Source organism: Gymnoscopelus microlampas, assembly GCF_963454915.1.
Source record: "Gymnoscopelus microlampas genome assembly, chromosome: 1".
Lineage (NCBI taxonomy): Eukaryota > Metazoa > Chordata > Actinopteri > Myctophiformes > Myctophidae > Gymnoscopelus > Gymnoscopelus microlampas.
The window spans coordinates 49,783,851-49,847,167 of record NC_139962.1 but is presented as its reverse complement, the minus strand read 5'-3'; the positions used below and the strand labels follow the sequence as shown (position 1 = coordinate 49,847,167).

At 41.3% G+C, this 63,317-nt stretch overlaps 1 protein-coding gene across 3 annotated transcripts; it reads right to left on the bottom strand.

Annotated features, from left to right (window-relative positions):
* Positions 1 to 11,417: 11,417 nt before the first annotated feature.
* On the bottom strand, positions 11,418 to 42,118 carry brd7 (bromodomain containing 7). 3 transcript variants are annotated; one of them, XM_084053240.1, is made up of 17 exons: positions 41,994 to 42,118; positions 40,171 to 40,370; positions 39,369 to 39,462; positions 38,683 to 38,740; positions 38,315 to 38,459; positions 37,378 to 37,488; positions 35,875 to 36,074; positions 32,528 to 32,642; positions 32,045 to 32,120; positions 31,442 to 31,549; positions 29,983 to 30,118; positions 28,595 to 28,706; positions 26,064 to 26,108; positions 23,225 to 23,315; positions 19,093 to 19,236; positions 16,222 to 16,362; positions 11,418 to 11,595 (listed from the first exon to the last, which is right to left on the bottom strand). In XM_084053240.1, exons 1-17 carry the CDS (start codon positions 42,040 to 42,042, stop codon positions 11,528 to 11,530), a joined length of 1,893 nt encoding a protein of 630 aa, XP_083909366.1. In that variant the 5' UTR covers positions 42,043 to 42,118; the 3' UTR covers positions 11,418 to 11,527. The 3 variants fall into 3 exon arrangements, with proteins under 3 accessions (XP_083909366.1, XP_083909367.1, XP_083909368.1); XM_084053241.1 differs by having other exon boundaries at positions 26,064 to 26,111; positions 28,607 to 28,706; XM_084053242.1 differs by having other exon boundaries at positions 28,607 to 28,706.
* Positions 42,119 to 63,317: the final 21,199 nt, after the last annotated feature.

The following is a 63,317-nucleotide window of genomic DNA, read 5'->3' as shown; positions in this document are numbered from 1 at the left end:
GTCATTTTTCGTCACCAGCATTTTTTCGTCATTTTTCGTCACCAGCATTTTTTCGTCACCAGCATTTTTTGTCATTTTTCGTCACCAGCATTTTTTCGTCATTTTTTCGTCACCAGCATTTTTCGTCATTTTTCGTCACCAGCATTTTTTCGTCACCAGCATTTTTTCGTCACCAGCATTTTTTCGTCACCAGCATTTTTTCGTCACCAGCATTTTTTGTCATTTTTCGTCACCAGCATTTTTTCGTCACCAGCATTTTTGTCATTTTTCGTCACCAGCATTTTTTCGTCACCAGCATTTTTTGTCATTTTTCGTCACCAGCATTTTTTGTCATTTTTCGTCACCAGCATTTTTTCGTCATTTTTCGTCACCAGCATTTTTTTGTCATTTTTCGTCACCAGCATTTTTTCGTCATTTTTCGTCACCAGCATTTTTTCGTCACCAGCATTTTTCGTCAGTTTTCGTCACCAGCATTTTTCGTCATTTTTCGTCACCAGCATTTTTTTCGTCACCAGCATTTTTTGTCATTTTTCGTCACCAGCATTTTTTCGTCACCAGCATTTTTCGTCATTTTTCGTCACCAGCATTTTTCGTCACCAGCATTTTTTTCGTCACCAGCATTTTTCGTCATTTTTCGTCACCAGCATTTTTTTGTCATTTTTCGTCACCAGCATTTTTTCGTCATTTTTCGTCACCAGCATTTTTTCGTCACCAGCATTTTTCGTCAGTTTTCGTCACCAGCATTTTTCGTCATTTTTCGTCACCAGCATTTTTTTCGTCACCAGCATTTTTTGTCATTTTTCGTCACCAGCATTTTTCGTCATTTTTCGTCACCAGCATTTTTTCGTCACCAGCATTTTTCGTCATTTTTCGTCACCAGCATTTTTCGTCACCAGCATTTTTTGTCATTTTTCGTCACCAGCATTTTTCGTCACCAGCATTTTTTCGTCACCAGCATTTTTTCGTCACCAGCATTTTTCGTCATTTTCCGTCACCAGCATTTTTCGTCATTTTTCGTCACCAGCATTTTTTCGTCACCAGCATTTTTCGTCATTTTTTGTCACCAGCATTTTTTCGTCACCAGCATTTTTCGTCATTTTTCGTCACCAGCATTTTTCGTCACCAGCATTTTTTGTCATTTTTCGTCACCAGCATTTTTCGTCACCAGCATTTTTTCGTCACCAGCATTTTTTCGTCACCAGCATTTTTCGTCATTTTCCGTCACCAGCATTTTTTCGTCACCAGCATTTTTCGTCATTTTTCGTCACCAGCATTTTTTCGTCACCAGCATTTTTCGTCATTTTTCGTCTCCAGCATTTTTCGTCACCAGCATTTTTTTCGTCACCAGCATTTTTTCGTCACCAGCATTTTTCGTCATTTTTCGTCACCAGCATTTTTCGTCATTTTTCGTCACCAGCATTTTTTCGTCACCAGCATTTTTTGTCATTTTTCGTCACCAGCATTTTTTCGTCACCAGCATTTTCCGTCATTTTTCGTCACCAGCATTTTTTCGTCACCAGCATCTTTCGTCATTTTCCGTCACCAGCATTTTTTCGTCACCAGCATTTTTCGTCATTTTTCGTCACCAGCATTTTTCGTCATTTTTAACATTCATCGAGCTCTGGACTTAGTAATTTTTTTTCCGTTTCGGTAGTGACACAATGGTGTCACTACCGAAACGAAAAAAAAATTGTTCCCCCAAAAACCTGTTAGGAGTACGTTTCAGGCAATTTAAAGTTGATTGGTAGTGACTTTTTTTTGGGTCCCTAACATTCATCGAGCTCTGGACTTAGTCATTTTTTTTCCGTTTCGGTAGTGACACAATGGTGTCACTACCGAAACGAAAAAAAAATTGTTCCCCCAAAAACCTGTTAGGAGTACGTTTCAGGCAATTTAAAGTTGATTGGTTGTTACTTTTTTTTGGGTCCCTAAACATTCATCGAGCTCTGGACTTTTTTTCCCGTTTCGGTAGTGACACAGTGGTGTCACTACCGAAACGAAAAAAAAAAAACGTTTCAGGCAATTTAGAGTTGATTGGTAGTACCATTTGTAGTGACTTTTTTTGGTCCCTAACATTCATCGAGCTCTGGTCATCTTCTACTGAGATGTAGTACAGTAGAAGTAAAAGTACTGCAAATTGGAAATACTTGGTGAAAATAGCAGATCTACAAGCTCACAACGCCTCACAACGCAATGCGTTGTGAGCTTGTAGATTGGCTATGTTCACCTTTTGACAATTTGACCAGTTTATATATAGTTTAGTTTGGTTTTTAAATGTCCTTAAATGATCACAACATTTCAGGTAAACATACAACAGGACAAAGGTGAAAAAGGTCAGCAGGGCACCCCAGGGAGTTGAACCCCGTCCCGCTAAAGCAGGAGTACCATTCTACCAGCGCCTTTTGCTTTTGACACCATGTCCTTACCTGCATGTGAATCAGTGTTGATCCAGTAAAAAGCAAGGCATTTTATGTTTAGTTGCGCTCGGGTGTTGCATGCTGAAAATAGCCGATCTACAAGCTCACAACGTGTCGCAGTGCGACGCGTTGTGAGCTTGTAGATCGGCTATTTTCAGCATGCAACCAGGTGTGAAATCAACCATTACGACACCATCAAGGTGGTGACTAAATCAACTGTAGATTTATTCGACTATAATCTTATATTTAGTCTACTAAAACTAGACAAAAACATTTCAGATGACTAAAATATGGAATTCTATTCAAAAGACTGTGACTAAAACTAAATCAAAATTTGCTGTCTAAATCAACACTGATGTGAATACAGTTAGTACATCACAGATCAACAGAACATGAAGAAAAGAACCATCACAGCTCTCCTTCAGTGTTTACTGATCAACCTGTAATCAAAGTATATAATAACACTGTGATTCTCACTTTGTGTTAATATAGCATCAAAATCTGTGTAGCCACTTCAAACCTGTACATCAACCGTTTGAAAATAGCAGATCTACAAGATAAGCAATTGACATGATCTGTAGATCCAAGGAAGCCCCGCCCATACGGACTTACAGGACACTTTTACATTTGACATGAACCGACATAACTCACAAACAATGAGCAAAGGAATGAATATTAACTTGACTTGACAACGTTTTACAACCACTGCTTTAGCACACATGAACATGTATTCACATCAACAGATCTCTATCAGTCCAAAGGCTTAACTCTGTCTGTATATCTATATATTACACTAGTTGGCAGCATAAAATGAACACATTATGCCAAATCATCAAGAACATGCCCTGAAGATATTAATTATTAAGTCCAGAGCTCGATGAATGTTAGGGACCCAAAAAAGTCACTACAAAGTACTACCAATCAACTCTAAATTTCCTGAAACGTACTCCTAACAGGTTTTTGGGGGGACGATTTTGGCCTCCACACTTAGTGATTTTTACGGATTTAACTTTCGTTAACGAAAATTACCAATCAACTCTAAATTGCGTGAAACGTGCTCCTAACAGGTTTTTGGGGGGACGATTGTGGCCTCCACACTTAGTGATTTTTTTGGATTTAACTTTCGTTTCGGTAAAATAAATTTTACCGAAACGAAAATTACCAATCGACTCTAAATTGCCTGAAACGTACTCCTAACAGGTTTTTGGGGGGACGATTTTGGCCTCCACACTTAGTGATTTTTTCGGATTTGACTTTCGTTTCGGTAAAATAAATTTTACCGAAACGAAAATTACCAATCGACTCTAAATTGCCTGAAACGTACTCCTAACAGGTTTTTGGGGGAGTATTTTGGCCTCCAAACTTAGTGATTTTTTCGGATTTAGCTTTTGTTTTGGTAAAATACATTTTACCGAAACGAAAATTACCAATCGACTCTAAATTGCCTGAAACGTACTCCTAACAGGTTTTTTGGGGGAGTATTTTGGCCTCCACACTTAGTGATTTTTTAGGATTTAACTTTCGTTTCGGTAGTGACAAACTTTCGTTTCGGTAGTGACACAATGGTGAAAAAATAAATTTACTAAGTCCAGAGCTCGATGAATGTTAGGGACCAAAAAAAGTCACTACAAAGTACTACCAATCAACTCTAAATTGCCTGAAACGTACTCCTAACAGGTTTTTGGGGGGACGATTTTGGCCTCCACACTTAGTGATTTTTTTGGATTTAACTTTCGTTTCGGTAAAATAAATTTAACCGAAACGAAAATTACCAATCGACTCTAAATTGCCTGAAACGTACTCCTAACAGGTTTTTGGGGGGACGATTTTGGCCTCCACACTTAGTGATTTTTTCGGATTTAACTTTCGTTTCGGTAAAATAAATTTTACCGAAACGAAAATTACCAATCGACTCTAAATTGCCTGAAACGTACTCCTAACAGGTTTTTGGGGGGAGTATTTTGGCCTCCACACTTAGTGATTTTTTCGGATTTAACTTTCGTTTCGGTGGTGACCAACTTTCGTTTCGGTAGTTTGATTACAAAATGTAAGTTGTGTAAAAAAAAGTCTGACTATACTAAGTTGTTATTTGTTTGTTTAAGTCAGGCTATACTCTACTCAGAGACATAAGTTTACAAAATGTACTAAAGTACAGTGAACGTTTGTGCGGTTTGTCTTCATCACTGAAAATAACGTACATGTAAACAGATATAAAACTGCTGTCATGTGCAGTTGGGGTGAAGAAACACAACCATTTCACTCCTAATAGTACCTATTTGATTTGACATCCTGACTTGCTGCTGTGGCTAAGGCTTGAATCTGTTACCTGCGGCTCACTAGTCAGTGACTCTATCCATTCACCTACAGCTGTTTCCTTAGAATCTGTGGTTCTAAAACGTTTTGTTGTCAACCCCCCAAATTGACATGTATTTGGGCAGTGGACCCCAATGTGAAAAGATGTAGTGTCAGGGCCCCCCATGAAAAAGATTTATATTTATGCTTAACACATTTTTTTTAAAGTTATTTGTCTTGTTTGTTGTTCAAGTCAAAGCACCAGGAAGGCTGTACTTGTCAGCCATCTGTTAGCTCAATGGGTTGAGACGCAGTATTCATGATCCAGAGGCCATGAGTTCAAATCCCATTGATGTCTTTCCTATGAGTCTTTCCTTTGCAGACTGGCTTCCAGAAGATCAACTGAAAACCACCAGGAAGGCTGTATTTGTCATCCAACTGTTAACTCAATGGGTTGAGACGCAGTATACATGATCCAGAGGCCATGAGTTCAAATCCCACTGGTGTCTTTACTGTGATACTTTCCTTTGCAGACTAACTTCTAGAAAAACAAGTTAAAACCACCAGGAAACCTGTAACTCTCAGCCAACAGCATAGCTCAACTGGTAGAGCGTCTGTCCAATAACATGACTTGACTTGACTTGACTGGGTTCGATTCCCACTCGAGTCAAGTGTCCCCGGTAACTTGGGGCAACGGATAAATTGACTGGTAACCTTAGTGATGCTTCCCTTTGCAGACTAACTTCTAGAAAAACAAGTTAATTCTAAAAAAACAAGTTAAAACCGGGGACACTTGACTCGAGTGGGAATCGAACCCAGTCAAGTCAAGTCAAGTCATGTTATTGGACAGACGCTCTACCAGTTGAGCTATGCTGTTGGCTGAGAGTTACAGGTTTCCTGGTGGTTTTAACTTGTTTTTCTAGAAGTTAGTTTGCAAAAGGAAGCATCACTAAGGATATCAGTCAATTTATCCTTTGCCCCAAGTTACCGGGGACACTTGACTCGAGTGGGAATCGAACCCACTCAAGTCAAGTCACGTCATGTTATTGGACAGACGCTCTACCAGTTGAGCTATGCTGTTGGCTGAGAGTTACAGGTTTCCTGGTGCTTTTAATTTGTTTTTCTAGAAGTTAGTCTGCAAAGGAAAGCATCACAGTAAAGACACCAGTGGGATTTGAACTCATGGCCTCTGGATCATGTATACTGCGTCTCAACCCATTGAGCTAACAGTTGGATGACAAATACAGCCTTCCTGGTGGTTTTCAGTTGATCTTCTGGAAGACAGTCTGCAAAGGAAAGACATCAATGGGATTTGAACTCATGGCCTCTGGATCATGAATACTGCGTCTCAACCCATTGAGCTAACAGATGGCTGACAAGTACAGCCTTCCTGGTGCTTTGACTTGAACAACAAACAAGACAAATAACTTTAAAAAAATGTGTTACAGCATAAATATAAATCTTTTTCATGGGGGGCCCTGACACTACATCTTTTCACATTGGGGTCCACTGCCCAAATACATGTCAATTTGGGGGGTTGACAACAAAACGTTTTAGAACCACAGACCCCAAGGAAACAGTTGTAGGTGAATGGATAGAGTCACTGACTATTGAGCTGCAGGTAACAGGTTCAAGGCTCAGCCACAGCAGCAAGTCAGGATGTCAAATCAAATAGGTATTATTAGGAGTGAAATGGTTGTGTTTTTTCACCCCAACTGCACAGGACAGCAGTTTTATATCTGTTTACATGTACGTGATTTTCAGTGATGGAGACAAACCGCACAGACGTTCACTGTACTTTAGTACATTTTGTAAACTTATGACTCTGAGTAGAGCATAGCCTGACTTAAACAAACAAATAACAACTTAGTATAGTCAGACTTTTTTTTACACAACTTACATTTTGTAAAGCTTGACTCTGACTCAGTATAGTCAGACTTTTGTTTCCTTTCATTTTCTGACATGATGTTAATCAGAGTGCCATAGCGGTGCCGGGAGAGGGATAGTCTGGATACCTAACGTGCAATCACGTTTCAGCATTTCCTAAATCCCCCAAAAGACGGGAAAGCTACACTCTCATTGACTGCTTTCTTCAAATCACGCCTCCTCATTTCCATTTGATGGAAATGCTCGATTCCAACTGGGTGGGGAAAAGATGGAGTTGGATATAAAGAATTTGGAGACACCTGATTCGTTTACTGCAACCAACCAGCGAGCGTTCCGTCCAGCTTCTCTTTCCTTTTTTTTTATAAAGCGCAGGTGCGTTGATTAGGCTGCTGCTGAACTCTGCTTTCAAATGCTGCGCTGTGATGTGAAATAACTTTTGGAACGTTATCCTCACTATAAAGTTAAGCTCCTGGCAATGTTCTTTCTATTTAACCTTCTACTAGTCTGCAGTGCCCGAAAAAGTACTTGTTTTACTTAAGTAAAAGTATCAATAATAGCCTACTGCAATCAATGTAGAAACACTCTCTGTTACAAGTTAAAGTCCGGAATTCAGAAAGTACCAAACGCAGAAAGTACTCATGCAGACTGTCCCATTTCACACGTTTTCAAATGTATAAAATATATAAAAATGTTTTGAAAATAGCAAATCTACAAGCTCACTGTGAGCTTGTGGATCTGCTATTTTTAAATGGCCGAAATGTAAGGGCTGAAGTGGTTACTGTACGTCATGTTGTAGTAATAATAATAATAATAATAAAAATCTACAAAGTAACTAGTAACTTAGCAAAAAATTGTGGTGGAGTAAAAGTACAATATTTGCCTCTGAGATCAGATGTAGTGGAGTAGAAGTAAAAGTAAATTGGAAATACTCCACTAAAGTAAAAAATACCTCACAACTATACCTAATTACGGTACTTGAGTAAATGTACTTAGTTACTTTCCACCACCGCTGGTCTCCTATGCATGACGATCGTCTGTCACAAGCGTCATGGCGCTACTTGATCCTGTTTTTTGAAAGTTTTACATTTACAACCAGCACGTCTACATAAACTTTCATATCAAATATAAAGTGCTGACCCCCCCCCCCCCCCGGCCACGGATGTTACAAGTTAAAGCGCATGGGTCTAAATACCCGTATGTTATTGTATCAATATTGTATTGTTCAATAAAAAGCTTTATAATCCGATCGCCGCCATTTTCTATATTTTTAATAATGTCTCAGGGTGCAATACACCTCCAACCGATAGGGGCGCGTAGTTGACATTGGAGAAAATCCGAAGAAAATGGCCGGTGATCGGATTAAAAATCTTTTTATTGAATAATACGGAAGATACGGGTATTTAAACCCATGCGCTTTAACTTGTAACATCCGTGGCCGGGGGCTTAGCAGTTTATATTTGAAATTTGAACGTTTATGTAGATGTGCTGGTTGTAAATGTAAAATCCTCAATAAAACAGGAACAAGTAGCGCCATGACAGTCATGTTTCAGGGCTACTCTGCTGACTGCCGCGATGGAAGGTGCAGATTCCATTCAGAATTTGTATTAACTGTTACGTGCAGCACAGTGCAGTGCATTTGGGTTTCCTCTTCCTCAAAGAACAGCCTCATCATACATTACTACTATAATACCCTAAAACAATCATGTTGTCATAGCATTCTAGCATTACGTTTTTTTTTTTAATATTTTTTTTTACTTTAATTTTATGAAAGACTTCAATGGGGCTCCAATTGAGCTGAAACCTTGCCCTTTTGTCCAATAAAGCAGAGTTTGCTAGCACATTATTTGTTAATTGTATTTTGTATCATTATTTCATTCATGTATTTCTAAGATGTGTATATTTTGCAATAAATCTGCACTTTATTTCTAGAGCTAGTTTAGCTTTTTGCAAATTCAAACAGATGATGAGACAGTTCTACATTGCATGCAAACATCAGCCATGCATAGAAGGCAATTGATTTGTTTACACACAAAGGCATACAAAGGTTAAATGCACAAACCACAAAATATTTATATTTAGATAGAGAGATGTATGGCTACACTGCATATAACTCAGTCCATAATTATAATAGTGTGTATATATGCATATCATTTATATATATATCTATAGTTTTATTTATATATATATATACAGTAAATATGCAATAATTCAGTCCATAATTATGTGATATATATATATATATATATATATATATATATATATATATATATATATATATATATATATATATATATACACACTTCATATAGATCAGGCCATAATATTTCAGCTCTGTTAATCACAGTTAAAATATCACTACAGTTCAAGTATTTAACAATGCAAAATATTACTCCTTGGCTGTATGGCATTCTCAATAAGACACTGACTGTGTCACTAATGAAATTATATCTGAAAGACTTTTCAAATATGGTAAGACTTTTGGTTAGAGAGATGTTCCGGTCGGGAATCGAACTGGTGACCTTTCGATCCACAGCTCCCCCTTCCTCCTCCCCCACAGCTTCTCCTTCCCCCTCCTTCCCTTTTTTTCCCCTTCTCCCTTTTGGGTCTTGAATCAAGACAGAGGATCCCGGGGAGACATCAAATTTCTCTTTTGGGTCTTGAGTCTAGGGACTCAAGAGACCAAAAGAGAAATGTGATGTCTCCCCGGGAGCCTCTGTCTTGACTCAAGACTCTTTTGGGTCTTGAGTCTTGGGACTCAAGACCCAAAAGAGAAATTCTCAAGACTCTTGAGCTAAAAGGTTTGTGAACCACTGCCATTTAGAACAGTGGTTTTCAACCTTTTTCATGCCAAGGACCCCTCAATTGATATACATTTGGCCGTGGACCCCCATCTGAAAATGTTTTGTGCTAGGGACCCCCAGAAGCAAAGATTTGAGTTAAAAATGTTCGCTTTAATTTTCAAGATTTTCAAGATTTTTCAAAAATAGCAGATCTACAAGCTCATAGCACGGTGTAGATCTGCAATTTTTGAATAGCCAAAGCTAAGTGGTTTAAAATGATTGTGACGCTATCAGTGGCGTACCCACCGTAGAGGCAGGAACTAAAATCTCGCCTCCCCTAGAAAATGAAGTAAAAGAAAAACAGGCAGTGAAAAAAATCCAAACAGAATAGTGGCCGTCAGACCATTAGCCCGCCTCCTCGTCCATTCACGCGGGCAGGCAGCTAATCACCACCAATGTATAGTGATGCAAATGTATGCCTTTGTCTTCATGGGGTACCAGTAGTGCCAGGGGTGGGGGTCTGGGCCATCACCTGTACTCACCTGGCATAAAAAGGGTCTCTGAGAGCAGCTTGAGCCATTCATTACTAAACTACAACATGAAGAGACCACCGCTGAAGAATTGATTGATTGATTATACTTGCATATTGTTTTCATTAACGTTTTTCAGTTTTGTAGTCAGTGTAGTCACTGTAGTGTACTAGTGTTGTTGTTAACTTGTTTCCCCCGAGATTCCCCCCCCCCCCCCTCGGGGGGGAATCACGCCTGCCCTAAATGTAATTCCTGGGAACGCCATTGTTCCATGAGCTGCTGCAGTGCTGCTGTTCAGTCAGAGCAGAACGCCGCTCTGGTTTTGGGCTCCATGATTGGTCAAGTTCAAGGATTTCGACTTTCATGGTCTTTTATAGGAATACGTGAAGCCTGGCTTTACCATCCTGGCTCGACACAGCCTGGCTTGACAAGGTCTAGCTCGACAAAGTCGCTCCTTTTCAGCCTGGCTTGGCGTTCATGGAACGGAATAAACCAGGCTGTACGGACCAGACTTTGTCAAACCTGGATTTGACTTAAAGGTAGGGTAAGTGATTTTCTTTGGTTGAAATAAGGGTTAAATAGCTCTATATTCTGATAGTACTCATTGCTATAGAGTGTTTGTTCAGTGAAAGGAGTCTCCTTGTCTCTCCAGCTCTTTATAAAACAGAAAATGCATTTTCGTTTCAGTTTCATTTCCAATTTTATCCAATCAGGATAGAGACCTCAATCAGGATATAGATTAAACAAGTGAAATTGGAAGTGATGACACTAAGAAATGAGCAGGCAAAATTGGAACTGGAACACTATAAAAATGAAGCTTAAAAATGGGTACTTTCTCCTGATTGGCTGAGATTTTGACACCTACCGGAAAACGTATTTTCTGTTTATTAAAGAGCTGGAGAGACGGGGAGACTCCTGTTACTGAACAAACACACTATAGCAATGATTAATATCAGAATATAGTGCTTTAACCTTTTAACAAAATACTTTTTGTTTTAACCCAAAAATATAATTTACCTGCTACCTTTAAATCCAGGCTTATTTAATTCTCCTTTCGTGTAACAGGCCCCAGGTCAATATAAAATACTACCTAATATAATAAAAATACTTCATTCCTCCAAATATTCTACCAATACTGAATTAAACCAGAAATCTTTGACTAGGTCCTCAAACAGAATGAAGTATATTTGTTTTCTAATTGTGTACCGTTTAAATTTAACAATACAAAAGAGTGTCACTTCATTGACCCTGCCAGTGGATTGGGTCATCACATCGGTTCTCTCCACAAGAATGCTTGGGAACTGTTGTTGGACAATATTCTGTGCCTTCTGCAGTCTCCAATGCTGATGTATCTGCAATATGTTACGGTTATATGTGATTGTATTATTATTATTAAAGCAAATGTATTATTATTTTCAGATTTTCTTATAAGGGCCACAGGTGTTGGGCAAGCCCTAAAAAAAACAACAAACTGAAAAAACAACAAACAAAAATCTTCGGAGGAAAACAGGCTTTCTATAAAAAGGTTTATTGACTGAAATGCATACAAATGTCACACAAAAAAACACCTTTTGTACAAAACATGAAATATTAAACAATCCTGATGTCTAATAGGATTTAATTAAACAGCGATGAGTGTTGTTCCCTCCTGACCACACATGGTGTCCATGGGCTCTGCCAGCTCCTGCACTGAAAGGGGAACAATACCAAGAACGTCATCAGTAATTGCATATTTTTATTGGCATTTTGTAAATTACAGTATATTGGAATTTTAAAAATGCATCAATTTATACTGAGCAATATGAAGAGTAAGAGCAATGGGACAATCATTTACCCATTAGAAAAATTGACCAGAGATGTATATGTCACAATCGACGTTTAGAGATGTTAGGGGCTGATTATAGCCAAGGGGGGGACGGGAAGTGCCAAAGCAAAGACCTTACCCATAAATGCATTGGAAATACCAGTACAATACACAGCCATCATGTCACGTGAAACGTTTAGCTGGTATGAAATCTGTGCTGTGTTGTACCTGTGGTGAGGTCTATGAGAGGCTGTGCTGTGTAGGCCTGTCACAATTATTACATAATAGTCTAATCGCAATTATTTGAGATAATCACAGATTTTTGCATAATCGTCAAAATCGTTTCCATGTTGAAAAATGTTCATTTATTTTCAAACATTTTCAAAAATGGTGGAAATAGGGCGTTGTGAGCTTGTAGATCTGCTATTTTCTATATTTTAAAATAAAATAAATAAAAAAGGAACGGATTTGGACATACAAGGTTTCCACCCGACGGCGACGATCTGCAAGTTATGTGTCATATCTGCCCAGTGAAACTATTGTTTACGAAGCCTGAAAGGCCCAACAGAAATGTAGTTTTTATTGATAAGTTCAAATGTTCAAAGCCAAAAAAGCCATTATTTGTGTGACAATTAACACATCCACCGCCAAGGGCTAATCTCATAATGTACTCACCAGTGCCAAGGTTTTATTGTTGTTTTTTGTTTTTTTCAAGTCGCCATAGGCCCCGTTAAAATCCTTTAGACTGCGCGATGGACTGTTTGTAAACAACGTGCACATGTCCCTGCGGCCCCTATTCTGGGTGAACTTGGAACAAACCGCTAATTACGGAGTGCGGACTAGGCAAGAGGCGTTGCCCCGCAAAATTTGGTATTCTGTGGTACTCCCCCGCTCCGCAAAACACCTGCGCTACCCGTTACATTATGCATAGGTGTGGTTTGGGCGTCACAATGATAAAACCAATCACCGTGCCAGAAGCCATTGCCTTTAAGAGAAGACTGCGCTAGCCGTCATCCCCGATCCAATATATGCTCTAGCCTATCTCCCCGTCTGCACTGTTGCCTGGTCTGATTATTATAAGCCACATTGGGCTTGTTTTCCTTCTTTTTTATTTTATTTATCCAAATACATTTTTATATTAATTTGTAGCCTATTGTGTTAACAATAAGCGTGTCATATTAGTCAGATCCGGAATAGTATTATGAAACTTAAAGCCATTTCAAATATTTATACTATTGGTACACACCGGCTGCTCCCAAATAATTAATTACATCATGTTGCCACAACGCTCCTACAGGCACCCATGGACCTCCAGCTGGTCGACCACAGGGCTGGGCGGTGGTACACTGACATACAGTAGCACATGGGTATAATAAATGGGACAGTTTTAGGAAAGGTCTATATGTACTCACTTTGGCTGTTATTGTTCTATTTCCACCATTCTAATGGATTCCAGGGGTGTGTAAACAGGGGTGTGAAGTTGCTCCATAGTTTACTCTGAAGTGACGCCGTTAAAGTTAACTATTATACATCCATATTGTCCCCGTTATCTTTCATCATCCACCTTTGTTCAGTAATCCCGAACAGAGCTACACTTTAAGTTGACATCAATCATAGCCTCTCAAACCCAGCCACATTGCTGCGAACCGCGGTTTGGGTGGGTTCGGGTCAATCAAATATAATTATTAATTAATATCGGATAAACCGCGGGTGAAATATTGCGGTAAATAAATTAATGACATCTAATAGCCTATATCTATCCATAAAATAGCTAAATCTCTGCGTGCTTGTGGCTGTGTCAGTGTGTAGAGCAGTGTGCGATGCGATGACAAAATGCATTGATTTAGCCTATGGAATGTCGGTGCGTCTTTTTTCTTTTTTTTAAACCGGTGCTAGCAGTGTGCTCTGTGGTGGAAAAAGTACTCAAATTCTTTACTTAAGTAAAAGTACCGACTGCAATATAAGAAATACTCTGTTACAAGTAAAAGTCCAGAATTCAAAATTTACTTGAGTAAAAGTACAAAAGTATTGGCATCAAAATGTACTTAAAGTATCAAAAGTAAAAGTACTAAAATATTTGAAAATAGCAGATCTACAAGCTCTCAACGCGTTGCGATGCCACCATTGAGAGCTTGTAGATCGGCTATTTTCAAATAGCCTATGTATAAAATAGGGCTAAAGTGGTTAATGTATGTTTCATAATATAATCATTTATATTTGAAAACTAACTAGTAACTAAAGTTTTCAAATAAATGTAGTTAAGTAAAAGTACAATATTTGCCTCTGAGATGTAGTGGAGTAGGCCTAGAAGTAAAAGTATTGGAAATTGGAAATACTCAAGTAAAGTACAAATACCTCAAAATTGTACTTAAGTACAGTACTTAATTAAATGTACTTAGTTACTTTCCACCACTGGTTGGATGCACTGACATTTCCATAGGCGAAATCAATGCATTTTGTGCTCGCATCGCACAACTAATACTAAAACTAACGGGGAATACCAGAAAATAATAATATTTTGACATACGGGAAAAACGGTTAGTGCGGATGCGGATTTTTAAATTGGATAATATAATTATTGTGTTGGATAACGGGCGGATAATTAATTTGTACATTTGGATTCGGGTGACGTGAGAGGCCATCCGCGCATCTCTACTACCTACCCAAAATAACAGACATACAAGCTATCAACACGCTGCGTCATGTCGTGTCAACAGCTTACAGATCTGTTATTTTGGACAGCGTATAACAATGAGGCGTGCGCGCGCCACGGAGTAGCCTAACACTAAACCAAAAATATTACATTACGTGGTCAACAACATAGACATGTAACTTGCTTGGAGCTTTTAATGCAGTGGTTCTCAACCTGTGGGTCGACACCACAATGGAGCACCCAACGCCTGGTGAGCTTGTAGATCTGCTATTTTCACAATATTTATCTGTGGAACCGAGTCAAACAAAATGGGGGGGGTCCCCAGTTCAAATATGGTTATTTCGGGGGGTCGATGGCCTGAAAAGATTGAGAAACTTTAACAGTAAACATGAACGTAGCGTTTACGCGGGGAATATAATAATAATATAATATATATATAATATAATATTCACCCGCAGCATGGGTTTAACGAGACAGCAGCCGAAATGAAAATCACACTAGATGATCCGATCATCTTATAAAAAATGTAAGTGCTTAAGATTTTAGCCCAAACCCAACGGGACCCGACCCGGCCCGTCGGCACCGGCTGGGCCGGGTCGACGTTTTTTCTAAAATACTATTCTTACACAGCTGCTAAGCAGGTAATAATCACCATAGCGCAAAAGTAGGTCAAATCAATCAATCAGCCAGCTGTTTTCTGTCACTGCGCTGGCACTCTTTAAAGTTTATTAAGACATGACAGCAATATGGAAAAAACGAAAATATCTCAATTAAAAGTATATTTCGTATAATAACAGAATATCATTCTTAAAATGGTTATGGGGCAGTGTATATATTTATATAGCCCTATTTGCTCCAAGCTGTTTTTTAAATAAAATATAGACTGTTGAGGGTGGAATGACTCCTGTTCTTAACGAATTACCAAGATTTAATGCAGCAATTAAGCTTCTTTAGAAAAATGACTGACGGGCTGGGCTGGGTCTAATTTGTCAATTATTAGTCGAGCCGGGCTAAAATATTTAGGGGATATGAAAGCTCTAGTTAGTAGTTTGAAGTGCTCATGTGGCCTTATAGTTGCTTCTTTTTGTTTTCATAGACCTGCGGTTGCTTATTTCTCACCAAGGCTGCATGGCAACACGGCTAATGGTCCACGGGCACAAAGACATTGCAGTGTCTGTGTGCACTTGGCGGGTGGTTTCAGAAACGAGCGGGTGCTTTTAGAATGCACTATCCCCCCCCCCCCAAAGCCGTACCCACGTGTGTCTGCAGAATGGCAATGTGGGGGATATAGCAACAACACGCCCATGGCCACACCCCCACGCGCAACTAACGGCGTCGGCATAATGGGGGACGGGGAGCGCAGGTGCTAGCAGGTGCTAGAATAACATATTGGGGCTGCGCAGCTCCATTCTCCCTATTTAACGATAGTTAGGGGCGGGCAAATGGACCCAGAATAGGGGCCTGCGTCTATTAGTCCAGAACACGTGTCAAACGGAGCCGCCATGTTTGAGTTCTGACCGTTTATGTTAACATGGGAAATGCGAGGAGAAAAAACTACACAGGATAAACAAGGCTTTTAGTGTGCGCCTTAGAATGGAGGCCGACGGGAAACAAAAAACGGGATTGCACTTCCGGTCGACTTCCGGTGGTGTTACACTGAAAATGGTCCCCCTAGAAAATTGAAAAAAAAAAAAAAAAATCGAAAAAATGGAAAAAGCACCCGGACCGTAGCACTACGGTCTCGGCGCTTAACAGTTGGATTTAACGGACCGTAGGACTACGTTCTTGGCGGTGGATGTGTTAATGGTCAACTTCAATGTTGTAATTGGGACAGTCCTAGTGTTGTGCAGTAGCCTACCTGTGGTGAGGTCTATGAGAGGCTGGCTGGGCTCTGGAGGCAGAGAGATGCCCATGGCCCTCCGGATGCCCCACACACTGCTGACGTCACACGGAGCAACCTGGCTGGTGAGCTGGGCCAGGTTCCCCGTCACCTTCTCAGCTACAGACAAAGACAAACGTTCAAAGACATTAAACTTTTATGTTTTCCACGTAGTTATCAATTACGTAAAACTATAAAAGAAAAACTTCACATGACGTGAAAACATGTAAAGCAGTGTTCATTTTGACTGCAAATTCTGATTTAGTCTTAGTCATAGTCTTTTAGTCCTATTTTATGTAAAGATGTACCATATTGCTTTAAACTCCGCTTTTGTTAAAAGGTAGGGTAAGTGACATCATTTTTGTTAAAATAAGTGTTAAATGGCTCTATATCCTGATTATAGTAATCATTGCTGTTGAGTAACAGTGTGTAAAAGTGCTCCTCGGAACACAGGTCTCCGTCAGGTCAGGTAGGTTATTGTGGGCCAGCAATGTTGATGGAATATGAATAATCGGACAGATCAATCTTGATCACATGACCATAGAGATAATGTGTACCGATTTGATTGATGTTTGGACAATATCTATAGGAGTAATATTAAAAAAATGTGTTTTGCAAAAATCGGCCTCCTGCTATAATAGGGCAGTGTTAAAAGGGTGGAATTTGTTCCTCAACATAGTGCGAATGTGCGCGCAAAGTTTCACCGCATATGGACACTGCGTTCATGATTTGAGCAATTTTGTTCAAAACGGGCCACTTCTGCAAACTTTAGATGTCAATCTTAGCCAATCAGGATGGAATATGAAAAATCTAACAGATCCGTCTTGATCACATGACTATAGAGATCATGTGTACCGATTTGCGTGAATTTTGGATAAAATCTGAAGGAGGAATAAAAGGCAGATGTGAAAAATGCAGGGCAAAGGTTTTTCCTTGGCTTCTAGGGAGTATGCATACAAAGTTTTACAGATATCGGTGCATTTATAGGTAAAAACACGGCCTGTTACAGCGCCACCATGAGGCTGATTTGAACATTTTCAAGTGGCATTTCTTCCTCAGCCTAGTGGGAATGTGCGTGCAAAATGTCACGGCAATCGCACGCCGTGTTCATTATTTGAGGCATTTTGTTCAAAACAGAGCACTGCAAATCTTTGGAAGCCAATCTTAGCCAATCAGGATGGAATATGAAAAATCACACCCAGTGTGAAGTGGGCGGTGTGTGGTCATCACAACATGACTCACTTTAAAAAAAAGGATAAATGACTTTTTTTTAAAGTCCATACTGCTATTCATAGGGCTGCACATGTGTCATGTGTTTCGCTAGCCAATCACAGTCCTGAATTTGCAAAGTCAGCCAATCACATTACAGTTAGTGGTGATGACACTAGCTGTAATGTGATTGGCTGATATGAAAAAAGTATCGATTTGCATTAACAATGGAAGGGTTAGGGGGTACACACATTTTTTGGTTGGTGTCCAAAACTCACTTATAGGGGGCGGCTACACCGCCCCAAAAATCTGAAAGACCCGTTTTGTTTAATGCCTATAGAGATGTACCGATTTGCGTGCATGTTTGGACAAAATCTGCAGGAGTAATACAAAAAATCACACCCTGTGTGAAGGTAGCGGCGCCTTTGATACATTTTGTCATCGATATGTGTTTATAATGTGTTTATAGCCATGTCACGTGAAGCTTGACCAATCACTTTGTTGACGGGTCTGACCAATCAGAGCGTTGACGGGTCTGACCAATCAGAGCGTTGACGGGTCTGACCAATCAGAGCGTTGACAGTGAACACGGACAAAGTCAGGTATAGAGCAGGATCTAGCGCCTCTAAAAAAAGAATTGTGCAAAAATCGGCCTCCTGGTGGCCCTATACCTGCCCCACGTTAAACATTTGGGGCAGAGGTTCTGCTCTGGCATCCAGGGACAGTGTGTGCACAGTTTCACGTCAAGCGGGCCAACGGTGCCAGAGATTAGCTGTCCACGGACGGACACACAGACACGAGGACGGACAGGCGGGGTGCAATTTGAATTTGAAAAGGAAAACTATAAAATTTAAGCTGATAAATGGGTACCGTTTCCTGATTGGCTATTTTCTGTTTACTAAAGAGCTGGTGAGATGGGGAGACCCCTGTTACTGAACACTCTATAGCAATGACTAATATCACAATATAGAGCTTTAACTTTTTATCAATTTTGTTTAACCCTACCTTTAAGCCCTATAATTATACATCGTTGTACTACAAATAGTGAAACTCATAGCGTAAGCTTGTAGATCTGCTTTTTTATTCATATATAATTTGCCCAATAGGGTTAAAGAATTAGGCTTTGCAAGTACAATCAGGTCAATTCTAAACCACAGAGGGAGACGCATGGCTTCAAAGGCAGGCATCTTTTACCACAATCTAATTTCTGGGCACTATATAAAGGTCTACCTCAACTTAATATCGTCTCTGTCGGGTGGAAACCGCATACGTCCAAAACTGTTACTTTTAAGGATTCAAATTCAAAAATAGCAAAAGGATCAGATCGACAAGCTTTGAGCTTGTAGATCTGCTACTTTTGATGCTTTTGTGTGACGCTGTAGTGTGATCAAGTAGGGCATTAGTTTACCAAAATAAAAACACAAAAAGTTAGAATATGGAGATAAGAGGTTTCTGCCTCGACAGCGACGATATGAAAGAATCCCTTCTGAAAAGGGTGGCAGAAGGGGAAAATCCCCCATCTGTAAGGATAGAGGTGAACAGAAAAGTGTTGTTGATAGTCCTCAGATGAATAGAGGAGGGCACAGAGAGGAGGGGGACAAACAAAGGGAGCCATGCAAGGGGAGTAGAGGAGTCACTTACCCAGCTGCAGCTCCTTGGCAGTGGGAGCCAACAGACAGATCATGTTAGGAGGCTGCTTGGCACTCAGCCGCTCCCGCTGGGCTTCCTGGAGCTCACGGAGGAGCTTTGTGGTGTCGTCCAACTTCTTCTGGAAGTGCAGGGCCTCTGTGATGGTTGAAAAACACACACACACACACAGGTTTGTTTTCATTGTGAGCACCACTGATTTTGACTACAGTCAAGCCTTAATCCTACACTACAAAATGTATCAGCCTTTAACCAGGGCCGTGCAGAGACCACTGCAGGGGGCAGGTGCTCAAAACAGAAAGGGCACATCAAACAATATGTTTAAACAGTAAATCATAAACTTTAAAGTAGTTGCGGCTGCAAAGCACACGTCACTTAATCAGGTGAAAACTGACAGAAACCAGCTCAATTTATCTTTATTTTATAAATTATTGTTTATAAAATAAATCATTAAATAATAATTATTTGTTCAAATGTCCGTCTTGATAAGGGCCACAGCTGTTGGGCCCTAATCAAGGGCACGTGGGGTGGCGAAAGGGGCAGCTCAAGCCCCCCAAGCTTCTCTTGGGTGATATGAAATGCTAGTTATGACTGAAACATGTCTGTGTAATGACCAAAGGACATCTACCTGTCATTATGATACCAATGATAATTTCTCAAAATCTTAAAATAAAATAATTTCTATAAGCATCAATTTATTTAACCTTTATTTCACCAGAGAAATCACATTGAGACTAGTGTCTCTTTTACAAGTGTGCCCTGGCCAAGAGAAGAGGCAAATAAAATGTTACACAGCTCTGCCAGCAACGACAATACAGGACATAACAAAACAAAGACAAACATGACATCCGTAATACCAAAGACCTACTACCAATAGCACCAATACAGACTATTTAAAATACTAATAACAACAATACATCATAAAACTAATAAACTAATATAAGACTAAGATCACAGCAATTGCTACTTGTCAAAGCAGGAGCAATGGTTGGAGAATGTGCCCATGGCAATCCTCTTAAAAGACACTAGAGGGATCAATGAAGCCAATTTTAATCTGGTCTGTAGATCGTTCCACGACCAAGGCCCAAAAAACGCAAGTTTTTTTTTCCCTGCCTCAGATTTAGTAGTGGGTACGACATAGCGCATCCAGGCATTTGATCTGAGGTTAAGCGAATTTTGGACAAGATTAAATTTTGAACAAATGTACGAGGGGGAATTTCCAAGAATGGCTTTATATATAAAAGTGTACCAATGTAGCAACCTGCGAGATGCTAAGGAGGACCACCCTACTAGGGAATACAGAATACAATGATGTGTCCTATAGGTGGAGCTGGTAATGAACCTCAACGCAGCATGATAAAGGGGATCAAGTCTACCCAATATTGAGGGACAGGCGAATCGATACACAATGTCGCCATAGTCGAGTTGCGACATAAACAGGCCAGTGACCAGCCTTTTCCTTGAAGCAAAAGAAAAACAGGACTTCATTCTATAAAAGAAGCTTACTGTGAATTTTAACTTCTTAATCAACGCTTCAATGTGATGATTGAAGTTTAACTTGTTATCCAACCAAATTCCCAGATATTTGTAAAGCACCACCCATTCGATGGTTACTCCTTCCAAGGTGGTGATATTTGGGGGGATAATGTCAGCTCTATTTGGAGTAAATAGCATGGCCTTGGTTTTTTGGCCGTTTAATAGCAATTTGCTATTTACCAATTCATGCTGCAATGAGACAAAATCTGAGGCCAAGTTTGACACTGCTACATCAAAAGAAGGAGCACAAGAGTACAGAATTGTGTCATCGGCATACATATGATACTTACAATGCTTAGATTGACTACAAATATGATTGACATACAAGAGAAAAAGCAATGGACCAAGAATGGAACCTTGGGGGACTCCTTTCTCAAGGGTGATGGAATCAGAAATGGTATCACCAAATTTGACACACTGTGTGCGGCCAACTAAATAGTTTTTGAACCAACCAAGCACATTTTGGCAAAAAACAGCTTTAGAAAGGACCTTGAGCAGTACGTGAGGATCCACGGTATCGAAGGCCTTACTCAAATCAATGAATAAGGCCGCACAAAAAGATTTCTTACCCAGGGCTGCCCTGATGTCGTCGATAACATTAAGGCATGCCGTTACAGTGCTATGTTTTGCTCTAAAACCTGACTGCATGGGGTTCAAAATAGAGTATGAATCAAGAAAAACCTTTACCTGATTTGATACTTGGCCCTCTAAGATCTTTGCCAAGGTGGAAAGGTTAGAAATGGGCCTGTAATTGTTTACATCACAAGGATCGCCAGCCTTGAGAAGAGGGGAAACATTTGCTTGTTTCCACTCTTCAGGTAGACTTTGAGTGGCTAAGGAGATATTGAACATATCAGTGACAGGTTGAGCAATGATAGCCGATGATAATTTTAGGAAAAAAGGGTCAAGGCCGTCTGGGCCTGCAGATTTTTTAGGGTCTAAGGTAGACAGGGCGTGTAGAACATCCGATACCAGGATGGGAGAAAAGTCAAAAACAGAAACAGAAACAACATATGAGTCAACGTTATCATCATGGGCGTCTTGATGAGGAGCATTGGCAATTTGCTCATCAAAAATGTGTCCCGCCCTTTTAAAATGCGAATTGAAAGCATTTGACATGATTTTTTTATCAGAAATAAAGGACTCGCCAAATATACAAATATACATAAAGGATCTCCCAAATATACACAGTACATTTTGATACACACAAGAACAAAACGGCACACAACTGCGCGCACACACACACACACACACACACACACACACACACGCACGCACGCACTTCAGTGAGTACACCTACTGTACAAAGGCAGCCCATTTCTCCTGTCCTTGGTTATGATGTATTGAACACAAAAGGTCCATTCTCCAACCAGAATATGAATGCTCTCAATCTAGCTGCTTTCTTTCATCTCCTACATCAGCCTCTGGCATAACTGACAAACCACACAACCTTTTAAAAGAAACCACTCATTATTGGCCTGCTCTAGGCTAGTCTAGCAGGATGCATAATGTGGCATTCTGACTAATGGCTGATTTAATGATTTCGGGCGATAGAAAGACAACTTAGGCCTTATTTTTGACGCCGACCACCGTTAGAAGCTTGTTTGTTCTCATATCCTTCTGAAACAAATATCTCAGCGAATATCTCCATTTCCCCCACGAAACCGTACATATCACCGTCAGGCAAAAACCTTAACCACAGCTGAAATTTTAATCGTGACATGACATTTTCATATCGTCCCCTCCCTAATGTAGTCCTCTTCTGACAAGTGAAGACCCAAATTTGCCTCCATTTTTTTCTCCATTGTTTTCTCAAGGCACATTGCTCAGCATATGTTGGTAGACAGACAGTAGGATGTTTCAGGCAATAGGTAATTCAACCCGCGACAAGTCTGACAAGGTGCTGCTTAATCATGATTTGACCTTTTTACCCATTGCATCGTGTGACATGTGAATGAACATATAAAACTGTAAGTACCTTTATTCCCAAGTCTAATAAAAAAAGAAAACATCAAAACTTGAACCAAAATTAGAAATAGTTTTTTTTCCCCCTTCTAATTTCTCTGTGTTTTTAAATCACTACCTCGACTTAACCATTCTCCCAACAAAAACAAATCCACGCTTATTGGAAGGGTTTCCCCCATCTTGAGTAGAACTGGTTCAAGTTACTGAAACATGGCACAAGAAATGGAGACCCACATTTAGAACAAACATGGGAAAGTTCTTATTCTACTGCTCTGCCACCAAAATGTGGAATGCCCTGACACACCATCCATGATTAAAGGATGTGTAACACTGGTTTCTTTCAAAATTGGCCTGAAAAATAATCTATCAGGAGACCACAAGGGGAGGTAAACTCACTTTTCCCATAGAAAGGTGATGGCATACATAGGACCGCAATGGAAGTCCCCAGGACTTTTTTGTGTTATCCTTTTAGCTCAAATGTCTGACTGTACACCGGGCTGTTTACATGTATGTCTAATAAAGTATTCAATAAAAAAAAAAAAAGCTCAAATCAATTACTTTTTCCATTAATGTAATAATTGAGAAGTCATTCCACAAGCCTAGACCTACAGTAGCACAGCCTCACCTCCAGACATATGGTCACCAGTGGACACAGTCGAGCCCAGCCCGCTCACAGCTTCCAGTCTACTGCCCTTAGCTGCTGCAGCTTCCACCACCTGAACATCAAGGAAGAAGGATCATAAAGGATTCAATTAGATTACCAATTTGATTACAATAGGCTCTATGCACAGCAGCCATAGAGTACAGAAGTCCTGACGTCACTCGTTCATCCCCAGGTTCGTAAAGTAATTTCGCTATGGAGAATAACATTGGGTCATCATAGAATAGTCTCATATAAGAATTGTGGTCCAAAAATAAACAAAATGTCCTGGCGATATTGTCAGGGAGGAGGTTCTGTATCGTTTATGATAGTCAGTCACTTATATTTGATACAGTCTGTTTCTGGCCAAAATGTAACTAATTCGGCATAAGTAACATTAGCGTTTTCTCACCGTCAGTTGATGCTTCATATCCATTAGAGTAAAACCGCCAGGGTCATTTGTTTATTTTTGGAACACAGTTCTTATTTGACGCGATATTAAATACGTCTATGGGGATTCAGAATGGGAACTGGGAAATGAAAAACCGCAAACCAGGTAGACAAACCAAGGATGTGTAAATTACATCAGACTTCCGTGCTCTATATTGGAAAGAAATTGGGGTCCTTAACATTAAAATGTTTGGGAACCACTGATTAAAACAACATTAACCCAACCCAACAAGCCGTAACCCATTTAGACACGAGGTCGATTTTTAAAAATGCCTTCTAAATCCTAAGTTGAGAAAATCTAAAAAAAATGTTATTACAATTTTTCCTGTTTCTAGCAACATCTGAAAAGACACAGATGCTTTCCTGGTTTTAAAAGGGTATAACAATGAATAGGCTTATTATGTCTTAATGGGTTAATATTAATAAGCAACTACACTTTAAAAACAATCCCAAAAAAAAGCAACAACCAACATTTACAAGCGACTTTGCAGAAAAACAAACCCAAAGTCGCTTATAATAAGCGGACTTGGCAACACTGCCAAGCACACGTCAGTCACTGACGTACATTCCACAGAAAGACAGCTGACACTCGGTGGGATCGGGCCAGGCCTTGTGTGTGAAGCACCTCTTTAGTCATCGCCGCTCCCTCGCTCTCTCCAACAAAAATGAAGATATAATGAAATGGCTCTAACATCCATGCAGGCGCCCCGGGGAGGGGGGGGGGGGGGGGGGGGGGGAGTCGAGGCTGAACTGGACAGGCTCCAAACACAGCAAACAGCCCAGGACAGAGGGGCTGCTGTGTGTGTGCCTGGGCTGAGTGGCCCGTGCGTCTGCTTCCTGCCCTCACTGTGTCAAAGGAGCGATTCAAGCGGCCCGAGGCCAAGAAGAGGCAGAGAAAAAGAAAAACACAACTGCCTTTTCCACCATCTCCGTCGACCCTGGGGGAGAGCATTGTTGCCATGTCCGCTTTGTATAAGCAACTTTGGGCTTGTTTTCCTGTAACGTGGCTTGTATTTTTTCGGGGGCTTGTTTCTAAAGTGTACTGTATCTTATTTGGGGTTGCCTCCTAATGATGTTTAGTCTAGTCGCTTCTTTTAGGCTCTTTTTTTCGTAAGACCTGGTTGCTTGCTTCTCTCGCAAAATCTGTCAACACTGCTTGAGAGTGGCTGTCTGAGCAGCGGCCCTCTCATGGGTGAGGTGAGGGGAAATGTTCTTTCCACGTGTTGGATTTGTTTCGCTGCTTCAAGACCCGACGTCACGCCGTGTTGACACAGCTGGGTGCCATGTGCGAAAGCAGTCTGGTGACTTAATGAGTTAAAAAGTTGTTCTACACATGATAACGTAATCAAAGACCAACCGTGATTTATTTACCTGCACTAAAACAATCCACCAGAGAGAGACGGGTTGTCAGGAGATGGAGACTATGTCCTTACACAACCTCTGGGCTGCGGTGAACAAGGCGGCAAGCATCCGCTTTTTAAAATGAAGCCAATAAGGAAGTGCCGAGTTCCTTGCAGTTCTCATTAATGGCCTCACAGGAATCGCCATTTCCCCTACTGCTGGCCACAGAAGAAGCACTAATACTCCATTCAAGTGAATGGGTATTTGACCAGACTTTACATTTGATTTTATTACCTTAGTAAACATTCGCAGTCATAAATACTTTATGCTTTCAGTCGATAGTTTCAAGTCTTCTTTCAATTATCATGATATGAGTTTATGTAAATTATGGTCCCATTCATTTTAAAATGAATGGGAATAAAATGATAAAGTAGGGTAATGCTTCTACGGCTTCTACTGGTTCTACTGAGTGGTTCGCTGCCGTTCCAACCAATAGCATTCGTTTCCAGTTGCTTTTTGGGACTGGAAACTGTAACCAATGGGTGACGTCACTGTTCCCTTTTTTTCTTTACAGTCGATGAGGCGAACGCTTAGGTTCATGTGGTCTAGTAAGGCAGTGATTCTCAACCTTTTTAAGTTCAAGGACCCCCAGTTTGATATCGTCTCTGTCGGGTAGAAACCTCACATGTCCAAAACTGTTCAGGATTCAAATAAAACAATTGCAAATGTAGCTGATCTACAAGCTCAAAAGGTGTTGCTTTGCACCTCATTTCGAGCTTGTGGATCTGCTACTTTTAATGCTTTTGTGTGACGCTGTAGTATGACCAAGTAGGGCGTTAATTTACGAAAAAACACAAAAAGTTAGAATATGGAGATGGGCAGAGACCCGTCGTTGTCGGGCAGAGACCTCCTGACGCGTTGTGAGCGTGTAGATGTTTTGGAAAACACTTTGTTAGTTAAAGTGGTAGGGTTTTATAAACACAAATAAAGTGACAATAATCAAGTGCAATGTAAGACTGAAATGTACCATTACCTCCATGTCATCTCTGCCCTTCTGTGTTTTATTTGGCTCCTCTGCCTGCTGGGTAGTCAGAGAAACAAAATGATTAACAAAAACAAAACGACTGAAAATTATATCCGTTTAACAATCTCATTGGCTTTAATAATAATAATAATAATAATAATAATAATAATAATAATAATAATAATAATAATAATTGTCTTGGCCTGGCACATCCTACTATAATTCTAGTAACCTCTGTAGTGGTGAGTAGGTGCGTAGGTGAGTAGGTGAGTAGGTGAGTACGTGAAGATACCCGGTTCTCCTCACTGGCTGGACCAATTGCTCTGATTTTGCACACAGCCATTCACCAATACCATCTGAACGCAACTGTGAAGCCCGTTTTTCAATTTCATCAAATCTCAGCTTCTTATTAGCGTTTATGTGTCAAACAATGTCGCCATGGTTACGGGCCTGCCCAGCTATGGGACGAACTGCCTCCCGGGTTGCCAGATCATGTGTGCATATCCCCCCATGGATGCGCTGCGCCGACCGGGTATGGTCTAGTGTCTCTTAACACATATACTGCCAATCCCGAGATATCTCGGGACATTAAATCCACCCGTTACCTGCGTATCCCGAGATATCTCGGGATCGTCTTTTTATGTGGTTTAATAACGAAAAAAACATTTTTGGTACCATCCTTGATTTTTTTTTTTCCCCATGACGCTTCCGACCTATCCTATGAGAAAATTTCCGACAACCGTTTCCGGTTCGTTTTTTATCTTGAAAAAACAGTTTTTCCCTGATTTTGGCTAAAGATCATGGTTTTCACACGGTTTAAAAAACGAATGGTAAGCTACGGTTGTATTTTCTTTTCTTTGATGGACGAACGGTTATCCTCTTTGTGTTTAAAAACGATCTGATAGCCGATCGGAGGCTAAGCTAATCTAAGATGGCCGGTGGGGAAACGTCACAGCCACGTCACAGCCAAACGGATATGACGTTTGCAGCCTCTTTCAGCGGCTGATACCACAGAAGAAGAAAAAGGGAAAAAAGTGTAAATATTATGAGGGCTCGTACGTCCGTCGTTGCTGTTTATAAACACCATCCGATCGCGGATTTTAATGGATATAATTTTTTTGTGAACGGTTCAAAAGGCTATAAAACTCAAAAACGCTGGCAGTGGGTGAGTACCTTATGAATAAACTCTGGCAGGGAATGTGTTAAAGGTTCTATAACATTCATTTTCACTTTTTTTATTTTTTTTTAGGGTTTTATGACCTCAATTACACCCAAAACAAATCACACCCAGTGTGAAGTGAGCGGTGTTATTTAGAACAGTGGTCATCACAGTGATGGAAGCTCACTTTAAAAAAAAGTAATTTTTTTGAAGTGCGTGGTACTATTTATAGGTTATGAATTTCATCATGCGTCTCGTTAGCCAATCACAGTACTGAGCAAAGGGTCTGAATACTTATCAGCCAATCACAGTACAGCGAAAGACACATTTTCACGACGGATGGGTCAAGGGTCCCAACCCCACTTATAGGAGCGGCTACACCGCTCAAAAATCTGAACTTTGAACATTCAGTGGATTTTCTGTGGTCTGGGGTTGGATTTTTTTTTGTTAAAACATTTTATAACGTTTGAAGGACCATGACAAAGACTTTTAATGTGTGGTAAAACTGAACGTCATGAAACCTTTAAGGTAGGGTAAGTGATAGTTAAAATAAGTCACTTATTTTATGTACTATGTACTACTAATTGACATTCAGTAACAGGAGTCTCCAGGTCTATCCAGCTCTTTAGTAAACAGAAAATATTTTTGAGCGGTGTAGCCGCTCCTATAAGTGGAGTTGGGACCCATGACCTATCCGTCGTGAAAATTTGTCTTTCGCTGTACTGTGATTGGCTGATAAGTATTCAGAGTTTCAGACCCTTTGCTCAGTATTGTGATTGGCTAGCGAGACGCATGATGAAATTCATAACCTATAAATAGCACCAAGCACTTCAAAAAAATAACTTTTTTTTAAGTGAGCTTCCATCACTGTGATGACCTTAATAACACCACTCACTTCACACTGGGTGTGATTTTTGAGTGGTGCCGAAGGCAACCACTCCTATATACGTGGCTTTGTCTGTGTGTCCGTATGTCTGTATGTATAGTATGTCTGTATGCCGGTGTGTCCACCAAGCTAACATTGGTCAAGCATCACGTGACACGTGACAATATGTTGAAAGGGTGTGCTTTGATTGGCTAGCGAGACGTGTGACGAAATAGAGCCCTATAAATAGGTGTGTCACACCTAGTGACATCAGTGAACATGTTAGCCAAGCTAAGCAAGGCACCACTCACTTCACACAGGGTGTGATTTTTTTAGGTCAGGATACCAATTTCATCCAATGAGGAAGAGAGAACTCATACAGGATACATGATGAATGATGACCCCACGAAATGTGCAGACATAAATTGGAACACTATTAAATTGAGGTTGATAAAAAGCTGGATACTCTCTCCTGATTTGACTACATTTTCGGTTAATTTGCACAGCCCTACATACCGGCTCGGTTACCTTGAGGCTTTTTGAATGTTCTCCATTGGTCATGGCATCCAGGAGGTTGTCTGCCAGCTTGTACGTGTACTCTTCTGATTTGGTCAGGAATTCAGAGATGCTGTACACACACACACACACACACACACACACACACTTATAACCTTTTTCTTCTTCATTGCATTTCTTTCTACGTGCTCAGAGTCTCAAAAGTACGCTGTGGATAAATGTACCTGTCAGCGACATCATTGGCTAGACATCTAGCTAATGGAAACTACAGCCTCTCTCTTCCTGGAATATGGAAGTGTTAAATAGCTCTATATTCTGACATTATTCTGAATATAGAGCTGAATATGCTGTAGTCATTGCTATAAGAGTGTTTGTTCAGTAATACAGGTATTTTAGGTTGGGCTCACAACGCGACGCAACGCATTGTGAGCTTGTAGGTCAGCTATTTTCTATTTTAACAACACAAATCTGGTATGGAGGTCCCTTTATCCATTTTGGCTATTCAAAAATAGCAGATCTACAAGCACAGCACGTCACCGCACTGCGAGCTGCTTGTACTTCTGCTATTTAAACAAATCTTCTCTTCTGTGAGTCCCTGGCACAAAACATTTTCAGATGGGGGGGTCCGCGGCCAAATATACATCTATCAATTTGGGGGTCCTTGGCACAAAAACCAGTGGCTTATAATACGTGGACATGGCAACACCGATCATGGGCCCTTAAGGTTGCCCACCCCTGCTGATTGCTTTCCAGCCTCCAGGCTCCACTCGATCACAACATCACAGTTACAGAGAAATAACCCAGTGTTCCCCTATAGATGTTATTGTCAGGCCATGAACCCTCTTCTGAGGTTCACTTGTGGGCCACAAGTCCACCACCAGACCCAAACAACAGCTGAGACACACTGCAGTGCTTCAGTTGAACCTCAAGGTAATTACACAGAAAGTAAGCAGACTCTATCTTCCCAGAATACTGGGGTCAAACCAGACACAACGTGTGGTTTTTAGGTCGGAGCCAAAGCCCAACAATAATAAACAAACACCTCCTCCTTCTCCTCCTTACACAAAGCCAGGAAGACTAAAGAGTCATCTGAAGGCTAATCATCCAGGAATGCCTCAGGCCAGTGGTTCTCATACACTTTCACAGCAAAGATCCCCAAATTCATAATCATTTGGCTGCAAAGTGCAAACCGCCATTTTAAAAACGAATCAACTTTTAATTGTCTTGGGGTTTTTTCCCCCAAGTTTTATTTGGCTTGTCAAGCTAAATAAAGTGTTCTACTGGGAGCTAAGACAGACACGGTCCTCTGTTCTCCACTTGCATCATCCTCACGGCCCACAGCAGGTTGAGAATCACTGATATAGAGTGTGTTATTAGAGGTGCCATACCTCTCTGAGCCCTGCAGGCTGGACTCCTCTCCATAGGAGGAGTAGACCAGGTCCGACTCCTCCTTGCTGATGTTGGCGAAGCTGGAGTCGTAGGTGGGGGCGTAGGAGGTGTACGGCCCGTAGCTCATGTAGGCCACTGAGGACGTAGGACACAAGGAATGTCATTTGAAAATGTGTTTTTTATTTTTTCATTTCCAGATTGTTTGTATATCAGTGTTTTATAGTCTTGGACCAAGTTCCTCCATAGAATGAATGGTGGCAGAGAAAAGACTTGCATGCTTTCCTCCATAGAATGAAGTGGTGACAAAGAAAAGGGCAGAGAGGAAAACCTCCGGTCTTAACCTTTACAATGTTTACCGATGTTTATTTATTCTTTGTTAAATGTGGTCACGCGAATGAGACCGTACATGTGATTTGGCTATACAAATAAACATGACTTCAGTCTTGTCGTGGGAAAACAAATATCATCTAGTCTGCAAACCCTCCCTAAATTAAGTTAAAACAAAGACGTCTTATGCTTATGTTGTAGTAGACCTCGGATAGTCCCGCTTTTCTTAATTACAAGAGAGCTGGTTCAAGGGTTACAGTGAAAGATTTAATGCAGATGTGTGTGTGTCCATACACAGAACAATTCCTTTGTAACACTGAGAATTGTAACCGAGAATGTACAAATGGTCCATATGGTATCTTACTTAGATAGTAACAGCAATGGTTATAGAACAGAAAAAGGTTTTAGTTTCTTGGGGTGGAGTTACAGTATGGCAAGTTGCCCTGACCAATATGGTTGTGACAGACGATTCAGTGGGCATTCTGGGCAATGTGGCGTCTACATATATTATGCCCATCTATGGGTTTGCCCCCTGGCCCACCATTATGTGTCCCTGAGCAAGACGCTTGGCCCCTTATAGATCCCCCCAAGCGTGACCATCTGACCATGACCATCTGAGCAACCGCCAGCCGGGTGAAGCTGAAAGCGGGAGATGAATAAAGGTGTGTACCTACGTATGTTCCCATGGGGGACCATTACAAATGGTCTCTGTCAAGTGGAAACCGCATTATGTCCAAAACGGTTACTTATCAGGATTCTAATTTAAAAAATAGCAAAATTTGCAGATCGCTCAAAACGCATCGCTTTGCGCTGCGTTTCAAGCTTGTGGGTCTGCTACTTTTGATGCTTTTGCGTGACGCGGTAGCATGATCAAGTAGACAGTACAATTTAGGCATTTAGCAGACACTCTTAATTCACAGCAGCTGGATTAAAGTCGCCCGAAAACAACTAAATGCATTAGTCCACAGAACCCATTTGATAAAAAATATATATTGTCACTGTCGGGCAGAAACTCTTGTTTTTTCCCCCCGTAAATTAATGCCCTACTTTGTCACACTATAATGAAAAAAAAAAAAACACAAAAAGTTAGCATATGGAGCCAAGAGGTTTCTGTATGGTCCATGTATTTACCTGGGGTGGTTCTGTTCCTCTTGTCCTCCCTGAAGCCCTGCAGGCTGTTCACTCCACTCTGCAGCCTGTTGGACATCATGCCTAGCCTCACCGGACAGTAGCCCACATCTGTACAACACACATACAGCACCTTAGTCTCTCTCACAAATTTACACACAATTACTAACTACACGTCAGGATCAGAATTTTATTGCTTTACAGCTTTATTGTCACATCACAGGTTTACAGAAGTAAAAAAGTGGGTACAATTTGCAAGTGGATGGAAGGGGGGTATCCGGTGCCCTCTCTATTATTTTTAACTCTAGTTGGGAGTTTACACAAGGTTCCCACATATTTTTACCAATGAATTTTCTAAACCTTTCCAAAGTATTCCCCCATTTCAAGGCCTATAGCACTCATATGGTGCAATAATGAGGCTCTTACTCCAGTGTGCTATGCCCCAAGACAGTCTCGAGCGAAGGCGACACGTGAAAAAACAGAACGGTAACAGATCTACAAGCTCACAACGTACACCAGTGCAAAGTGTAGTTAGCTTGTTGATCTATCATTTCACGTGACGTCCTGTATACATTAGGCCGCTCTCACGCAGCTCGTGTCACCTACCTCCAACTGATAGGTCCACCGGGTTGAGGATGCCCAGGGTGGTTGAACCGTCGTTCTTCCTTCTGACAAACTCCAACTGCGCAAAAACATTGATGACATGGGTCGACTCTCAGTGGGGACAATATCCAAATAACATTTTCACTCTTCTGCAATTCAGAAAAACCAATACCAGAGTACTAAGAGAATAATTTAAGGTATATTTCCCACATTAAAGGTATACTAGGTAAGATCGTCAGAAACTGGGTTCTCATTCACTCTCCCTTTGAAATGAATAGACTCCAACCTGCTTTTGGTCTCCTAAAGAGGCAGCCACCTACTGTACGTCACACAGAAACGGGAAGTCAAAGCCAGTTGGGCAGTCTTTTTTTTTGGTCTTGGGTTAAACAAAACCCATGTATCTACTCTGGTGACAACAGCTCTCACCTCACACTGGAGTACCCCTATTAGACAGCTAGTTATGGTGTGTTGTGTAACAGCTCTCACCTCACACTGGAACACCCTGTTAGACAGCTTGCCTCCAGACTCTCCAATGAGTTTGCGGATCTCCAGCAGCTCTTTCTCTGCCTTCAGGGCCTCCTCTTTGGAGTCCTTGTCCTGTCTGGAGATGAACACACAAAGTGGAAGCTCACACATGACGGCCTCCGATGAAAAGGATTGCCATTTTATTTTGAGAACGAAAATGGGGCTGAAACTATAACTTAGTGTTAGTGGGTTAGTTTACAAAATGTGCCCAGAAAATCATGAACGAAATATGGGGTCTAATCAACCCCAAATTTGAATCACATGTTGAGGGTTGTGTACTCAATGCAGCACCAAAAGCATTTCCACTTTGACCCATAGGGGCACCACAAATGCGCAAAATGTCAACGTTTGTGGGAGGATCAATCTCTTCAAAATGAAATACACATGATCTCAAGCGTGATGTGACAATGTAATTGCAAAATGAGTGGGAGGGGCCTCTGTCTTAATAACTAAACGCCATATATATCACAAATGCAGGATTCGATTAGCACCAAATTTGAAACGCATGTTGCATGGCCTCGCATCAGGGCAACCACACTTGCAATTTCCCAAAATTGCAGCTTTTATTTTTGCAGCTACTTTTTCCCTCTCTGCTGAAAAGTATAAAATATGTGGTTAAAGCTGTGTGAATGCGAAAGAGTAGATGTGAGTAGACCTTCCACTTCTATCCTCTGACATCAGTCAGTTGGCATACAATTTCACAAACACAGCAAGTCTCTGAATTCATGTTTCATGGTCATTTGCGTTTGGTTCTGTATACAGTATACGCATATATCCCAATTTTAATGAGTTTCATAAGCTGCCCTCTGGGCGAGGCAACAGAATGCCCAGAACCACAAAGAATTTGCCCATGAGGCCTTTTATCCCATCTGCCCTTCATTACTTTAATGTGAATTCCTACCACTTATTCATCAGGTACAGCACTGCACGGCATGTTCTATTGAACATATTAACTGGGAATGAGCGTGAAAGGAAATTCCACCAGACTTTTTTGTGTTATCCTTTTAGCCTAAGGGCCGTATTTTCACCGTTGCCTTACCCATTATCCCTAAACTTCTTTGAAAATGTTAATGTAAAAAATGGCAAATAGTTCAACTAGCCGATCTACATCGACAAGTAGTGAGCTTGTAGATTGGCTATTTGAACTATTTGAAAATGTTTTTAAAAATAGTAAAACATGGCAAAGAAGATTAGGGATAATGGGTAAGGCACCAGCGAAAATAGGGCCCTAAATGTTTTACTGTACCTCCATGCTGTTTACATTTTTTACTAGGTATTCAACCAATCAATCAATTTAAAAAAAAAGCAAATTTATCTTGTCCTTGTTTGTGCCATTTGCTTGTGGACTCATAATTTCTGCTTACTTAGGGTGGGACAGTTTCTGGGTCTCTGCTTTATGTAAAGTGTTTTGAGACAACTTGTGATTTGGCATTAGAATAAAACTGAATTGAAAATTGACAGTTTGTAGTAGACGCCAACGGATACGTCAGTTATTATTTCATATGATGTTTTGACAGTATCTGCATTCGGCAATTATGCAGCCAATGTGTGCCTATTTCTAACCCCTTTCAACTTGGTGTCCCCATTTTGAGACTGGGAAAGCTTATACATTGTTATAACTTTAAAACCGGGACAGCACCTGTGTCATTTTAGATGCTGCTATGTATATAGCAGCAGGAATTTTCAAAAAATGTTTGAATAAAAGATATAAGATTTTCTGAAAATGTATTTCATTTAGAAAGCATTTTTAAAATCGGCCTCAGGTCTAAATGGGAAGAGAAAAAAAGATCTATAAGCTCACAATGTGTCGTAGTGGTTAAAGCAAAATGAACTTCTTCATCGGTTTATTATTATGTATCACAAAGTTATACAATCTTGTAATTTTTGGAAAAAGAATATCAGTCAAAACATTATTTATTTTTATATTACATATTATACATTATATTTTTGATTATATATATTTTTAAGTGAAATATTTGTACTCAAATCCTTGCTTCTGGGGGTCCCTGGTACAAAATATTTTTGAGATGAGGGTCTGCAGCCAAATACATATCATTTTGGGGGTCCTTGATATGAAAAGGTTTGAGAACAACTGGTAATAAGTTCCCAGTCCATTCCCAGTGTAGTGAGGATGTTATGAGTCAGTGTAGTACCTTTGGGGACAACGCCCAGGTTTAGAAGAGTGAGAGCATTGAACGTCTAGCATGAAAACATGGGAGACATGCTGACTGACTGACTGACTGCAAGACGGAGCATGCACAGCTCACACGAGGCATTCCGTACATATCTGCCTCCAGCTCCTTGGCTCAATTTAAAGGACTGATTCACTAGAGCAGTGGTTTTCAACCGTTTTCATGCCAAGGACCCCTACATTGATATACATTTGGCTACGGACCCCCATCTGAAAGTGTTTTGTGCCAGGGACCCTGGCACAAAACACTGGAAAAAACACCTGGGGAAAAAAAGTGTTTTTCTTCAGGTTGTGGTACCGTCTCTTAACCCTGTTTTGGAGATTGTTGTTTGACTCTGCTCTAGTCATGTAAAATTCAGTTGTTCTGCTCAGTTCTATGTAACGTAGTCTCTGCCATGACAGACAAATATATCCCTTTCAAGGGTCAAATTGTATACATCATCTATTTTATTTCATTACCAGGTTCTTTGCAGTGTGGTGTAATATTTTATTACGATGGTTCAATCCACCGATTCATCATGATTTAATTGGGGAGGCAGCCAGTGCGTGGCTTGCGTGCGTTCTCTGCAAACTTTTGGCACGCGTGTGCATTTGTGGACACGCATTCCATGCATGCTCTGGATGGCCTTGGATTCAATCCTAAGGTCAGCCTCCAAGGCCATCATTAATGGTGAAGAAGACCCCGCCCATCCCGGCACCCTATGTGTGTGCACTACTGTATGTCCATTTGTGGACATGCTTTTTTCCCAGCCCTGTGGTCTTGTGGTTAGAGTGACTGCCCTGAGATATGGAGGTACGGGTTCAATCCCCCGGCAGGGTCATACCAAAGACTATAAAAATGTGACCCAATGCCTCCCTGCTTGGCACTCGGCATACTAGCATGTCTAGGGGGTCTTGTACATCAAGCCGCCTCACACTACAGAAACAGGAGATAGGCTCCTGCCCTCTCGGTCCCATATGTTCCGAAGGCTACTTTCCCAAAGCATCGGTGTCATTTAATGTTTCTTTGCATTGGCTATTGAAAAATAGCAGATGTACAAACTTGTACATCTGCTATTTTTGAACATTTTCGAAACATCTTGAAAGGGTTAAAAGAGAGACAAATAGATAAAGAAACCTTGGTGTGCCAATGATAGGGAACCTTGGTCTGCCAACGGTGGGGGACTGGGAGCTCTCACTGGCATCCGTGACGGCGTGCCCGTCTCTGGAGTGGTCCCGACTGCAGGCCGCCCCCTCCTCCTCCACCTTGCCTGGCTTGCCAGAGGGGTCCAGACCTGACATGAAGTCTATGCTCTGCCTCAGGCTGTCCAGCCTCTCCTTTGACACAGGGAAAAGGGGACAAAAGGGGAACCATTTGAGAGACGAGATTACAGTGCTGCATGGCACCATAATCGTTATCGTTTATCGTGATAAAAACTCAGGTCATACACTAGACCTGAGTTGGCTCTGTACTTGGACCGCTTTTACTCAGATCTGCTTTTACTACAGATCTGCTATTTTCAGCAAATATTCCCACAGAATAGGGGTCTATGGTTCAAGTGGTTAAGTGCAATTTGAAGATGTGAAGGATTTGTTTATATTTACTGTACATTACAATTTTATAAATGTTTTCTTATAATATAAGATTATTACAATATGACATGTGACAGTGTAATTACTTGTCAATGAAAACACATAACAATGACTGAAAGCTTTTGGGAGGGGTATTATTTAGCACCATCTACCACCCCCTGCTGTAGAACTGTGGCAACCGCAAGCAACATCTTCCTTAACAACTTAAGCCCTATTAAAAAATAGCTGATCTACAAGCTCATATGCGACCCATTGTGGGTATTGTCTACATTACAACCTCACGATCCGAATCACAATACACGTTCATTTTGAATAATGACCTTGTCCTACTGAATTCACAACAAAGTGTAACAGCAAAGTCAAAGCTGTGCTTATTGCACAAATTAAAACACTTAACTCATTCAATGCCATACTCATTTTTGGAATTTTGGCTCTGAGTGCCACAATTCAAAATTCATTGTAAAAAAAAAAGTGCTTAGTTAGCGAGATACAGCCTTTTTAAGTTATAGGTTAAACAAGGAGTGGATGGAGCAGCAAATCTTCAAATCATCATATCTTGGGTTCTGAACATGTTTTTCTGATTTTTTTTTTATGACGGATTTGACGGATTGTGGCGCTCTGGGCGTCAGGCCACGTGACGGATTTGACGGATTGTGGCACTCAATGAGTTAAGGGCCACAGAGATCTTAGAATTAAAAATAAAAGATTATGTTTGTACTCCCTACAACACTGATGATACGTCCCAGGTGCATCCACGTGATGTTTTTAGTTACGTATGTAAATAAATTCATTTCTTTTTTACTTAACCCATTGATACCTGGAACGCATCTGTGTCACTTTAGATGTCTTTGGCTATTCAAAAATAGCAGATATACAAGCTCATAGCGCGGCACCGAGTGCCGCGCTACGAGCTTGTAGATCTGCTATTTTTTTTAAATCGTGAAAATTATTTTTTTATATTTTTTTCCGATTTTTTTTTTAGGATTTTGATTTTTTTTAGACGCTGCCTCAGGTCTTAAAGGGTTCAAATGGCCTTTTCTGTTCCTACCGGGCTCAGGATCTTCATTCCAGAGTGGAGCAGCTTGCGTGCAGCTTTATGGTAGATGGTCTCGGCTTTGTTGTACCTCATGGCGTTCTCACACATGACTCTGAAATCATCCTGCAGCAGCAGCGATAAAAAGCCATGTTAGATATTTATACTGGTCAATCATGGAACAAAGAATGCACACAGATCACATACACATTATCTTTGTCATTGTAAAGTTGTAAATAAGTTTCATCCATGTTCGACATGGTGAGTTCCATACGTAGCGAGGTCACATACGGTCAGTGGTGGAAAAAGTAAGTAAAAGTACCAATACTGCAATATAGAAATACTCTGTTACAAGTAAAAGTACAGAATTCAGAATTTATTTGAGTAAAAGTACAAAAGTATAGGCATCAAAATGTACTTAAGGTACCAAAAGTTAAAGTACTAAGATATTTGAAAATAGCATATCTACAAGTTCACAACGTGTCACGATGCGACGCGTTGTGAGCTTGTAGATCGGCTATTTTCAAATAGCCTATGTATAAAATAGGGCTAAAGTGGTTAATGTATGTTTCATAATATCATACTTTTATATCTAAAAAGTAACTAGTAACTAAAGTTTTCAAATAATTGTAGTGGAGTAAAAGTACAATATTTTCCTCCGAGATGTAGTGGAGTAGAAGTAAAAGTATTGGAAATTGGAAATACTCAAGTAAAGTACAAAGAGCTTAAAGTACTTAAGTAAATGTACTTAGTTACTTCCCACCACTGCATACGGTGCTGGTTCAGTGTGAGGTGGAAGTTTAGCTGCGTTCATTTTTTTGGGTCAGCTGCCATATAACCCCATAGGAAGATACCGTAATTGACCAATCAGTGTGAGCTTAGTGTCATTCACAATTCTTTAAGCCCTTTCCTCAACCCTGTACGTGTGTGCGATAAGGGGGTGATGAGAGACCTTGAGTTCATCCAGAGACTGGTAGCAGTCCTTCCTGACTTTGTCCCTCATAGTACTGAAGTCCATGGGCCGCTTGATGACAGAAGTGTAGCCGGGTGCAATGAGGTCAGTCACTGGGAAGTAGAAGAACGCACTGGGGTCTTTCCTACGTCACACACACACACACACACACACACACACACACACACAGAATAAGAGTGTCGTCTATCACTACTGGGACAATACATACATTTCTCCAATATGACTGTGCACGGGCAGTGTGTACAATAAATATGGCGCTTATCGGCCTATTAGTGTGTGAGATTAGATTAGATCGGTTGACATATATGGATTATTTGGACCCATCCCTACCAATTAACAATACTCACCTCTGTAGCTGCCTGATGAGCTGGTTCAAAGCTTCCTGGAGAGGGCTCTGATCTTTTTCTGGGAAGAGAAATAAAATTATAATAAACCATATCAAAACCAAAGGAAATGGTTGAAGGTTAAAACATAAGGCTTTAGAATGTAGATGAATGGCCAAGATAGAAATTCTTGAATATATATGTTTTTTAAGAATTAAAAAAGTTGAGTTACATTTGTAACTCAAATCTTTGCTTCTAGGGGTCCCTGGAACATAATATTTTGAGATGGCGGTCCGCGACCAAATACATTTTTTGGGGGTCCTTGACAAGAATAAGTTTGAGAACCGTGAACTTTTTTGTGCAAAGATACTTTTTTTTAAATGGGAGATGAACACTCTGTAGACTGATGCTTGTCATGTGCTTATCTTTTCACCCCATTCTGTTGTTTGTTTGGCTGTTAACAAAATAACTTGAGAACTGGTGTAGCCTTGCAACTATCAATTATTTTCTCAGCGATTATTTGATCGATTACTTTTTTCCATTAATCGAGAGGCGGTTCACAATTGCATAGTACTGGTGGATGTGTGCACTCTACTGATGACTGTCTTTATAGTTATTCTAATTACTATAGTTTGTAGCATTATGCCAGTTCTGTCATTCCTTGAACAACTGCAAAGGTTTTTTTTCCCAGTTCAACAGTGTGGTGTTACCTTCTAGTTTGTCCATTTCTGAGCGGATGGGAGTCCTGTTCTGTTGTTCCCGCTCCTCCCAATCTCCATCCTGTCCTTTCTTCTTCTTTCCCACCTAAAAAAAAATCACAGAAAATGACAATTGATAAGGGCAAAATTTAGATGTATAAAGGATAAGTTTGCAGCTTTTTTTTTTTTACGTAAACCCTAGCGCTGCGAGACATGTGAAAATCTGACCTAAGACTTGCCAACGCATTCTACGTATCGACAGCTGGCTGTATAAAGCACTGCAGTTTACGTAGGCTGGCAGAGACACTCCAGCACGGAGAGACAACGACACACGCAATGGGTCACACGTAATGCACGTCATGCACACAATTAATTAACGCTTGATGCATTTAATTCATCATGAACTTCATCATTGACTCATCTTTCATTCCTGGTCCTTACCATCAACTTAACCAAGTGTAATATATCATTAGTTTAGGACTTTGCTCCATAGTTCCACTTCTATGCCCAGGATGAGTGCTCATAGGCGGGTGGGAGTCACTTCCCCCACTTTGTGCCACGTCGTGAGCTTGTACATCTCTTTTTGAGATGTTTTTGAAAAATATACATTTTTGGAATAATTTTGAACATATATCTTCTCTTCTGGGGGTCCCTGGCACATAACCTTTTTCAGATGGGGGGGGGGGGTACACGGCCAAATATATGTACGGTATATCAATTTGGGTGACGTTGACATGAAAAAGTTTGAGAACCACTGCATTATAGACCCGACCTTTAAGTAAAATGTTACCGAAGATTTTCTCACTGGTTTTACCTTCTTCTTCCCTTTGTCGTCGGGAGGCGATCCAAAGGTCCTCTCCTTGTCCTTCTTTTTCTTCTTCTTCTTCTCCTTGGGCTTGTCGTAGTCCGCCACCGCCGGCTTCTCCTCGTAGAAGTTGTCACGGCTGGAGCTCCCGGTTGTCACTTCATTTCCAGCCACTTTTAAAACCAGCTTCAGTGGCCTTTCTCCATACTCTGCACACACAACAGGAAAACAAACAACTTTTAGCAACAGCTTTAGTGGCCTTTCTCTAGCCGCAAGCAACATAGATGCTATAATGCTATCTGGCATCTAAGTTGCAATACAACCCCTTCACAGTTCAATGAGCCCATATCTGATGTATAAATCGACGTTAAACTCACCAAGATTGCAGCTGTACAGAAAGCTTAGGTTATCCTCTTTGTATCTGTCAAGTCTTTGTTTCATACAAATCCACCGCAGACATGTTACCGTAGACACCGTAGACATGTTTCTGTCAATACATTCTGTGCAGGTGATTATTGTTGTGTTCGAGTGTGGAAGCACTAGTTGTTGTTCATCACTCAACGGTCCTTCGTACCACCTGACTGTTTCTAAACTGCACATACTGCAGGAGGCAGCAGGACGTGCGTTATTGAAAACGAGTGCTTCCAAACTCCAAGACTTAGAAAAAATAATCACCTGCACGGAAGTTATTGACAGAAGGTAGCTCATAACATGTCTACGGTGAATGTTTATGAAACAAAATCTTGACAGATGCCAAGAAGATAATCCAAGCTTTCCGTAAAGCTGCAATCTTGGTGAGTTTAACGTCGTTTCAATGAATGGGCTGTCGAAGGGTTGGCATTCTTTGCAACTTAGATGCCAGATAGCATTATAGCATCTAAGTTACTTGCGGCTAGCCTTTCTCCATACTCTACAGCAGGGGTCTTCAACAGGGGGCCCGGGACCCCTAGGGGGTCCTCAGAGCTACTATAGGGGGTCCGCCAAATCTTTGTGTGATGGGATTTAGTTTTTTTGGCATTAACCACTTGAACCCTAAAATTCCTTTTTTGAGGGGAACATTAGCCAAAAATAGCAGATCTACAAGCTCTCAACGCCTCGCGCTGCGAGGCGTTGAGAGCTTGTAGATCTGCTATATTTGGCAAAGAGCCTATAGGTGTAGAGGGAAAAAAGAGCAGACTTAAGTAAAACAAACTTTAATCTGAATCCCTGCTTCATCTCTCTCTCAGCTAGGGGGTCCTTGGCCTGAAAAGGTTGAAGACCCCTGCTCTACACACAACAGGAAAACAATCAACTTTTTGATTAACCCTAACCCTAAACAGCTTCAGTGCATGCATTTTATATTTGACCTTATAAGTCATTACAAAAAGTGTGATTATTGTTGTAAATAATTATGAGTACTTATAGTTATGAGTGCTCATAAACTATAATTAATTATACATTATACAGTGTTATAAGCAGATTGCATCATTCGTATCTCTCTCTCACTCTCTCTCAAAAGGATAACACAAATTAAAGCCCTAAGAGCTTCCATTGTGGTCCTGAATATTCAATCTATCATTCAAGGACCAAAAGCAATCAGTTTCTATTCACCCAAACTAAATAAACACCACTTCAGTTGGGTGCTGACATGGTTTAAATGCATTTAGATGAGGTATGCACGTCATATGAGCAGAAAACACTTGAGTTCATTAAACCTTTAGAAAAGGACCAAGTAGCTTAACAGGGGTTAGCTTAGCATGTTAACAAGCGCTTATCCTGCGCGCGCACACACACACACCAATAGAACACATGAATGAAGACAGCCATAATACGAGTGTTAAATAGTGTTTTACCTTCGTATCCATGTTTCTCTGACTTGTGTTTCTTGTGTTTCTTGCCCATTGTTTTGTTTTGATGATATAACAACAACAACAACAGCACTGTCTACCGGCTGCTGGTTCTTTGTGTGTGATCTCTGTAACCCGGAAGAAGAAACACAGCCGCAGTGAGTGTTGCCAGATTTTGCGAGAGAAACAAGGAGACAGGTCCATGAAAACAAGCCCAAAAGAAGCCACAGACAGCCTGGAGGGCCACATAAACACTTTCAAACTACTGCTATATCTGGGTACACCCATCGGCTATTTTAAAATAGCACAGGCCCCCAGAAAATAAAATAAAAGTGGAACTTTTTGATGAGATATACATATTAATTTCGGTGTCCTTGACATGAAAAAAAAAACACTGCATAAACAACACTAGGAATGAAGCCCAAATAAGCAACTACACTTTAGAAATAGGCCTAGCCCTGAAACATGACTGAACCATGGCTAGAAATAGGCCCAAAAAAACGCAACCACCAGTATTTTCAAGCAACTTTACAGGGAAAATAAGCCCAAAGTTGCTTATAATAAGCAGACACGGCAACCCAGCAAGAGGGCCTACAGTGGTGTTACACCTACATTGGTGACCTATCGTATGCCGTGACCCCAGAGTTTATTCGACGCAAAAAGTCAGTGGTGGAAGAAGAAGTACTCAGATATTTTACCTTTATAAGTATCAATACCACAATGTAGAAAGAAAAAGGCCTGTGTTCAAAATTTGCTTGAGTAAAAGTACAAGAATATTAGCATCGAAATATACTTAAAGTACAAATGTATAAAATGTATTAAAAATCTTTTGAAAATAGCCAGAGTTTAAATAGGGCTGAAGTGGTAAATGTATGTTTTGTAATAATAATCAAAATCTACAAACTAGTAGTTAAGTTTTCAAATAATTGTCAAATAATATTTGCGAACATCTGAGAAAACTGTAACAGTACTTGAGTTGTATGCACTTAGTTACTTCCCACCACTGCTAATGTTGCCGTACCATATTTTATGTCAGCGATTATTATTAGTAGTAGTACTAGTAACTTGACAATGTGCCACTGATGGCAAGTTTTGGCAACCGTCTTTTCAGATCACCTTTGCGAAATTGCAAATTAACGACCCCTGGCGTCACAGAATGCAATAGGGCAACCAATTGCAGTGTAACACGTGATTTCATTATCCCGGTGATTGTAAGGAGTTACAGCGCTGTCTGGAGGCCAGGCGGTGCAAACGTTGTGTTATAATACATCTCACCATTATGGACAGTAGGGAGCGTAATTACCTTAGAACTCAATCCATCTTAATCCTTACAATTACCTCAAGATTCGGCTATTTTGTTGACAACAGGTGTGTCACACAGCTACACAAATACATAGTATGTATTAACAATGTTTGCTGTATTAATAACAATTACTAGGTAGGTAGTCTTATTTAAAAGTATGTTAATAGCCAACAATTTTTCCTCCATTTTTCTTATTGAGCATAGTGGGGAAGGACAATTATGGAAAGGGTAATATCCATACATGCCTCTTTTTTAGATTCCGTACTGAAACTTACATACAGGCTAAGGCTACAATTCACCTCCCAACCAACAAAAGCCAACAATGAAAACAATCATAATAACATAATAATAATAATGATAATACTAAGATTAATAAAACAAACCCTGCTCACAAAGTTTTAGACATACTCTTTAACTCATTAAAGTAGCTTAAATCTCTAATTGCACTCTCTAATTGCACTGGTGCACACAGGTGCAAAAAGCACCTGTATGCACCAGTGTTTACCCCATGATGTAGGACAGTGGTAAACAACCAGTCGATCGCATTCGATTCAATTAAAATCTGCATGTAGCATGTTGTTGTATGTCCATACAACAACATACAGATTTTAAAATATATATATATTAAAGGTTTTTCCTTTATCTTCTTTCTATATGGATGCCTTTCTCTTTCATGTTCTTCATTAGGGAATGATGCCTTCTCATGTAGGATATTAAAAAGCATAATGGTAATTGTTCTTTCAGGGTTACATAGGCTACATGTCATCATGTTGCATAATAGACTTCACTAGATTTACAGACAGAGGCCACTTGCACCGGACACCTGCTTTAAAGTGAAACTTTTGATAGGCTATATCATGCTGTTGTGCTACTTTTACGAGCCTTTTGCCACAAACCAATGACTTCAGCACTATCTCTGAGAACTCAGCAGTGTTGGTGTTGGAGCCAAAATACCTTTCTGTTTATTTTGTTTAGTTTTATTTAAATTAATGGTGCATATGTGTGGCCTTGGTAATAATGACGATGACGTTATGTTAATCATAGTGGGTGGTTCTAATTTATACCTGGCAGTGGCCAGTGGGTGATGGGAGCCAGGTGTGCAATGGGGGAAGGCCACACATTTTCTGACCGTGCCATGTCATTTTTGTGAGTTTTTGTTTTTGTCATCTTTACGGATGTGAATGGTGGAAAAGAAACAGTTTTGAACTGCTTGATTGCAATACATTGATTGACATTATCGTCTCTGTCGGGTGGAAACCCCATATGTCAAAATCTGCTGCTTTTCAGCATTCAAATTCAAAAACAGCAAAAGTAGCAGATCTACAAGCTCAAAACGTGCCGCGTTTCGAGCGTGTAGATCTTCTACTTTTGATCATTTTGTGTGACGCTATAGTATGATCAAGTAGGGCATTAATTTACGAACAAACACTAAAAGTTAGAATATGGAGATAATAGGTTTCTGCCCGACAGCAACGATATCCAAAGAAACAGCTCTGCTCTGGACATTGATTTTATTGTGCACGTGTCTGACTCAAGTCAATCCAGTTGCCCCTCGCAGTAGTAGGCTATAGGAAAAGTCACTACAGTTGGTTTGGAGCAGTATTCCCCAGTGGGGATGGCACGATAATCGTTTTTATTGTTTTTCGCAATTACAACAATCTACAAGATCTACAAGCTTACAACGCATCACATTGTGAGCTTGTAGATCTGCTAATTTCACTATTTCCATTTTTTTTGTCACAATAATAAAAGGGAGCGGTTTTGGACATACCAGGTTTAAACCCGACGGTGATGATACACATTTTAATTCGTCGGACGACGAATATCGAAAATAGACGATCTACAAGCTCACAACGCGTCACAACACGTAATGAGCAACATTTTGAAACATTTTGAAGCTCACTTCATTTTCAATACATCTCATGGTTGGGTTATTCAGATAACTTTGGGGACAGACGTTCTCCTCTCCTCGCAATTACAAAAAAATTGCCCACAATAATCATATCGCAGACATTTGAATTTATCCTGAAATTGTCATACACTGGAATCAAATGAAATTAATTTCCATATCGTCCCCCAACCCAGGGGAGGAGATGATCCGACAAGGTTTTAGACAAAAGCTGAATAAAGAAGGCACTAGAGCAACTCGGATGATTGGAGCCTTTCTCTTTAATAGTGCAACAGGGTGCAAGGCAAGAGCGACAACGCTTCGATGTCTATTACCTTTTCATCAGGTCATAAAGAGATACAGGCTACAAGTAATTCATAAACAGGTGAGGTGAGAGGCAGGGGCAGGCCATAATTAGCCAATGTCCAAAGGCCAACAATAATGGGAGGTGCACCTCTCTGCACGTGGAAGATTCAAGTTACAGATCACTATTAATATGACATGCAAACTGAATGGGACCAATCAACAGATAGAATACCAACAATATAAGGGCCAAAGTTTGGCCAGTATAAAAGAAAAACTGGAATATGAACTGTATATTTTAACTGTATATATTAAATTAAACTGCACATGTAATTATTACAGATATTATATAAAAAGGCAGATATTATTAAGAAAAAGACACTAAGGGCAGAAGACCAACAATGTGGGAATAGAATGCTAGTTAAGGGCCAAGCATGAATTGCAAGACCAGGAACAGACAGCACAATTTACAAATACCCCTTTGGGAGGACGAGAGCAGAGGACAGCAGCACAGCCTGAGGGACCGTCTATGGAGAGCATCGGTAGAAATGCATATATAAAATGCATGATAGGCTTAGTTCCTCATTTAGGCCTGAGGGCTCCAAAGTATTAAGAGTATGAATCCAGTATGCTTCTCTGCATAGTAATAGGGTTTTATACAACTTTGATAACATGGTTATTTAATAGGCCTGACCCTGACTTCATGGCTATAGCGAAAATCCAATGTGAAAACCATTGATAATAACTATACTGGCTCACAGAAAGACAGACCAGAAACGCTCGATTTACGTATGGTTTAGCCTGCTATAAGACCCTCTGTGCTTTCAATCCTCAACTGTTATGCACTGTGTTAAATCATCACTTTTGTCTACAGGCCCGATGAATGACAGATGTTTTATTCATGGCAGAAGAATTCTGCACATTCTTTGAACCACATTCCAGGTTTTATGAAGAGGCAAGAGAAAGGGGGCATAAATGTTTTTCGAAGGAACAAAGACAAAAATCTTGCCATTCCGACCATTCCAGTCTTCAAACGGAGAGGCGAGGGTTCTGTTTACTGTATGTGCCACTCCTATCGGGGTAAAGAATCAACCCCCGATGTCATCAAATACCTCACCGCCTTCCATTTCTGTGAGTGATGAAGCAAGTTGTGACTGGACGCAGTGACAGGGGAACACCAGGCAATAGACTTTCAAATCTCCTACTAGCCCTTTGTTGTTCCCGTGGTCTTGGAACGCTCGTTAAATATTTGTGAACAACTCTTATGTCTTCCAAAGTCAGAAGCCACATAAATAAGATACAAAATCATCATCAGGCCTGGAGCTCCTCCATAGTGATTAGACCTAACCTATTAAGCCTTATTTTCGTTTCTGTCGGGGCCGAAACCTCATACAGTAAAAAAAAATAGCAAAAAAAAGCAAAAAAAAGCACATCTACAAGCTTACAACGCATCACATTGTGAGCTTGTAGATCTGCTAATTTCACTATTTCCATGTTTTTGTCACAATAATAAAAGGGAGCGGTTTTGGACATTAAGGTTTAAACCCGACGGTGATGATACACATTTTAATTCGTCGGACGACGAATATCGAAAATAGCCGATCTACAAGCTCACAACGGGTCACAACACGTCGTGAGCAACATTTTGAAACATTTTGAAGCTTGTTGAAACTTCATTTTCATGACATCTCATGGTTGGGTTATTCAGATAACTTTGGGGACAGACGTTCTCCTCTCCTCGCTTCTCCTACACCAGTGTTTCAACCTTTTCTGGGCCCACTTGAAAATCCCAAGAGCGTTTACGGCCCACCCAGCTGACCAGGTTTTTTGAAAAACATCTATCTATCTATATATACAATTTGAATCCTGCGCCATGTCGGTTGTCCGTATGCGACGCCAGTGTGACGGTGTGACGTAATCTGACATCACGATGACAACGCCAGTGTGACGTAATCTCACGACAGCATGACATCACATCCTACCTATAAATAGGTAGGATGCACCAGTTCGACGGCTTCCATCCTCAACACAACCCACGGCGACGACCCTTTACACAAATAAACTGCTAACTTCATCTCCTGCGATTTCAACTATCTTTTCACATTGTACACCACTGCACACTCCCCACAGGTCTGCCATACCAGGTCTGAGTAATCACAAAGTGGGTTTTGGTCATTGGAGAGGTGATGCACGTCACCTCTTTCTGAAGTGGGTACTTTCAAAGCCTGCCGTGGATTTAGGAGAGCACAAAACTCTCTCTCACACTGTGAGGTGCCTGTAAGGTGGCACTGCAAAGTGAACGACGCGTCACGCTAGACGTTCGGGCCGCGTAGCGGCCCGAACGTCTAGTTATTTTACATTTTTATTGAAGGACGACTTCACCCATTCTCAACCTATATGTTCATAAAATTGGTCCTCACTAATGGTCATTATAATATGGTACCATTTTTGTCTACTCGGTCTGTGTCTCAGAGGAGGGCTGTGGACATTTCGGGTGCATTTCTCCTTTCCGACATGTCGCCTTTCCGACGTTGACGAACCCTATACCTAACCCTAACCCTAACCCTAACCGCACGCGGAAGCCACTAGTCGGAGTGGTGAGATGTCGGAATGGAGAGTGAACACCGGACATTTCCAAGCTAATAGAAACTGCACAATTTATCTTCCTGGATAATTAGCGTGCTATAATAAAAGCCATTGTTCTCGCATTAATAAAAGATAAAAATACAAATTTGAAATCTCGTTTGAAATGCCCAAACCTGCCTACCAATGTTGTCAGTAGTAGGCAGGTTTCTGAACTGCCACAGCCCTCCTCTGGCTCTGAGACACAGACTGAGTAGATTGAAATTTCACAATATTGAGGACCAATTATATGAAGATAGGTTGAAATAGGTGAAGTGGTCCTTTAATGTTATAATAATTAAAATAATTAAAATACATACCCTAAATGCATCCTATTCCCTACCCTATTTCCTGGCATATATTCACCCAACTTACCCCCATAGGAATCAGTGTAGGTTTTTATTATCATATAATTTTATAATTACTATAAGAAACTTACCTAGGTCATAGGTAGGTCATTAGGTTTTAGGTAATGATAGGTTAAAAAAAAACAAAAAAAACACCATGAGTCATGAGGGCAAGGGTCAATGCCACAGCTCCACATCACTACATGTACTGTAGAACACTGGTTCTCAAACAATCTTGTTCCAAGGACGCCCAAATGTATTTGGCCGTGGACCCCCATCTGAAAATGTTCTATGTCAGGGACCCCCAGAATAGAATATTTGTGTTCAATAGTGTTCAACAAATCAAAATGAATAAATATTTTCCAAACATCTTTGAGATTTCAAATGTTTCTATAGACAACATATACAGTAAATGGATAAATTAGTTAAAATGATAGTGATGCTATATTTCTTTACTACACTTTGAGAACGCTGATGTAGGGCACTGGTTCTCATTGTGGTCTCCAGGGTGTCCCCAGGAAATTATTAATAGTTAACACTTATTTTACACCCTATTTTATTTTTCATCTCTAGGAAAATACTTTCAAAAAATGTTGACAACTCTTTCCAAGACGCTGACAATGTTCACTCTGTTATGGGGGTCCCGAGGACAACATCTCGGGGGTCCGCAGCCAAATATTCTGAGTGAATATGTGCCAGCCTCTGCCATGGGGCCCGCTAGGCTAGCATCCCGTTAACTCCCAGACCCACCGAGGCCACGAGATCCATCTGGTTCATTTCAGCCTGCAGAGCTGCACACACGCTCTGGAGGATCCATGAAGGTCTCAGGATTAAAAGGAGATCAGTTACAGCAAACAGGGCTAACAAATGGCAGATGTTGTGAAATTCATTATCCCCTGTCACAACAGAGGGGCAGAGGAGGGGGATCCACAGATTCTGTTTCCACATGAAAGTGCCGTCCCAGCGGAACCACGAGAAACCGCTTCCCGCTCGGCGGCCTGGACCAAATTTGAATATTTTTTTGGTCTCTTTCCGCACATACACAACAAAAACAAATACACAAACAGGCACACAAAAAAGGGGGGGCCGGGGAGATGGCCATGTGTGTGTGAGAGAGAGAGAGAGAGAGAGAGAGAGAGACAGAGAGAGAGAGAGAGAGAGAGAGAGAGACAGAGAGAGAGAGAGAGAGAGAGAGAGAGAGAGAGAGGAGGAGCTTTGAGCAGTTTATCTGTCCGGCACACAGTTTGACCGAGCCGACTTTCAACCTAATGCACAGCGTTTGTTGGCCACTAAGCCACGGCACCATGATCACAGGCCATTTTAAGGCACTGGAACAATCCAGTTTGAGTTGCTTGGGAAAAAAAAAACATGGAGTTGCGTTGTCAAATGCAGTCCGGGAATTTGCAGGGCCTCCATCATTGCAGCCGGGGCGACCTTGCACACACTGTAAGCTTGAAGTGCGATATTATTGATCAATGTCCTTTTAGAGGCTTTATTGCAAATAATTGTTGTCAGGCATCTCCATATTTTAGCATAGTGTTTTTTTTCGTAAATGAATGCCCTACTTGATCATACAGCGACACACAAAACCATCAAAATTAGCAGATCTACAAGCTCGAAACGCGGCGTGAAGCAACACGTTTTGAGCTTGTCGGTCTGCTACTTTTGCTGTTTTCGAATTTGAATCCTGAAAAGTAACAGTTTTGGACATATGAGGTTTCCACAGGTCTGACAGAGACGACATATTGGTTAGCATGTAACAAAAACGAAACATAAATGTTCAAGATATTTGCGAAATAGATTTTGTGACAATCCTCATCATCAATTTATTTTGTGTTTTTTAGGTGTTTTTATGAATAGAGAAAACATTTACTTTGACTTCGATGATGGCTAATCAAATTACAGTCCTTTCTCTTTCACCTTTGTTCAATTTGCACTGTTTCTGCCTTGTGTAAAAAATCTCTATTATTTCCCCCTGGCTTTTGTTTACCCAGCACTTCTAAACATTCTTAGTTGCAGTAGAGAAAGTTAAATAGATGTTTGCTACATCTTTCGTCTGGGCAATGGAACTTTCACCCTGCTTATTCATATTCACAACCGACGAACATGCACTAAATCTCCTGGTGTTGTCATTGTAAATTGCTATGGATTAAAGTACTGGCCAAATTCCTAAAAATAAATTGCACAGCAGTTTGCGTGGGTTGGTCAGAGAAGTAATTACTTTGACTGGAAATTAGCAGAAGCCCCCCTCTGATATAAACAGATGAAATGTTTAGGGGTCATTACGGCTGACAAACACAGAACAGGGTTTGAAGATGGAGCCAGCTGTCAGAAAGCGAGACAGACAGGGAACATCAAAGAGGGAAGGCCAATCATTCTGTCTCAGGATTTTCTCTGCCCTTCTCAGTCTGCCACAGCAACCATCTTTGAGCATCAATCACGCATCTCAACTCAAAGCATGATGGGTATACACTGACTGACTCTATTTTTATCCACAGCCAAAAACTCTTCCCATGTAATGCTTTGATTGTCAGTTGTATGTCTGTGCTGGAACAACACTCCTGCTGTAGTCCATCTTGGAGATGATTCTGATGGCATTTTTACTTTGCCTGGATATAGCCCCCAGTACAGTGGATAGTAGCCTCCAGTACAGTGGATGGTAGCCTCCAGTACCGTGGGGCAGTGGCGTACCCACTGTAGAGGCAGGGCAGGCGGTCGCCTGCCCAACTAAGATCTCGCCTCCCCTAAAAAAAAACAAATAACCCGAAAAGGTGTCATTGTGTGCTTAATGTCCTCAAAGTCACGCATCCAACAAGTGTTCCAGAGATAATTGCCAAAACATCTTGAAAACAACCACTTTCGCCGGTTTTCGATCGCCGATATTCGATTGAGTTGAAATGTCTTTTTTGGGGGTAATAGAGGGGGAGGGGGGGCGAACAATCTCGCCTGCCCTAAAAGTAAATCTTGGGGACGCCACTGCAGTGGGGAGAGACTTGGAAAGACTCTAAAGAGCCGGTAGCTCTCCACCAAACAGACTACTACAGATTACTATAGACTGGCAGTCGAATGAAGTCGGGAGATCAGTCTGTTGGAAGGTGTGAAAAAAAAGTTGCTGAATGCACCTGAGAGCCGACACCGACAGACGGCTACTATGGTGCTAAAATTAGCCTATATGGCTTGATGTCTTTTTCAACACCAAGCCCGCTGCTATCCGACGGCCAAAAGCCGACCGGCTTTCGATGCTTCCCTACAACCTGCGACCCGACACGACAGACAGTGACAAGCTGGTAGATTATACCAGCACATTAGAGTTAGGTCTGTGCCATTAAAGGTGCACACACTGAACAACACACATTTATTTTACAGGGAAATTTAAATCCAAGTATATCTTCTTAAATGGAGTAAGCAAAGCAGATGTTTTTTGACAAATCTTTCAAATTATTTGTGCTTTTAACTACTTTGCCAGATCTTTCGGGGGTCTTCCTCCGACAATTCTTGTTGTTTCCCCTTGTACTGTAATCCCTTGTAAGGATGGGACGATATGAAAATGACATGTCAAGATTATTGTGACAAAAATAATTGTGATTAATGATATCATCGCGATAATTTAAATATGCTTAAAACCTAAAATGCCACTTTTGTTAACCACTTGAACTCCCAGCATCCCTATTCTGGGGGAACGTATTTTTGGCAAATCGATTTGTGTAGAGTGAAATAAGAGCGTACCAAATGTGCTCTTTACAGGACTATTTTATCAAGTATAGAGGGTTTAACCCATTAAGACCGGGAACGCATCTGTGTCACTTTAGATTTATTTGGCTATTCAGACAGACGGCTGAATCTGTGCACACTGTAACGCCTGGTGAGGTAAATGCATCGCTGGTCGCTGGACATGCATGAAGGCCCTCAGATGCTTACCCCGACCATACCAAACCCATGCCTAAACGTAACCATACTAACACAGTATCTAGCTTAGAAAGTCCCACATCCCTAAATCACATTTTGTGTGCATCAGTATTGTATTGTTATGGCTCTCTCTTGATACCACTGTATCGCTTGCCAGGTCGAGGGCGCAGCAGTGGTGTGAACAGGCTGTGGCTGGGGTGATGTCTGTCCCTGATGATACTCTGAGCCATGGCTACGAATCGTTTCTTGCGTATTCCGTGGAGCGAGGGAAGTTCACCTCCTACGATGAGCTGAGATGAGCTGAGTTGTCCGCACCACTCTCTGCAGAGCTTTGCAGTCGAGGGTGTTGCAGTTCCCATACCAAGCGGTGGTTTCTCTAAGCATGTTCTGTTCCTCCGGTGAAACTCTCACTGTCAGGTGACAAGAAGTGGCTGGCAACTCCCTGTGTATCGGAGGAGACATAGTGTGGTTGTCTACACTCTCCCTTAGGAGGGGGGGGGGGGGGGGGGGGGGTTGGCAATGACTAAATTGGATAGAAAATGAAAAAAACAACAACAACAAAACAATTGATCAAAGAAGAGAAAAGAAAGAAAACATCAGGCCTTTGATATCATTAGGATGAGATGTGAACTTGCAGTGAACCAAGAAAGACGTACTCAACAGAGGACAGAATTTAATGAGCCCAAATGAAGGGAGGTGGCTCCTGTGCATGCAGGGGGGGGGGGGGGGGGTAGTAGATGAATCCAGCATCTGGGTGTGACAAAGGGACTGCAGCTCTCCTCTGATTAGTACTGGGGGCTGACAGCGAGTGCCAGGCCTGACTGGCACATAAAAGCAAAAAGAGAAAACCACAAACACATGGAAACTGGTGGCATTTCCAGCAAAAAATAAATAAATAAAACAAACCCACACACAATCTCTGTCTTTCTTTCTTCCATCTCCACTAAACTTTACCCCATACATACCCAGCTCTGGCCATTTAGGCTGAATTGAGTCACTCTCAACAGCGGCCGGGTCTTTTGCTTTGAAGATAGGCTCTCTTTATTGTGTGTCCTGGTTTTTTCTTTTCTTTTTTCATTCGGCAGATACAAAGGAACTGACTAGACCATTTATATCTCCAGATTCTTAAAAGGAAAAGGAATGGAAAGGGAGGGGAGGGGTGATAGAAAAGCCTTCCCCACACGTGCTTCTGCCCATGATACCTTTATCTGCCTTTCATTAGTGCCTTCCTCACCCGTCTCTTATGCGCTTCATTCAGGCTCCATCGAATGGGCGGTGTCGCGCTCCCTAAAAACAGCAGACCTGCAAGCTCACGACGCGTCGCGGATGCAACGCGCCGTGAGCTTGTAGGTCGGCAGTTTTTGGCCGTGCTTCACCGCCGTACCGTACCACGAAGTCGGGGCTTTGGCCGGTGTGCTACGGGACAGACACAGTCACTTTCCTCGCCGGTCTGTGATGTTCCAGCAGATTACAGAGGGGCTCCTTTGAAGCCACCGCGCTCCTCATTGCCGGTGGCTTCAGAGAAAAGGCCCCGTTGCCATCTGTGGGGATTGATGCCGCAGCAACGGAATGGCGCGGGGGCATGCCGTGTGCCCTCTGTTGATCCTGTTTGCTCTTTTGTCTTTCATGTGTCGCGTTTGGGTGTCGCAGCAGAAGCCACACCTTTGTAATCTCCTGCCGGTTTCCTTTGCCTTAGAGAGATTATTGGCTGCCGCGGCTTACAGAAACACACATACCCAGATTCTGACGTGCGTGGTCGTACACGCACGCACGCATATACACACAACAGCAGAGAATAATAGTCTTCCATAATTACTCCTAGTACCTGTGGGCACATCTGTGAATGAGACAATTAGGCCATGACCTTTCCCCAGAGCTGTGTCATATGGTTCCTTTATCGTCTCTGTCGGGTCGAAACCTTGTATGTCCCAAAACGTTTACTTTTGAGGAAAAAATAACCTGTGTTCCAATGAAAATAGCAGATCTACAGACATGTTACAATATGACACGTTGTGAGCTCGTAGATCTGCTATTTTCTACTACTTTTGTGTGAGACATTTGTAAAAAAAAAAAAAAAACTTTTATTACACACATCGCTAGACTGATGCACGCACACACACATACAGAGAGGGAGGGGGGTCAAAGGAAACAAAAACACCCACATTGTTCAGATGGGTTGAACCTAGGTTTGTCCCCCCTTATTGAGCTGATAAGGGACACAATTTGCTCCTTATTTCTGGGGAATCAATCAATGACACACATCTTACCAGTTCAAACAGCTCATACATATACATATACATATACTATAATACAGGTTATTAACCACTTAAACCCTCTAGACTTAGTAAACTGGACTCGAGTCGACTTGGACCGTTTCTTTCCTGTCTACACCAAATCTCTTTGCCAAAAATAGACAATCTACAAGCTCACAACGTGTCGCGATGCGTTGTGAGCTTGTAGATCGGCTATTTTTGGCTAATGCCCATCCCTCCAGGATATGGATGCATGGAATTTTCTTGGAAATAATGGACGCCGGGCGGGTGTCCCCATATTATAGAATTTGTGGTTGTTGGCAATGCTAGTGGAGGGATGCTGACCTGGAGGAAAAGAGACAGCCGTCTGAGACAGCATCACAGAGCAGCCAGAGTGGTTCATCAACATCAGAGGAACAGCCCGGGGCCACCTGCTGGTCCTGACTGATCAAAATGCCATTCTGACACTTCAAATGATCCTAATGGCTCTTTGATGTGAAGGCTAATCTCTGCTCACTGCTCCACAGGCCATCCAACAACCTCGGACATCGTTCCACAGTCCAATCTATACAAACTGCGACCAGCTTTACTTCTTCTTTCAGATAATTCCCATCGGGGTCGCCACAGCGGATCATCTGTTTCCATCTGCTTCTGTTTTATGCATCTTCCTCTGTGACTTCGGCCACCTGGTTGTCGTCTCTCACCGCATCCATTAACCTCCTCTTTGGCCTTCCTCTTGTCCTCTTGCCTGGCAGCTCCATCTTCAGCATCCTTCTCCCAATGTACCCCTCATCCCTCCTCCTTTACACGTGTCCAAACCATCTCGACCTCGCCTCTCCTGTTTTATCCCCAAACCGTCTAACCTGGGCTGATCCTCCAATGTAGTTATTTCTGATCCTGTCAATCCTTGTTAATCCATACTGAGAATCGGAGCATCCTCAATTCTGCCACCTCCAGCTCCTCCTCATGTTTTTTCGTCAGTGCCGCTAATTCCAAGCCGTACAGCATGGCTGGTCTCAATACCGTCTTATACATCTTCACTCTCACTCTTGCTGTGAGCAGTTTCTGTGAGTTTTATACGCAGGATGAATCACGTCAACGTGGACATGGTAGTCCTGGTGAGACCTCTTCCTCCCTCCTTCATGGACCTACTCACTAAATTAATAATTCAGGTTATAATTTAGTCAATAATAATTTGGGTATTTTCTGCCACTGTACATTTGCACATACATGAAATTAGTCCTCTGCATTTACCCATCCTGACTATTAGGAGCAGTTCATTGCACCGTCAGTCTCGAGAGACTATGGAGTCATGCTCTGGATAGGGGTTCTACTGCTTTTGTTGCAGTGTTGGGTGTGGCTGAATAGACCTATGCAGGATTTGCATTCCCTTCTGCACTTCACACAGGGGAAGACTGATGCTGGTCTGTCTGTCTGTCTGGCTTTGGGCCTCATTTTTTTGCCTCAGTCTCTTCGCCACGAACTGCTGGGCAAGCATCTCTTCGAACTTGGAGAGACCGCCCTGAATGATCTGTCTCCAAGCTGTTCGATCTAATGCTGCAGCTTCCCAGGTGTCCAGGTCGATGTTGTTCAGGGCCTTCAGGTCTCTCTTGCAGATGTCTTTGTAGCACAGTTTACAGTAGGTCTGCCTATTGGACGTTTTCCCTGAACTAATTCTCCATAGAGGAGATCCCTGGGAATCCGTTCATCATCCATCCTCACCACATGACCGAGCCAGCGCATGCGTCTCTGTTTCAGAGTGCTGTACATGCTGGGGATTCCAGCACTCTCCAGGACTGTGTTGTTTGGCACTTTGTCTTGCCAGGTGATGTCCATAATGCGTCTAAGGCAGCGCATATGGAAGGCATTTAGTCTACGTTCCTGCCAAGCGTGCAATGTCCAGGACTCACTGCCATACAGCAGGGTGCTCATGACATACTGTATGCTCTGTAGACCTGAATCTTGGTTTGCTGTGTCAGCTTACCGTTGATCCACACCCTGTTTGTAAGTCTGGACATGGTGGTAGCTGCCTTGCCAATTCGATTGTTGAGCTCCTGGTCAATACAGAGGGAGTCAGAGATTGTTGGTTGTCCAGGTACACAAAGTCGTGGACAACCTCCAATACATAGTTGGAGCTTACTCACACAACTAATTACACCCACTTATTTACACCTGTAAACCAATGATGTGACAATAAAGTTGTGACAATTCTGATTCTGATTGAGAAACAGTGCTGTAAGTCTTGAACGCAATGTTGTCACAGGCTGAGCGGTCTGTAAGCAATCTCACCACCCTGGCCACAGTGGGGCTGCTGAGTGATGTGACAATATGTGGAAGTATTTTGGGTCAATCGTGCTGATGTCTCGTGGTAGTGCAAACTGAGCCTTGGCTATACAGCAAACCACACTGGAGCTTGTTGCTCCCTGTTACTCAACATATTAGAGAGTAACTCTGGAATCATCAAAGAGCATCAGCTTTACATACGGTTAGCACACACAAAACCATATGCCGTAAAGACATGTAAACAAATGTATGTGTTAACAATATGAATCTGTTTGGTTAAACGGGTTTGGTTGGTTTAACCACTGGCCACCACAATATGATATATATTTAATAATATATGTAATAATTAGTAATTATGAGTGTACACCATTGAGTTAAATACATAACACTATGGCATATACTTAAGAATGGATGGATTTGGGCGTACAGGCATACATGTATGTCACAGTGCATTTCCACATCCTTACCATAACCGTGCACCATACCAAACCATGACTAAAATGTACCTGTGTTATCATACGTACTGTATGTGTCCATGGAACGTTGGGGTCCACTCATCATTCCGACATCCCATTATGCCGACCATTAGGTAAGTGAGGTTAGGGTTAGGGATAGGGTCAGTTATAATGGGCCATCGGAATAATGACATGGCACCAGAACGTTTCCCCCGGGCCGCACCCACATGTACAGCAAACCGATTCATATACAGGGCTCTTCAACGTTCAAAAATAATCTTCATAGACTTGTTTGACAGCACTATCATCAGTGTTGTGTAAATGTATGTTTGTTTGTTTACACATTTTCTTTTCTATTAATCTTGGATTATGTTCATGTGTATTTTCAAACATTTAATCACTTAAATCCGCAATAGTTAGTAAACTGACCTTTAGCTCTGTACTCGGTTCGCTCTTTTTTTCTCTCTACACCAAATCTCTTTGCTGAAAATAATTTACAAGCTCAAGTTATGAGTTATGAGCTTGTAAATAGGCTTGTATGATGTTGAAAGATGATGAAAGATCGATCATCTCCTCATGGCCATCTCAGATTTTCTCCTGCTTTGTCAACGTCCAGCAAATCACTTTCATCTGGTCCCTTTTATTTGTAACCATGTGAATGGCTTTGATTGCTTTAGAGCACTGGGAAATGTTAGCTTGTCAGCTTGCAGGCCAAACATATACCGCATAGAGCGCCAGCCACCGAGCGAAAGTTCATGGGTTCCTCCAAAAACGGACTCTGGGAATTTAGCCAAAATTTGACAAGAAGAAATCAAGTAAAATGATGTAGTTAAAGTTCTGAGATGTTGACTGCAAATGCTCAGGAATAATCTAAAACAATTAGGGGGGGGACAAGATGATTTATGGAATACAGACAAAAATATACAATACAGTATATTATCCTGTCTTCATTGAAATGTTTTCTGTTCTTGTCCAATAATGAACATTGTTAACCACATGAACCCTGGCATCTCCATTCTGGGCGTCATAATTAGGGATGGGGCGATATGACACTTTCATGTCATAGATCTACAAGCTCAAAACGCATCAGGTCGCGACGTGTTGTGGGCTTGTTGTGAGAACTTGCAAAAATTCTGCAGATCTACAAGCTCTTTTGGGAGCTTGGAACTTGCTTGCGACGTACATCAAAGTAGGCTATACAGAGTTATATAAGTTAGTTAATATAAGTCTCTAAGCTTTGATTGATTGATTTATTGATTGATAAATTGATTACTTTTAACTACCTATTAACACGTTGCAAACAATACGGCAAGTACAATAAAAAAAAAAAGCTATGCTAAAAGGATAACACAAAAAGGGCCGGGGGCTTGTTTCCATTGTGGCCCTATGTACTCATTTCATCAGACTTACAATACAATACAATACAATACAATACAATACAATACAATACAATACAATACAATACAATACAATACAATACAATACATATCATCAACAAAACCAGGAGCAACAATAGTATTTACAGAAGGAACAACCTTTGCTTGCTGACAGAGTGTGATTGTTTGCTTTCTGGGGGCATGCTGGTAGATTTATCAAATTTTCAATTGTAATTTGCAGACATAGTCACAGAAGAATTTTTCCTATTGAGAATACCATAGGGTCATCGTAGAATCGTGTGGAACTGTGTTCCAAAAATAAACAAATCAGCCCGGCAATTCTGTCAGGTATGTGACTCTGTGTCATTTATGACAGAGGTCTTCAACAGTGGGTCCACGACCCCTAGGGGGTCCGCGGAGGTACTGCAGAGGGTCCGCAAAATTGTTTGATTAAACAATATTTTTGTTTTTAAAAACTTACATATTTTAATAGCTTAGTATTGAATGCACAATAACATGGTATGTTTATACATATTATGTAGAGCAGTGATATTCAACTGGCGGCCCGCGGGCCAAACACGGCCCCATTGGAGCTTTCTTGAGGCCCCTGCTAATTTGTTATGCTAGAAATGTTGTCTACTTCTCACTACTTTTAGAATAATGTAGCTTTCAAGTAGTTCAACTGTTTTTTTCACCTACCTGGGTAGCTTGACAAAAGCTGCAACATTTCAGTAGCACATCATGTACTAGAATTCGGTGATTAGGTGAGCTTTGAATGCATTTCATACACCATATGCCACCCATTTGTAGCTATCTCTGAGTTTTGAGTGGCTGTCATCCATTACACTAAAGAAAGAATTCTCCTTCTGCATCTATTAGCTTTTGAGTGGATTTTGTCCATATTCCATCTGCTACATCTTCATCCACTTGTAGATTTTACACAGTATGTTTCATTCGTCATCAATAGTCCTGGGCTGACCCATTTTATGGGTCACTCTGACACTCTCAACTGATGGTTCTTGAAATACATCATAAGAGCTTGTGCTCTTATCAGCCGGGTGCTCAAAAAGTAAATGCCTTTCCTTCATACGAACATGTAAACACTTTTACCTTGCCAGCCTGTCTCCACCACTTTTCTCACAAAGATATGCTTCTATGCATATTCTGTGCATTATAAAGAACTGGAACAGAAATGATGACTATCAAACATCAAAAGGTATAAATGCAGTATGAAGCAGGCCCTAATAAGTTACAATAATGGACATAATATGGCCATTGTTGTGTCCTATAGCACACAACAAACGGCCATACATTAACCACGAACACGGTCTTGTGGCCCTCGACTTCAAGTCATTTTACAATTGTGGCCCCCTACCTAGTTAACCTAGAATACCACTGATGTAGAGAAAGGTCCTTTTGCACACCTACTGGGATAGCCCTGAAACGCATTGCACCCTGATACATTATTAAAAAAATAGAAAATGGCCGGTGAATAAAAAAGTTTTTTATTGAACAATACAATACGGAGATAACTTGCGCTTTAACTTGTAACATCTGTGGCTGGGTGGTCAGCACTTTATATTTGAAATCTGAACGTTTATGTAGATGTACTGGTTGTAAACAGGAACAAATAGCGCCATGATGACGCTTGTGACAGAGGAGCGTCATGTGAACCATGGCTACTACTGGGACAACCTGTGCATATAGGAGCAGGCAACCATTTTTTTCATGTTTATAATTCTTAACACAATTTTATACATAAATATACGATATATGTGGTAGCATCCCCCTACCCTACGAGGTAGGGGGTCCCTGCTCCATCACCCTATCAGTTTGGGAGTCCCTGGCCTGAAAAGGTTTATGATATTGAGTTACATTTGATAACGTGTTGGAGAATAAATTCATTTATTTTCGTACTCTTTGGATAAATTAGTACTTTTTCGTCATCAGTTGATGCTTATATACATATCCATATCACCGGGCTCATTTGTTTATTTGTGGAACACAGTTCTTACGTATATGCCAAGATTCTACTAAGACTCTATGGTATTTTCAATGGGGAAAAAAACTCCAGGGGCATAGCGGCCTCTAGTGGCAGTGATGTCAGACTTCGGTTCTCTATTGCAGTACTCTTTTAGCTTCCTCTTTTTAAAGGCGCAAACTGCAAACGCGCAACATTCGCAGACGATGAGCAGTTTTGAAGAGGTTACAAAGGTCGACTTCTAAGATGCTTCCGCACACGAGGAGGACCCACACGTTCCATTTAAGGGTAAGGAGGGGTCCCCTCGTAAAAAAAACGCCTTCAAAGAGAGCCAGATAACAGGCAGCATTTCCACCTCACACGGCACCACTCCCTGTGTGCAGGGATGATAAACTCTCATTGAGTTTGCAAAGACCATTTCCCAGTGGCTGCCTGGCAGTTTATATGAACTTTTTTCAAAGGGCTTTAGGATCTGACAGCGAATCGTCACCATGCCGGCTGGCTTTGAACGGCGGCTCCCTTGTGTATATTAGCCTCCCCAGGACCACTGTCTTCACAGGACCACAGAGAATAAAGGCTCCGATCGGCAGAAATCAGTGGTCGCTCTCTCTCCCTCCGCGCATCTCCTTTCCTCTTGTCTTCTTGCACGCGTATCACGCATGCACGCACACGCACACACGGACAAACGCAATACATACAGTATGTGTAAGCCCACGTGCGTGCACACACACAACCCACAAACTCATGCTGCATCAACACATTTTTATGTGTAGGCCTAGATGCATGCACGTACGTACACAAATCCATATTCGACAAGCATGCACGTGCGCACACAAGCTAAATGGTGTGTGTGTACATGCTTAGATGTACAAACATGCACAGACGCACTCGCACACACACACACACACACACACACACACACACACACACACACACACACACACACACACACACACACACACACACACACACACACACACACACACACACACACACACACACACAGCCAAGCCTCCCTGCAGAGTCGCACATCAGAGCCTTCTCCTAAAAAAAAGAAAAACGTCCAGTGTAATGGATCTTTCAAAAACAGAATAAAACATTAAGTACCTTACAGCAGACGCTGACGTTAAGCTACAAAAACATTAAGCAAGAAGCCCAATGAAAAATACATTAGAGTAATTGGATCAGAGACGACTGCGGCTGACAATGGGACGTGGCAGATGCTAATGACAACACATCAAATGACTTCAAATAACTTCTATCCGCTTCAAACACGAGCACTGGCTTGATTCTCTTCAACAGTGGCTTGTCGACTCGGCACACAGAGTCCCAAACGGACTTGGAAGCTTCAATGCGATATGGTGTCATTTGGAAGAAGTGGTTATCCAAGCCAAAATACGGCTCCTTTTATATTCTGTCAGACAGGTGCATTTTGCAATCTTGTGTCCCAAGATCAAATCAGAAGAAACTTAAAAGCCTCAATAGCCTCAAGATCAGAACTGATGAGTTGTCCAGAGCAGTGATTCTCAAAGTTTTTCATTTGAAGGACCCCCACCTTACTATGCATCACGCCACGGACCCCCATAACTCTCAGAGTATACAAATGTACATTTGTATACTCTCAGAGTTACCAATCATTTAGCTGGGGACCCCCTGGAACCCCCTCAAGGACCCCTAGGGGTTCCCAGACCCCACTTTGACGGGGGGTCCTCTGAATTACTACAAGGGGGCCGCCAACGCATCGCACTGCAAGGCGCTCTGAGCTATTTACTCGCCAAGAGGTTTGCTGTACAGGGAAAAGGAGCAGACTCAGTACAGAGCCAAGGTCAAGTTTTACTAAGAATGTTTCTTATGTTTTTTCGTGAATTAATGCCCTACTTCATCATACTACAGTGGCACTCAAAAGTAGCAAACATAGCCGATCTACAAAGCTTCGCAACGCATTTTGAGCTTGTAGATCTGCTATTTTTTGCAATATTTGAATTTAAATCCTGAAAAGTATAACAGTTTTGGACATAATATGTGGTTTCCAACCGACAGAGGCGATATATTGCAATAATAATGTGTAGTGGTCACAAAATTGCAAGACACACTTGGACCTGTCTCACAGCACAGCAGTGTGCCATTCTCACAGCACACCTGGACCTGTCTCACAGCAACAGCAGTGTGCTTGTATCACAGGCACAGCACACCTGGACCTGTCTCACAGCAACAGCAGTGTGCTTGTCTCACAGGCACAGCACACCTGGACCTGTCTCACAGCACAGCAGTGGCCTGTCTCACAGCACAGCGTTTGGGAGTCACTGATCTGATCTAAGCAGTGTGCTGTATACGTACCAAAGGTAGTGCTGTGCTGAGGTGTGCATCACCACTCTATCCAAAGGAAAACAACGGCTTAGCAGCGCAAAGAGATACTACTGTGGCTTGTAAGTACACCTGTAGGCTGTAGCGTACTTACCTCGGTAGCAGCATGATGACTTATCATACACAACCCCCGGTAGGCGCTCTACTGTATATATACAGTATATATATATATTTATTTACACATCCAAGGTCCATAGCATCTTCCAAACCATTTACCCCAATTTGGCATTAGTGCATTTACATGCATACT

Coding starts and splice junctions, on each gene's coding strand:
- brd7 (XM_084053240.1), bottom strand. CDS start 42,042: ATGGGCAAGAAACACAAGAAACACAAGTCAGAGAAACATGGATACGAA. Junction 38,741..39,368: donor AGAAATGGACAAACTAGAAG/GTAACACCACAC, acceptor TTCTCTTCCCAG/AAAAAGATCAGAGCCCTCTC. Junction 11,596..16,221: donor TCTCATAGACCTCACCACAG/GTAGGCTACTGC, acceptor TTCCCCTTTCAG/TGCAGGAGCTGGCAGAGCCC.